Raw genomic sequence first — 72,089 nt, forward strand, 5'->3', positions numbered from 1 at the left:
ACCCACACAAAGTATCATGGAGTAGTTTTCAGAGTAGGAGAACTCAAAAGACATAAAGTCTTTTACCATAGCTATTACTTCAACCTATCCTTTCAACTCCCACTTTTTTCTTGCAAAGATTCACACCATATCAATATTTGGTAGGGAGCCAATGAACTTACCCACCAGGGTAGCAACCATGCCCATAATATTATGATATATAATCTCTGCAGGAACTTCTAAGGAAAAAACCCCCTTTTCCTTATCAGATTTATCAATGATCTTAGGGAAGGAGGATTTACCTAATGGTTTAACTAAAAATGGATTGTTGGATCACCCCCAATCTCCTAGGGCCCCTCCTCCTGGTGTGCTTAGTTTAGGAGCAAAGATAACCTTTTCTCCTAGGTGTGGTTGTAGGGCACAGGGGTCCCCATCTTCTGTTGCATCCCCCTTACCCTCATCATTGTCCTACTCAAGGCCCATAGACTGGTTTCCCTACCCTAGCTTTGCAATATTCCCACTTTAAATCCCATTAAAAAATGCAAGTATTGTTAGTTGTTAGTGCTACTAAAGAAAATGTTACATGGAACAAGATGAAGATGGTCACCTAATAGATTAATGAGTTTATAAGTCATTTAGGAGATAATTTTGAGTTTGTTTTGGATGGTTACTTTGAAGAATTTAAGTAGAAAATTAAAAAACAGGTCAAGGATCCCCAAGTCATTAGTTGACAAGTATTATGAAAGTATATATTTTATGGTAGATATAGATTAGATCTACTTCCAAGTTTTTATACCTATAATTTAATGGATGAAGCCACTAGGTTATGAAAATAACATTGATGAAGCAGTTGTAGAAATTAGAACATTGCTTGATGAACCTATAGATAAGTAAGTCATGTCACTTGACACATATGAAATTGATAAGTAGGAGATGGGGTTGCACGCTTTGGGTTTAACCATGGAGGAAACTTTGTAGTTAAGCACACTCAAGTTGGAGTAGCACTAGGATGGGTGACCTCTCAGGAAGTCCTGGTGCTTGACCCTTGTGAACATTACCTAGATCCAATGAGTGTTAACTGTTCCATTTATTCTCGTGAGAGATGGAATCATGTTGAATCACTACTCATGAAGCATGGGTTAATGAGTTTGACTCAAATTTACACAGTTAAATCTTGATAGCAATATCACACATGAAATTTCAAAACACGAAATCATGATGGAAATAAAGGTCCCTAAGCTGAACAAGAAGAGAAAAGGGATGGTTAAAAATATCGAGAGAGTTTAAGGTAAACATGTAAAGAAGAAGGCACCATTACATATTACAGAGGGCAAAGGAGAAGATATATCTAGTAATGAAGAAGAAGAAGAAGAAAGAATTGAAGAAGAAAAAGGGCATGCAGAAGAAGAAGTTGAGGATAAAGTAAAAGAGATAGTTGTGGCCGAGCCACAAACTAGTAAAGGAAAGAAGAAAAATCTAGTGCCTACCCTTAAAACACAAAGAGTGACTAGGAAAAGAACAAGGGAAACTACTATAGTATTTTTTGAGCCTCAAAAGAAAGGAGTGGTCATAGTTACTAAACCAGCTCAAGGAAAAAGTTTAGCAAAGAGAAAAGTTATTTTGGACAAGGCCAAGCTGAGTAAACCAATGAAGAAGCTAAGGAGAAGGCTTGTGGTAAAAAAAGATGATGATGATGAGCAAAGGAATAAATATGAGGAATCAAGTGAGTTTATAGTGGTTGTACATAAGAAGCCCCAAACAATAGATGAGGTATGTGAAAATATCAAGGGAAGTGTAGGATTGTTTGTATTCTATTTTTTTAAAGTTTGATAAATTAAGAAAGGGTGACAAGAATAAGGACAAGGAGAAGGTGTGACCAAAAAATATAATGTGCTAGCCAATGAAGAAAAAAATTTCCAAGTTCCAAAACAGAAGAATGATGCGAGTGAGGGAAATGTTACTATTCATGTGAATACTAAAGAGGAGAAGCATGAAAAGAGATAGAATGATCAAGTGGACTTGTCCACTGCAAGTGAGAGAAAAAGTGCCTCAAGACCTCATATTTAGGAAGAAAAGGAGGCTTGACAACCAAGTTTCACAAGTGAAATCACTATAAATGCTAAGAAGGAAAAGGAGAATGCACCTAAATAATAGGTGATTGCTATTGAGAGTGAAACATCTATTATGGAGTAGACACAGACTAAGTAGACACATGGACCAAGTGTAAATGTAAAAACTAAAGGTCTACACTTGACTATGTCAAGCTCTAACACACCAGACTCAAAGGGGAAGAGGATAAATAAAAATAAAATCAAGTCTCTAGTGGAAATTCAAGGTAAGCCTATTACCTTAGATGAAGTGATTATGATCGCCAATTGGGACACAAATAATTTGACTTTTGATTAGTTGAAAAGATTGACTGAGCCATTTGCAAGGAAAACCAAATAAGAGGAAATAAGGAGAGAACACCAACAAAGGAAAGCATTTCATGAGACCAAGGATATATTCCTTGAAACTATTGGTGTTGAGAACTTTAATGAATAGGCCTCAATCATTGAACAATTGGTTCAAATTGTGAAAAGTTGAATGACCTTGACATTAATACAAGAGAAAAGCTTATGCATAGGTCAGAGAGAAAAATTGAGAATAAGGTAATGGAGAAAGTTGCAACAGAGATTGCAGTCAAGAAGGTTGAACTTTATACCCTTGTAAATTATTTTGAGAAGATTGTTAAAAATGTAAATACATTATTTATGAAACTATGTTATATCCCATCATTTACAAAAGAAATAAGAGATTGGATGGATAATATTGATGCCAATTTACATAAGACTAGAGATACACTAACATTGTATGCAAGTTCAAATTTAGTTCATTTTACAAAATTGAGGTTTTTACAAGGAAAGAAATTTGAGTTACTACACAAAGAGGTAAAATTAAGGGTAGAGATTATAATAGTTCAATATTTGTTGACACCTCATTTGGAGGTCATGCAAAGACATTTGCAAACTTCTAAGGATCTGATTCAGAGCAATCAGAATTTAGCCATTGCTGACAATATGGTCGATTTAGCAACAAGATTATAAATTGAACACTATATTCTTGACACACTTAAGGCTGATTAGGATGCTACTATGGATCTCATCTTGCAATGGCATAAACCATTTTTTTACAATGGCTGACCCCATTTTATAATAATAATGCAATCATGACAAAAAAAAAGGGAAATGTACAGAGATCAGAGATCACAAGAAGGGAAAATTGTGTATATTGTGAAGAAGAACATTGTATATATTTAGCAAGCTAAGGTATGGAGTATATCCAAAGGGTGAGTTCCAGTTTTGAAGTTTTGTTATATATGATTTTTTAATAATTGTAAGTGTTTTTTTTTACTAATACCAAAGGGAGATATTTTTGAACCTTAAGGAAAACTTGTTTATTAGTGTAAAAAACTTAGTCATTTATTAGGAAATGTTGGTCAATCATCAATGTGATTACGTCCTCATGAAATTAAAGATCTTAAGAAGAGAAGTGAAGATGTTTGGTTGGTGTTGAGGCATATATATTCTTTGAGTGCACAAGAGATGCCGAGCATTTCAATGGTTGTTGAGTAATTAAGGAGGTAACATGCACTGAGTAATCTAGAAGGTAAAATCAGTTATACTCAAGTCAAGTTCATACTGAAGGACAACAAGTTGGAACAAGTAGAGCCGAGTGATAGAAGCTATATGAGCTGACTAACATAGTTTATTGTATTTGAGTTTGGACTAACATAAAATCATAGGTAAATTGTTTCTCCAAGATGGAAGCATATTTATATGATTTAGGATTCAACTATGGAGTTAATTATGCCTATAATTATGGATCATTAATCCTTATGTTATGGGATTAGCCAATCAGAAAATTGGAAATGCCAAGTGGAAAAAGGAATGAATCCTAATTGTTGCTTAAGATCTAGAAGATTCATTAGATGGCTATTTAAGAAAGGTTTAAGACCTAATTTTGGGTTGTTAAAGTTGTAAGAGAGAGGATTCTGCAATTAAATGTGAGTCATAGATTGAAGGAATAAAGTGACCAATCAATGTAGAGAGGAGATAAAGTGTATATGAAACATTGAGGTGATTGTATATTGGAAAGAGAAGATCTCTCATTAGCAATTAAAGTGCAAACTAAAGGATCATGGTATTGACTTCATCCTAACTAGTGGATCAGGTGAATCTTTAATAGAGTGGCCTTAATAGGCCTTTTGTAAATCTCCTAACAGAGTACCCACTTTATTGTGATGTAAAATCCTTTAATCAAGGTATACTTAACATTCTTGTAAGCTCTTAGTAGTGCAAACCCATTATAGGGTAGATCATCAGAAGTGATCAAACTTTATAGCCCTAACAGACACAATTTATTGTTATGGTAGTGCATATTTTGTGGGTATCACCACCATCATAGTTTTATCTTTACCTTGGAGGGTTTTCACATTACCATATCTAGTGTCAAGTGTTGATTATTGCTTATATGTTTTAATCATGTTATAAGATGTTAGATCTAGTATTAGATGTTGTTATTTTATTATGCATGGTTAAGGTTAAGGCATAGATGTGTGTGGTGAATTAAGTATGAATGACATTCATGTTTGAAGTAGTAGAAGTTTTAAATATCTTGAATCATGCACCCCCCCCTCCCCCCTCAACATCTTACTTTCCCTATTTGATTTCCAACAAATAGATCTATGATATGAGATAAAGAGGAGAGAGAATTTAACTTAAAATATGAAAGGGATAGTGTTCTTTTTCTTAAAAGACTACAAATTTTTAACTGTTACATAAATTCTGACTACAGATCTATGATCAAAATAGAAAACCCTAAAAAATTAGAACTTCAAGTATAGGTCAATTTGGGTGACATTTGTAGGTAGTTTAATGGGATGACATACATGTTCTTGGGGTATAAATTTCAAGTTGATCCAAATTTTACCTAAAGCTTATGATTGATAGTTTCCAAATCTAAATTTGTAATTTTGATAGCCTATTCTTGCACAAAAGAAAAGTGATTTTTTTTGGGGGAGGTATTTTCCTTAGTCGAGCCACCATTTAGGAATTAACCTTGAAAGAGACAAGTATGAAAAATATGTAAAGAAGTAATACAAATGCAAATATTCACTTTACTTGATGAAACCCTTGTTGATAATGATTTTGCAATGCTTGAATGTTGTTGATGTTGAATCTCCAATAAAGGATGTAGGAAATCTCCACAAATATACTAGATCTATTACCAAATTGTGGAGCTATAAATGTAGATGTGCAAAAATGAGTAAAATGATAAATGTCACAATGAGGATCTCCCCCCTTGATGGCCAACAAAATACTAGATCTTCAAGAGTAAATGCTCAAAAAGATCCTTGAATCTTGAGAACATCTTGAAATGTTTGAATGCCTTATGAAATACCTAGAATTTTCTATCTTGAGTTCCTATCATGTGTGTCAAAGATTGTTCATCTTGAATTTCAAAAATTAACACCCCGAGACAAAAATAACCCTAGGACCAAAACAACCTATGGTAAAATTCAACTTGACTAGCCTATACTAGCACAAGTCAACTAGGTTGACCTATACCAAGGTTATTCCAAGGAGTAAACCCAAGGTCTTGGAAATTACTCAAATAGAATTGGAAAAGAGGAATCAGAGTGGAAAAAAGAGATGATTGAACACAAATACATCCATGGTCCATAAAGTCACTAAAAGATAGGAGATATAAGAATTCAAATAATGATTTATTTCATTTTAAAATAGTACATTTATCCCCCACTTTGGAATGAGTATAAGACTACCTAATACTCATGGAAAAGTAGATTAAAAGAAAGAGCCAATCTCATCATGACTAAGGAGACGAAAAAATACCAAGCCCCCAATAGACTTGAGTCTTTGTCAATTTAAAAATCAAAAAGAGATATGTGACTAATAAGAAAGAAGGAGGGAGGGAGTGTAATCAACAAACCTAAAAAGGTTTGTTTTCCTTATTATGAACCATATAAAGGGGATAGGATTTAATAGTTTAATAGCTTTTTGTGCCCAATAGTCAATCCCATGAGGATAAAAATATTAGGATTAGATGGTCTAGTGAGTTTGTGTGCCTAATAGCCAATCCTATAAAAAAAAGGCATATGATCAAATGGTCTAAGGGTCTTCTGTGTCCAATATTTAATCCTAAGAAATATTCACCTTTTAGCAACTTTGCATGTGTACATCCTCATGACATAGATCTCTTATATCACTAGGATGAGTTGTGTGTATTGTTAGCCCTAACTGATAATGTTGATCAATGTATATGTAAGAATTCTATCTATTGGAAATATCAGTAAGTATGATAAGTTGTATAATGATAGATTTTTCATTTATGGCAACATATATCTTATGTAAAGAAGGCACTATGTATAGATGGAATTTTCATAGTTAGACATAGAAAATTGTCAAGTATCAAATTGTTATACAATAGAATAGAGATAGTTTTGATGTGTACGGATGAAAAAGTTATTATTTTCATGTGCACAATTAGGTACAAATAGTACAAAGTGTTAGAATGATGTATGTAAGTGCACAAGTCAGTATGGTAGGAGTTATGGAATAAACACTATCAAAGGTAGTGTACAGAGTAGAACATAACATATAAGTAATTGGTAAATTATGAGTTAAAGATTTTTTTTTTTATAAAATAATTATTTAACTAATTAGGGATGACATGCTAGATGTTAACCCTAAGAGGAAAAGAGTTAGTTTTGTATTTTTCCAAGTGTGTGAAAGCTTGAAGGTCGATTAGGTTGTTTTGATAAAATCTAAAGGTATAAAGGAAAAATTGTAATATGCAAAGTTATGACCAAGTTGGATGTGATATTTAAACTCATATATGAACTATATTGATGTGAATTCTAATGTATAATTAGAGGTATGTGAAAATTAGCAAAGAAAAGATCATATATTGAAGATATCAACAATAAAGAGGCTTTGGTCTCTATCTCTTTGTATAAAGATCTATATTGCATAATTGCATGTTTGGGAAGTAGGCTCAGCCTGCATACATTTTGTAATTGTATATATCAACTCCTAAAAAGTTTGAGGCTTTTGATAGGGCTTAGTCCTCTAACAAGAATCGAGACACTATATGTATGCAATAGACTCTTAACAGGGTCAACATCCTTAACATGATACTTTTTTTTAGTGGATCATTTTGTGGGTACCATCCCCATTGGAGTTCTCCCTTGGCCATGGTTTTTTATAGTTAACAAAATATGGTGTTATGAGTTTTGTCTATGCATGGTTATGTTTACTATTCAACATTGTTAGTTTATTTTCATATGCATGTTATAAAGTAATTAACAATATTCAATTTTGGGCAAAAGTTTCTAGAATATTGATTCACCTCCTCTTAGTATTCCCTATTTTTAACAATTGGTATTAGGGCCTAGTTACTTTGAAGAGGCCTAACAACTTGAGTAAGATCCCTATGAATATGGAACAATTACAGAGGAATCTTGAAGAAGACCTTGAGAAGATTGATCTTCTTACTAAAGAAAGAGATAACCCAAAAGAAAGATATGAAGATGCAAAAGACTACATTGGGAAATTGAAAGACAAGATTGATCATTGCAAATCTAGAAAGGAATGAAAAGAGTAGACAAAGGATAGTGATCAAGTATCATTTTTCCAGAAATAAAATGAGGTTTTGAAACATGAATTGAAGATTGGTGAGCTAAAGTTAAGTTTGAAGAAAGATGATATCAAGATTGAATTTGATCTAAAATATGAGAATCAAGATCTAAGATCCCATATTACTAAAATGAAATTTGAACTTGAATCTATCAAAATAGAGCATGAATAACTTGAAAAATACAATATTATTGTGAAAGGAGAGTTAAACTAGGCTAAGAAACAATTAGAAAACTTATATTCTAGGAGTGAGAAAATTGATGAGCAACTATATTATTAGAGACCTTCCTATGATAAGATTGGTCTTGGATACTTCATTGGAGGAAAAAAAACAAATAAATCTGAAGCAAGGAACTAGATCCAATTGTTGAAACCCCTGAACCAAAGAAGAATGATCTAGATAAGATTGAATCTAGTCAATCTATAGATGTACCTAAAAAAGTTGAACATGCAAGTCAACCTGAGAAACATGATGAACTTAAGAAAATAGAGAAAGTTGAATCACCTAAAGAGGTAAGGTACGAATTTAAAGGTAGATTCTTTCTTTGTACTAAAGTTGGTCATATGAAGAGAGACTATACAAGTAAGTCATTCAAACCTATTACTATTTTTTTATTGATATAATTGTTATGGTTTTGGTCATAAAGTAGTTGATTGTAGGAAACATAAGTTTGATAGTAATAATAGAAATAGTAGAATGTTTATAAATACTAACCATAGGTAATTAAATAAGAAGATCCTCTAGAATATCCAATGAAGGAGAAAGATCTAATGAAATAAGGAGTAACATTGTGTGTCAGAGATCTAACAACTTTCGACATATTGCCAGAAATTGTAGTACACTAGTTAATCAGAATGGACCTAATCAGAGAAGAACTACACCACTATGTTTTCTATGTAATAATTTTGGTCATATTTTTTTTTTTGTAGAATGGACATGAGGAAGATCAACATGAGTCCAAATTTTAGAAGAAACAATGAGGAACACCAGAAGAAATGATAGCAACAACAATAGCCAGAAACATGAGTTGAAAGAACATGTGGAAGAATTCAAAGAGGTATTTATCAAAAAAAAAGATCCATCAAGTTCACATGTAGTATTAGAATAACATTTTTTTTATGCACCTGATGAAAGATTGAAGTTAGCTATTATATGTGATTCATCTTATTTGAATTAAACACTTTTTATTGAAGATCGAGTATCAAAAAGAGAAAAATGAGGTTAGAAATCAAGTTAAGAGTTGTGCAGTTGATATGAGATAGAAGATGATGACAAGATGCTCTGGTTAAGAGCACATGTCATTTGGAGATTGCATGAAGTTATACGAATAAAAACAAATTGACTAGTAAATAGAATCGACTTTTTACAGATTGAGTTGTTGCACAATTAATGTGAAGTTCATTTGATGAGATATAATTCATGTGAGAAATTTTGTGTGTATCATTCAACCATGTGAAGAGTTAAGGAGAAATTTGATAGTGAAATTGAAGGAGAATTGAAGTGTCTCAAGCACAAAGTTTAGAAAGCTGTAAATTATGCATCAAAGTGAGGTATTCACTCTTAAGAAAAAATTTAATCCACAAATTGTGTTAAGAATTAAATCATAGAGATGGATAAGTCTTTGATTCACAATGTTGAGGATGAAGCTAGATCTAAGCTAGAGATAAACCTTGTAAAATCTCTAGTTGATGACCCCAACACCGTGTTGTCTAGAATGCCTAAAAACATTATTCACCTAGAAGATGTGAGAAGTTATCTTAGAAGCAAGTTTGAAATTGTAGGAGAAAAACACATCTATGAGGAATTTAACCATATTTACAATCAAGACATGAATTATCAACAAGGCTTTGAATATCTGAAGGATAATGACCTAGTTAAGTTTCTATTTTATTATGAGTTTGATAATGAAGAGTGGACTAAGATAATATTAAGTAGAATTCATGATGGCAAGTTTTGGTTAGGAGATAATGTAGTTGAAATCTTAGCCAATATTATTCATGAGGTTACTGGTCTACAATGAAGGTACTATTCTAGTGAATGAAAAGAATGTCAAGAAGTTAGTACTTGACAACACTAAGTCTGTATATAATAGTAGAGGTATTGTGATTAGTAAGATTAAACAAGATGATGTCAAATTCTTGAGTAGAATCATTGCAACAAGGATGTACTATAGCTCTAGAGAAGATGATATAGTAGCTACCTTTATACAAGTAGCTTATAAGATCTATGTTGATAGAGAGAAAGTTAAATTGTGGGGAATCCTAAGAGCACAATTGACAGAGAACCTAGAAAAGATAAAGAAGGTCAAGAATAGTCATTTTGGATTCCAATCCTTGATTACTCATATGTTTTTCCATCTGATCAAGATATTTCCATTCATGCAAGAATCAACCATAATGAATACTAATAGGAGCACAACGGAAAAGATTTCTAAAGTATATAACATACACCTTATTGAGAAGGTAAATGATAGTGCAAATTTGATTGTGAAGACATACTAGATTGAGACGAGGGAGAGATTGTGAATTCCACCCTGCGTGATAGAAAAGTATAAAGAAGAAATTTTCTTTATGGTGGACACATATTTCACAAACATTGAGATAGTAGAGCCTAGGATTTTGTATGTTGAGCCCTTGGGATATGAGAGTACTGAAAAGGAATGAGAAGGATATACCAAGGCTTTTCTTGAATTAGATAAAGATAAGGAGTATTATAGATTGGGAACCTATGAAGAGATTATCCAATTGTCTAGCCAAGTTCAATTGGAGAAGTTAGAAAAGAAGAAAGTACACTCTTTTATGAAGAAGACTATGGAACAAGCTAGAATGACAACTAAGGAAGCAAGAGAAGTACTAAGGTAGAACATCACTAGGATGAAACAAATCATTCAACAAGGGATGATGTATATTCCACCCTTGGCATCTATTGGACAATAAAAAGGAGTAACAGTGATAACACCTTCTATGACAACACCTATTGCCCCTTATGCAATAGTATCATAGATATAGGCACCCAGTACACCTACTATTATTCTAACAAAAGGAATCAAAAGAAAAAGTATAAGTAGTTGAGCTGAAAATAAAATTAGTTAGATTGCCAGAGCTGAAGCAAGAGTCATCTGACTCTCCTATGAAGAAAAGAATGAATACATTGTCAATAGGACCATAAAAGAGACATAAGGAATTAATGTCAAGCTTGCCTCATAAGAAGATGTGAGATCAAGTAGATCCTTAGAAGAAAAAAAAAAAAAAAACATGAAGTTACACCCTCGGGGACAAAGGCATGGAAGCCTAAAATTGAAAAGGTGAACACAATCATAATTGAAGGAAACTTTATTCAATTAAATTACTTTTATCATTTATATATAGGGATTGATAGATTAGAAGTAGAAAATGTTGTTATTAGACATATTTTTCTATCTAATAAGAAATATGAGGATGTTAAGGATGAAATCCAAAAAGAACTCTATGAGAGGCTAACAAATAGAAGGAAGAGAGTAGCTGATGAGGATAAGAACATCACATAAAACTAGATAAGAAAACTATGCCAAGTTGACATTGATGAACATATGGATATTTTAATGAAGAGTCTAGAAGTGTATCTGAGAAACAAGAAAAGGGCCATACTAATAATGGGAGGAAATTATTAGGAAGTTAATGAGGAGACTAAAAAGATTATTGTGCAGATGATGGCAAACTTGAACAAAGAAACAACAGCAACACCATAGATCTCAATTGGAACTGATACAACGCATATTGGTGGCACAAAAGTTACAGTTGATACAAATGAGAATCCTTTTAAGGATTATGGTACAAGAATTGTTGGAAATATCTCCAGCTACACTAGGTCATAAGAAGAAGTAGATGAAGAAGAGGAGAAAATGAGAAAAGAAGAAAAGAAAAGAAAGGAAGAAGAAGAAAGAAAAAGGAAGAAGGAAGAGGAGAAAAGAAAAGAAGATGAAAATCAGAAAAGAAAAGAGGATGAGAAGAGGAAGAAGGAAGAAGAAGAGGAGAAGAAGAAGCATGAGGAGGAGAAAAATAATAAGATTAAGAAGAGAAGAAGAAGAAAGAGGTAGAAGAACATAGAAAAAGAGAAGATAAAGAGAAGAAAATAAAAGAGGAAAAAGAAAAGAAGGAGGAGGAGGAGGAAGAAGAGAAGAAGGTGCATGCAACAAGCACATCTCTTACCCTTGCAACATTAATAGGCTCAAATGATGATGATAAGACATATTTGATATCAACTTTAAATATCATAATCAACAAGAACAAGTAGGTGAAGATTTTGCATAAAACTCTTATGGGTGTAACTGAAAAGTTACAGAGTACACTCATGGTGAGAATGCCAAATTTAGATCCAGAGGACAGAGCTAAGGTAGTGATTCAACCATTTGATGTTGAATTCACTAACTTGTCAAATGTGGTAGTAGTTCAAGTACAAGTAAAGCATGATGCTCAAATGTTTGACACACTATGTCATAACATTAGGAATGATCTAGGAGCTCTTGATGAATGCATCAAGGAGCTAAGGAGATGTGAGCAAGAAGGAAATGCATTATATGCCAAATGTACTATAGCTTTTAATTTCATAAAGGACAATGATGATGAGCTAAGAAAGAAGCATGATGATGTTGGATAAAATCATTCAATTGTATGTTGTCTTTGATGTTAGACAAATGTCAAGTCTTTACTAAGAAATTAGTGTCAGTTGAGATCACTTAGGCATTGAAGGAAGTTTCCTGTGTATGTCGAACGTTCTAGGAAAGTTTGTAGGCAAAAAATGTTAACCAAGTTCACTTGGTTACCAAAGGAAAGTTGGCATGGAACTAGTGTTATCCAAACTCACTTAGTTACCAAAGGAATATTGAAGGAAAGTCTATTCTAAGTTAGTGTTGATTGAGTTGGGTCAACTAATGAAGGATTTTCCTATATTAGCATATTGGATTTGACAGTTTTGTTTGTTATTTCTAGCCAACTCAAGGGATAAATATTATTTGTTTGAAAGTATATTCAAGCCAACTTGACAAGGCAAATCACATAAATATAAGGTCAATTTGAGAATTGAATTGCAAGAAGCATGGGATTGAAGAAGATAAATTAAGGAAGCAAATTGGAAGGATATTAGAGTATCCTAGTTGATCGAGTTGCAAAGAACACCGTGATCAAGGAGGATCAAGTATTCAAGCTAGAATAAAGATTTAAAATCGAAAAAGATAGTTGCATCAGCAATTGGGTCAAGTCACCATTACTCTCTAATAATTGTAGCACTGAAAAATGAACTCATATGTGACAATGTTTATTGGGTTGAAGGACTAAAACATAATCTACTTAGTGTGGCATAATTGAATAACATTGTATTTGAGGTAGAATTTATTAATAGGAAAGCCAAGCTACTGGATGGAAAAGGAAATCTAGTTGAGGCTGGAAATCAAACAAGAGGTAATCTATTTTACCTAGATCTAACTAAAAATTCATGTTTCATAGCTCAAGTAGGAGAAAATTGGTTATACGACATAAAAGTTTGTGTCATGTGAATTTGATAACCTGGTCAACATAAGAAATAATAGAAGGGTTAGAGGCATTCCAAGCCTAAAGAAAGTTGATATAAGCATGTGCAAAAATTATCAAATTGGAAATATGGGAAGGAAAAGTTTCAAAAGTAAGAATTATCATTCTATAGAAGTTTAGGAGTTGGTTCATACATACCTTTGTGGACCTATAGGCATACAAAGCTACTATGGAGATAAGTACTTTATTTTGTTTGTTGATGATTATTCTAGGATGATGATAGTTATGTATTTAAAGGATAAGTCATAAGCTTTTCAAAAGTTCAAGTGGTATTTGGCTAGTGTTGAGAAAGAAACAGGAAAGAGACTAAAATATATAAGGTTAGATAGAGGAGGTGAATTCATCTTGAATGAATTATGTAATGAAAGAGGAATCAAAAGATAGGTATCTGCACTTGGTACACATCAATAGAATAATGTAGCAAAGAGAAGGAATAGATCAATTATGGTTTGTGCAAGGACATTGATGATAGAGAAGAATATTGCTACCAAATACTAGAAGGTGGCAATCAGCACAACAGTTCATACCTTGAATTGAGTTCAACTAAAGAAGGACTTAGATCAAACACCTTATGAATTATGGTATGGCTATAAACCTAATGTTTTTTATTTTAAAGTATTTGGAAGAAAATATTGTATCTTGAAGGAGTTAAGAAAAGGAAAATTTGATGTGAAAATTGATGAAGGCATATTTCTAGGATCTTTGATAAGAGAAAAGCGTACAAATTTTTGAATCTATCTACTCACAAAGTTATAGAAAGTGTACATATAAAGCTATGAATTTTTAGAAGAGTGTGAAGAACAAAGTAGAAAAGAACCTAAAAATTATAGAATTTTTTTCTATTGTGAACCTAATACCTTACCAGATGTTCATGCCAATAAAATTAGCAATTAGAAATCTTCACCACCCAAGTCCCCAAAATCCCTACTTCAACACAAGTTGCAACCAGTTCAACTTGAGTCTTAGTTAGAAGGAGCCAAGTTTTAGCTAGTGAAAACCAAGTCATCTAATGGACCTAAGTCACAAGTAGTGGGCATGATTCATAAAATCATTTTGCATAAGGTGGATTGAGTGAAACAAGTCCAAAATCCAAAAATAAGGAGCCTAGACTTGTTGGATATGTCAAAAGGAATCATACACTTGAGAAAATCATTGGAGATCATCCAAAAGGCATAATGACAAGGAAAAAAATAAAAGGTACATGTTTTCTCACTAAGTTTGAAAACTGAACTATTACAGATGCATTAGAAAATAAAATTTGGATTGAGGAAATGGATGAAGAGATTGATCATATTGAAAGGAACAAAACTTTGACTCTTGTTCCTAGACCCCAGGACAAAAATATAATTGGAACAAAATGGGTATTTAGAAATAAGTTGGATGAAAATGGAGAAGTTTCAAGAAATAAAGAAAGGTTAGTATGGAAGGGTTATGCTCAAGAAGAAGGTATTGAATATGGAGAGACTTTTTCTCCTGTTGTGAGACTAGAAGGTGTTAGAACACTACTTGCATATGCAACACACAAAGGATTCAAAGTATATCAGATGGATGCAAAAACAACATTCTTGAATAGAATCTTAGAAGAGAAAGTCTACATTGAGTAACCAGAAGGTTTCATAGATCCTAACAAAAGGGAGATGGTCTGAAGATTACACAAAGCTTTGTATGGTCTCAAACAAGCCCGCAGAGTCTAGTATGAAAGATAACACAATGATTTCATAAATATTGGTTTTCAAAGGATTAATGATAATAACAACCTATACATCAGAGAAGAACCAGATAAGAAGACAATGTTGGCATAAACCTTTGTGGATAATACATTATTTATTGGAAATGATGATTTGTGTAAATATTTTTTTGTGGAAATGAGTAAAGAATTTGAAATGTCATTGTTTGGAGGGATTAAATTCTTTGTTGGCTTGCAAATTCAATAGATGAAGGATGGTATCTATACCACTCAACCAAAATAAATCCAGGAGATATTGAAGAAATTTGGAATGGAAGATTATAGACTAGTTGGAACACCTATGTCTGTTGGACATAAGCTTTCCAAAAATGATGATTCCAAGGAGGTAGACCAAACTACATATAGATCAATGATTTGGAAAACTTTAGTATGTAGTGTACACAAAACTCTATATTGCATTAGCAATTGGTATGGTTGAAAAATTATTAGCTAATCCTAAAGAAAATCATATGATGGCAATAAAAATAATCATGAAATATCAGAAAGGTGCTAAATATTATGGTTTTTGGTATAAGAAAGGAGGCAAATTTGAATTGAAAGCATTCATTGATGTTGATTGGACAGGAAGTTTTGATGATAGGAAGAGCACTAGTGGTGGAGCATTATTTCTTTGAAATAGGCTAGTATCTTGGACAAGCAAGAAGCATAATTGTATCTCTTAGTCTACAATAGAAACATAATATGTTGCAACAACATTCAATTATTCCAACATTGTTTTTTTCAAACAATTTTTGTCAAGTATGATGGAGGAGATCAAGGACCCAATTGTTATCTTTTGTGATAACACCAGTGAAATCAACATATCTAAGAATCCAATGATTCATACCAAGATCAAACACATTGCAATAAAATATAATTTCTTGAGAGAACTGGTGTTAAGATAAGGAGGTGAGATTGGAATATGTGAATACAAAAGAACAAATTGCAGACATATTCACCAAGCCATTACCTAAGGATGCATTTTTGTATCTAAGAGGTAAGATTGGGGTCATTCCCCTATCTAAAGCTCACTAAATGATGTTTAGTGATGCATCAACAGATAATTCTGAAGATCAGTCAAGTTGATTTAGTATTGATAGATAATATTGCATATGAATTAGTACATCAGGTATATGGAAAATACATTAATTATTGTCTTTGGTATAAGATATCAAAGAGGGAGAGTTTTTCATATAAGAAATCAAATATTTTGAGTCAGATTTCAAAAAGGAGAGTTTTTTGTTAGAAGGATAAATTACAGTTAGATAAATCAAATAAAATAGAGAGATTGATGTTAGAGGGAGTTCACATTGATAGAGGGAGTTATCATGGATGAGAATTAGAATGAAACTATGGATATTGTCCTTACGTGTATTTACTATCTAAAAATTTCTTTGTATCATGACATGTTGTGTTGTCATCAATGTTAAAGAGGGAAATTATTGAATACAATAATTCAATTAATGATTTATTTGATGTTACACAAATGTCAAGTCTTTACCAAGAAATTAGTGTTAGTTGAGATCACTTAGGCATTGAAGGAAGTTTCCTGTCTATGTTGAGCATTCCAGGAAAGTTTGTAGGTAAATACTGTTAACTGAGCTCACTAGGTTGTCAAAGAAAAGTTGACATGGAACCAATGTTAACTGAGCTCAATTGATTACCAGAGGAAGTATGAAGGAAAGTCTTTTTTGAGTTAGTGTTGACTGAGTTGGGTTGGCTAATAAAGGATTTTCTTGTATTAGCATATTAGATCTGACAGTTTTGTTGGTTAGTTCTAGATGACTCAAGGGATGAATATTATTTGTTTGAAAGTATATTCAAGTTGACTTGACAAGGTAAATCATATAAATATAAGGTCAAGTTGAGGATTTAACTATAAAAAGCATGGGATTGAAGAAGATAAATTAACGAAGTGAATTGGAAGCATATCAAAGTATCCTAGTTGACTAAGCTACAAAGAACATTTTGATCAAGGAGGATCAAGTATTTAAGTAAGAATAGAGATCTAAAATCAAAAAAGGCAGTTGCATCAACAATCAGGTCAAGTGATTATTACCCTCTAATAATTGTAGTATTGCATCAAATCTCCTAATAGAGTTAGACTAACAACTATTTTCCAAATCCTCTAACAAGGTGGCATTTCTAGATTGAATTGTCTAAAAACCTCTAACAAGGCCACTCCTAATAGGGTGAATTAAATCATTCAACAAGGTCACACCTAATAGTTTATTTTGTAACTTTTAATAGGGTTGGCTCCTAATAGGGCTCACTTTAGAAGAGTGAAAATTGTAACTAGTTGCAATTGGTGGTTTTCTCAAATTGAATTTATGCATTAAATCTTGGTGTCTCTTGTGTTCATGTTATTTTGTTTTTGTTTTTGTAACTAAGTTAATTAAGGTTAAACACACTAAACATCTTAAAAAGTGATTATTTCAGTGTTTACCAAGTGATAGTAATTCTTAGTGTAGACCAAGTGTTCCTATGTTAATTGAGTTATAGTAGTATTTCAATTTCAGAAAAGTTTTATTTTTGTATTGTATTATATTGACATCTTAAGGGACCTTGGATTTATTTTTGTGGTAACTGATTCACCCCTCCCCTCTTAGTTACTCCTCTTATATTTCCAACATATGAAGTCAAGGCATTAGCAGATCAGTTTCAATGACTTGGTGTCAGAATTGAAGACATTGAAGGGAAAATAAGCAAGACATATGATGAGATAAGTTTGAAAGAGTTAAACAAGAAAATAATTGCAAAGAGGTTCTTAGTTTTGAAGGAACACCTATGATTGAAGATCAACATACTTGAACATTGAGTGAAGGAGTATTTAAAAAATAAGAAATCATTTGATAAGTTTGTATATTCATACTAAATGCAGTAGAAATTGCATCCTATGGGTTGTGTGCTCTTGTTAACATGTCATAAGGAGCCAAGGATACATGGGAGAAGAATTTGAAAAGTCTGAAGGCAAGTTTTGATGAATGCATTTCATGATTATTTAGCTAAGTGTAGAGGTAAAGAGGTACAATTTTGATATGTATATAAATTTTGACACCTTTTTCATTGATGTCGATGGGGGAGAAGTTTTGTAAATTTTTGTAAAGACAAAAATTTTTGAAGAAAGTTTTTGTACAACATTTGGGACTTAGCCAATTTTTCCATATGTTTCCATCAATGTCAAAGGGGGAGATTGCTGGAAATATGGCTAAGGTAAGTTGGTATAATGATTAATTTTTCATTTATGGCAACATATATCTTATGTGAAGAAGGAACTATGCATAGATGAAGTTTCCACTAGTTAGATATAAAAAAAATGTTTAAGCATCAAATTATTATCCAATAGAACAGCGATAGTTTTGATGTGTACAGATGATAGAGTTATTATTGGCATGTGCATAGTTAGGTACATATAGTACAAAGTGTGAGAATGATTTATGTAAGTGCACAAGTCAGTACATATAGTACGATGGGAGTTATGGAATAAACACTAGTAAAGGTAGTGTATAGAGCAGAACAAAACATTTAAGTAATTGGGTGATTATGAGTTAAAGAATTATTTTATTTAAAAAAAAATTATTTAACTAATTTGGGATGGCATCCTACATGTTAACTTTAAGAGGGAAAGACTTAGTTTTTTATTTTGCCAAGTGTGTGAAACTTTGAAGGCCAATTGGGAAGTTTTGATAAAATATAAAGGTATAAATTTTTTTTTGTAATATGTGAAGTGATGACCAAGTTGGATGTGATATGTGAACTATATTGATGCAAATTCTAATATATGATTAGAGGTATGCAAAGAGAAGAAAATGAAAGATCAGATATTGAAGATATTAGCAGTAAAGAGGCTTTTGTATCTATCTTTTTATAAAGAACTATATTGCATAATTTCATGTTTGGGTAGTGGGCTCATCTTTCATATATTTTCTAATTGTATATATCAACTCTTAATAGAGTTAAAACAACTCCTAACTAGTTTGAGGCTTTTAACATGGCCTAGTCCTCTAATAAGGACTGAGACACTATATGTATGTAATAGACTCCTAATAGGGTCAACATCCTTAACAAGATACTTTTGTTTAGTGGATCATTTTGTGGGTACCATCCCCATCGGGGTTTTCTCTTGGCCAGGGTTTCCCTAGTAAATTAAATATGGTGTTATGGTTCTTTTTGTGCATGGTTATATTTATTGTTCAATATTGTTAGTATACTTTCATATACATGTTATAAAGTAAGTAACTATATTCAGTTTGGGGCAAAAGTTTCTAGAATACTGATTCACACCCCTCCCCCACCCTCCCTCACCCTCCCTCTCAGTATTCCCTATTTCTAACAGTTTTATTTTTTATTTTGTCAATGGTTTCAGTTTTATTTTTTATTTTGTCAATGGTTTTAAGCCTTAGTTAGACATTATGCTAGTTCACTAGAGTGTCATATCATTTGATTGATGAAGAGGTTTTGAAAAAAGTGTGATGATGTAAGTATTGATAAGTGTATGGTATTCAATGAGCACTTGAAGGAGTTAGACTCTCATAGTATAATTTTTGTTTGATTTATTTACATTATCTTAAGAAATATGTATATGCAATATAGTTTGATTGGTAAATGAAGGAATACAATATTAGCTGAGTTACTACAATTGTCACCAAGAACCTTACAAAAAGTCTTGACCTTTAGTGTTAATCAAGTCAAGTATTGATCGAGCAAGTTGTAAAGATCCCCAAACATTAACATGAAGAAAAAATTTATAAAAAATAAATCTATGACCAAAACTTGGTGAAAATTAAAAAGTTTAAAAGATAAGAATGAAGTTAGTTATGGGATCAACAACTGAAGTCATTCAAAGAAGATCTAACATTTTGAAATGGAGCACAAAGTTTAAGAAGGAAGTCTCTTTCCTGAGTTTCTTGATTTATTGAATTTGAATTTGATGGAGATCTATGATTGTAACTAAGCAAAAAAAATAAGGAAGATTTTGGAAATACAAAAGTTATCTACTTAAGAGGATGAACAAGATGTTTCTTGTTTTTGGTCATTGGTGATTGTTGTTGATGTGAATTGAAGTGGAAGAAGAAAGACATAAAGTGAACTAAGAAGAATACTAGTGGGAAGATCAAGCAGAGGAAGTGCTAAGTTGAAGTGTGAAGTGTGTGAGTCAATCAAAAAAATATTAAAAGCAAGAGATAGAACAAAGCATAGATCTAAATAAGAAAGGTAGTGCTAAAACCTAATAGATCATTTTTTTGTTACTTTCTTACCATTGTAATAGATAAATATCTTAACCAAGTGGATCTAGCAAGTCTTTTGACTTCTATATGGTAACATTCAATAGTAATATTTGTAAGTCCTTTAGAGAAAGCCATGTTGGCTCCTGAATTAATAGTTTTTTAATAACCCATTGATAAGAACACATGCACCTAGGGGTAGCTAATTCTCATGGTCAATGCACCTATTTAGACACCAAGACCAACTATAAGGCTATTTAATCTCCTTCTTCTTCTTTAGGCTTTGCAAGACCTAGGTAAGTGGACCTTAGATTATTTATGTGGCACCAATGTAAAGGCATATAACTGAATCTATATAATAGATGAAGCCTTTGAATCTTCTATGCTTATGCAAATATTCATGGACATGAAATAGCTAATAACATGACACATGAATTTGATAAACCAAGTGAAGATAACTCTTTTCAATTCTTAAAATAGAAAGGGAAATGGATATTTGATTAAAGATTGAATCAACATAACCCAAGTATGCAACAACAAAAACATGTAATCTCCAAGTTGATTAGTCCCTTATCCATTGGGCATTTAATAAGTTAGGACATACACATAGATACCCAAAATATACTTGTATACTCAGATATCAAATCTATCTATTTACTTTGTAAATATACATCTATTTTCTTAAGAAATCTCATACTTATTGAATATCCTCCTAGTGAAACCTGCAACCTTGTCAATGTAAATAAGCATTTACATCGCTCTTTATTCCAACAGAAAATCTATCCAAACATACAATCTTAAGGGATTTCAAAAGGGTCTAAGCTCTTTGTTCTTAAACATAAGACATTGTAGCCAATAGAGGAAGGAGATGAGAACCATAACGAGACTAAGAAAATGAAACTTTTATATTAATCTCATTGAAACCAATATTTTATTTGTATGCCAAAACTCAGAGAACATAAAATGAACGATTGTATCATATGGATATTTTAAAAGAAACTACAACATGATGTTTAGAATGGAGAAAATACTAAAAATATTGTCTCACAAAAAATGGGGAAACTATCGACCCAAAAAATGGAACCCTTACAATGAGAGGAGAAGAAATATTTATAGAAAAAAGAAGGTTCTAGGATCATATTCTAATATTTCCATGTGTCATGCTAAAACTCTACCTTCTTGATCTTGTTGAATTCATCTCCTTTCTCCTCTACTAGTAAATCAAATCTCATTACCGACTATTGCTAGAATGCCTGAAATGTCTTCCTTAAAATTAATGAGAAAACCCCTTTTTCAAGGTATGTCAAATATCTGATAAGATGTGCAAAAATTCAATCTGATTTGGCTTGTCTTATTCTTCCCTTAATCGTGAAACTCCAACTGCCTCCTGTCAAAAAAACCTTATCCTCTACATTTGTCTTTAAATCATTCAAGTCTTCCTGTTTATGGCATCAGTGTATCTAACCTTGTCTCAATCTGATTATAATCCGATCTTATTCCTTCTGAAATAGATCTGCATTTATACCAAGGATGCCCCAAAAATATAAAACTTCTTGTAGCTCCTTCCAATGAAGATCTGTGCAAAATATGAATGCGAAAATGGAAAATTTGGATTCTCTTGGTTCCGACGGTATATAATACTCTATGTTTTTGATGAAAAAAGTTCCCCTAAAGTTGATTTAAAATTTCCATGCCTGTACCATGAATTGAGCAATTAAATTCAAAATTTTAAAAATGTATAGTTGAAACTATACAATATCATCAAATTCATTTAAATCTTTCAACTTTCTAAACATTCAAAATGGAGCTATAATTTGAATATTCTAGAATTTGATTTTTACCCTCTCCTTATATCATTGGGTGCCACTTGTCAAAATTTCCTTGGTCACATTCTCTAGGTAGGACCCACATCTCCATATGCAACATTTGAAATTTGAATTTCAACTCATGATCATATGATGACCCAATGTTACAATAATCTTATCATCTTAAGCTTTAAATTTGGCCATTACAATCTTCTGACATCACGATCTTATGATAATAGTAAAATCTTACAGCTTTAATCTATGCTTTACAAACTCATGAAGCCATTGTAGCATCCTATAATTATAAGTTTCCTCTCCTGATATTATAGTATGATCATGGCATCGTAAGCTTCGATTTTTCCACTCTTGATCTCATGCCATGTTGTAGGATCATAGCCTTTGGTCTTTCTTCTTCGAATCTCATGCCATGTCATGATATCATAAGTCCTCCTTCCTTCATTTTGAAACTCAAGATGACCTATAGAATGATGCCATGTGGCACTTTTTAGTTTGTGTTGAGTGTCAAAATCTCTTCTTTGTCCTCTGGTAGCAGTACCCACACTTGGCCCCTCCATGCAAATGCTAACTCGTAAAAGTCAGTGCTTTAAGACAAGTGTATATTGTCTTCTTGCATATAAAAAGACTTAAAGTCCTCAAAATCGAGTGAATGTGGGATAAATAGAACAAAGATAACTAGGCCTCTTCCACCTTCCCCCTAAGCACTTCCCCTGCTATTGTCATTTTGGGCATCACTTATATGATTCAACATGCTATGAAAGGCCAAAGCTAGCAACCATGGGATGCTCCATCTCTCCATCTTCTCATGGACTACTTCCCTTCTTTCATGATTACCGATCACCTACTACTACCTTTTTGCATGGATGCTTTATCATCTAGCTTTGCAAAGACTTTTCACACACTCACTGTGGGTGGTGTCATGGATTGTAGCCCCTCCACTAGTCCTCTCTCTTCTCACCACTCAATCACCAGATTATAATCCCAAAATTCCCCCATTCACAACACATTTATCAAAGTAATTCCTCATGAGAAAGACTTGGGCAATGGCCTCATAAGATAGGTTATCATTGATAGGAGTGATAAGTTCATGGTCCACTCTTTATCCATTCACAAAAGTGATCATTGAGTCACCCTTCCTTTGAAAATTATCCATCTGCCTGCTCCCTTCGATGAACTTGTTGCTTCTACATAAAGTTGGAAATTAATGTGTACATATTCAATCTTCCATAAGTTTGTGTAAATCTATTGTGATTTATCTACAAAATGATTATGGAGTGTAACATTTTTCAAGGTAAGAAGAAAAACCTTTGATGTCTTCTTATCTCTAAGACTTGTAGCTCCCACATACTTATTTGCCCCATCATGATGATATTTTCCAATTTCTAGTTGACCCCCAAATCACCTCTTTACAAAAAAAAATCATTTAAAAACTTGAAGACATCTTTAGGACTCCACGACATTCTATCAATTTGAAGTAATCAGTTGGACCCCAAAGTGGGTCTGTCTAATTTTTTTTCATTTTCAAACAATTGAGATCCCAAACTAATCTAATGAACACCTGGTACTAATCAAGATCAAATTTAACCATTGATTTACCATTAAAAAAATAAGTTCACCCTATTCCTACAAACTATGCTTTTTCTGATAAGAGGGCCTATAGGCTAGCCTTAAAAACTAACCTAGATAGATAACTAGACTCTGAAAACTAACACATTGATACTTTGTTCCACTATTAGATCTTGTATCATGACAAAATCTAGGTCAAAAGATATTGACGTCCAAAGTTGCCTACTTGAAACTACCTACAAACCAACATGTTAGAAAATTGGAAAGTGTGTTTGGTTTTAGCCTTGAAAATAGGGCAAACAGATACTTGAAGGTACAAAAGTTGGGGAATTAGTTCATTATAATGAGGAGAATATAGATGATTTTGGCTCATGATGAATAATAGGGTGCATTTGGAAAGTATGCAAAGTGAAGTACTCAGATTTGCAGAACTGGAAACATTAGCAGAACTATGGTTTTCACAAATGGAATAGACCTAGTAAAGTGTGTAGATGGATTCATCAAGACTTGAAAACTAGCACACTTGAGGTATTTTGGAGTAGAACATAGTGGTATAAACCATTTAATCTCATCTATTACAAATTCATAGTTATGACATCCCAAATAGGGGTATTGATCAATCTGCATTTTAAGACACCAATAAAACTTCACAAATTGCATTTAGAATTGCATTTGCAAACTAATCAAATGGATTTGTCATAGACTCAAATATGGAAAATAGAAATTTTGTGACCTCTAGAATATAATTCAAAAACAAATTTCTCAGTATGGTCAACTGGGTCAAAGTTATATCTAGTCAAACAGGGCCTTCTAGAATTTAGAACAAATATGCATCATGAGGGATTCAAAACTTAGTCAAAACATATTGAAATAACATGAAAATTGAAACATAGGATCTTTGATAAGTGTAATAAGAACTTTCAAATTGATGAGTCATGAGACTTAAGTGGGTATAAGATATTAAAATACAAACTAGGCTTCCTGTCACTATTTGACACTTATGGAAAAAAGCAAATCTGAACAGTGCTAAAAATGAAACTTCACAGAATGACTCAGAATGACAACTTATCATTATAGGATGCATAGAAATACTGAATGCAAGGTGTTAGAAACATAAAATACCTCTTAGGCCTTGAAAGGATAGTTGGGTATACAAGCAAGAAAATGCACTTAAAGGGATCAATTTGACTCAAAAGTTTGGAATGGTGCTCAAAATGGGAAAACAATTTTGAGTCCCATCAAGCCACTCTTTAAAAAAACAAGGAGTGATAAGGTCTAGATGATCTTTAGTGAAAACTCTCTAAAAAGGTCACACTAAAAATTTCCATATAACATTTAACAAGGTTGGCTCCTAACAGAGCTCACTTCAGAAGAGTGAAAATATTTTGGTTGTTGATTCTTAGGTGCTTTTTCACTTTATAGGGTTTCCACATTAAATATGTTTCTCGAATGTGTGATTTCTTATTGTGTTGCAAATTTTATTTCATGTTAACTATTAAATGTTGCAACTTTGTATAAGCTAGATGATTAGTCTAGAACTCGATATTTTAAGAAATAGTAAGATAAATGTTTGATGTGGAGTTCTTATAAGTTTGAATTATGATGTTTGATGTGGTTACCAAGGTATTGATCTAAAAGTTTTTGAAGCTAAAGTTGGTATAAAATTAATTTAAAGGCCAGTAGGATAACTATGATAGTTGATTCACAATGCCCCCCACACCCCCCCCCTAAATAATCTAACAATTGGTATTAGCTCTAAGTGCTTGAAGAAAGAAGTTTGAAGGAACTTGAGCTAAAGATCTAAAGATGTATAAGAGAGAGGTAGGAAAGTTGAACAAGGAGAACTTATCCTCATGGAAAAGTAGGATGAGGCTTTATCTATCTAAAATTGGAGATAATGCACTATTCTATCTGGGAAATCATTACACCCCTCCTATTGCACTTATAACAATTGATGAGATGAATAAGAAGAATGAACTCAATAGTCTCATGATTTAGATTGCTTCAACATTAAATGATATTGATTTTGATTATGTCAAAAGATTTACTCTTGCTAAAGAAATGTGGGACAAGTTGACACTTGTGCATGGAGGAGATGAGAATGTATAGAGAGACAAAGCAAAAAGCTTACGAGGAAAATAATGAGATGAAGATGAAAGATGGAGAAACTATTGTGTAGTATGTCAACCAAATCAAGGAAGTTGTTAGTGCTACCAAATTTGTTAGAGGTGCCATCAGTAATGGCGAAGTTTTAAGTGAAGTTCTCAAAACAATTTTACATGTTTATGTTAAAAGAGTATCTGCAATTCAAGAATTTAGAGCTATGTCTAGTAATGATCTTACTCTTGATGGTTTAGTTGGTTGTTTGACTGCATTTGAGTTAAGTAATTATGATAATAGTGTGCCTAATATTGTGAATTATTTCAAGTAATTAGTAACTATTGGAGCTTCAAATAAAGAGAATAACAATAAGGATGAAAGTGATTCAAATTTAGAGGTAAAATTCGACGAGATTGAAGAATTGCTTGTAAGAAGGCTATTGAGAGGAAAAGGAAAATTCAAAGGTAAACTACCCCTGATATGTTTTAAATGTAATGAAGTTGGTCATTTTGTTTTTAGATGTCCTAACAAGAATAGGAGTGAGAAAAATGATAAGACAAAGCACAAATTCATAAAGAAAAAGGATTACAATAACAAAGTGAAGAAGCCGTGCTACATTGTTGAGGAAGAACATACCGAGTCAAGCACAAAATATAAAAAGGAAGGGGTAAAATTGGTTTATGTTTTTGTTGAAGAATATCCTAATGGTGAAGGGTATGAGGAACAAAAATCCCTTATTTCTCATGCTAGTAAGAGTGACACATAGATTATTGATAGTAGATGTTCACATTACATCACTAGAGATATAAGTAAGTTTGATAAACTTGAGGAGTATGATGGTAGAATTCTTAAACTTGGGAATAGTGTTTCATGTCATGTAAAATATAGAGGTACATTGATGCTAAATGATAAAATCTAATGCAATGATGCATATAGGGTTTAAGGACTAAAATATAATCTATTGAGTGTTTCTCAATTGAATATTATAGGTCACAAGCTAGAATTTCAAAACAAAAAAGTAAAAATCTATGATGACAATGAAAATCTGATTGGTACTAGAGAAAAAATAATAGGTAATCTATTTTACCTTGATTAAACTATGGCTACATGTTTGTTTGAAAAAGTTGAAGATGTGTGGTTGTGGCACAAGAGAATATGTCATGTCAACTTTAAAAATATGGTCAAATTCAGTAGAAAGATGAAAGTGAGAGGCTTACCAAATCTACATAAACTTGACAATGCTATGTGTAAGCAATGTCAACCTGGTAAGATGAATAAAATCTAGTTTTTCAAGAAAACAAACACTCAACTAGTAATAATCTAGAGCTAGTTCATATTGATTTATGTAGACCAATGAGAGTCGAGAACTATTATGGAGATAAATATTTCATATTGTTAGTTGATGGCTATTCTAGACTAATGATGTAATATTTTTGAAATTGAAATTTAATGCTTTTCAAATGTTCAAGTGGTATTAAGATAGAGTTGAAAAAGAAATTGGTAAACAATTGACATGTTTGAGATCTGATAAAGCTGGCGAGTTTATTTATGATGAATTCACTAAATTTTGTATTGAGAATGGAATTAAGAGATAGATATCTACACTGAGGACTCCACAACAAAATGAAATCATTGAAAGACAAAAAACATCAATTGTTCATTGTGCTAGAAAATTAATTATTGAAAAAGATATTGCAAAAATATTTTGGAGAGAATCCATAAGCATTTTTTTATATACTCTTGATGGAGTTTAGTTGAAGAAAGGAATAAGCAAGACACCATATGAACTCTCATATGGTCATATACATAATGTACATTATTTCAAGATATTTGGAAGTTGGTGTTGTATCCATGCAGATTAAAGGAATGGGAGATTTTATTCTAAAGGTGATGAAGGTATACTCTTAGGTTACTCTATTATGAGAAAGGCTCACAAGTGTTTGAATAATTATACTAACACTATGCTCAAGAGTGCAAATGTGAGAATTCGTGAGTTTGTAGATAAGAATGATAAAGAGAGAAAGAATGAACCTAAGAATTACAATAATTTTATTTATTTAAATGAAGATGCAACTAATACTACACCCAAGAAACAATAGAGAGCTACCAAGCACCATACTACATTACTCGAGTCACAGATAGAACAACCTGAGTAGAATGTTGAGCCCTAACTAAGCAATGATAATGCTAGAGATCAAAGATATGAACATGTAAAAGAAAAGTATATGATTAAGGACCATTCAATTGAAAAAATCATTGGAGATAAGAGAATTTGATTCATGGCTAGAAGTAATTTTAAGGATGATACTTGTTTGATTGTTGAGTTTGAGCCAAAAATTATAAAAGTTGCACTTGATAATGAAGATCAGATCAATGCTATGAATCAAGAAATATATCAAATCAAGAAGAATAATATATGGACACTTGTTTTGATACCTACAAAAAAGAATATAATTGGAACAAAGTGGATTTTTAGAAACAAACTTAATGAGAATGGAAAAAGTTGTGAGGAATAACACTATATTAGTTTGTAAAGGTTATGCTTAAGAAAAAAATATTGATTATGATGAGACCTTTAAACCTATAGCTAGATTGGGAGGAGTCAAAACTCTATTGGGATATGTAACTTACAAGAAATTCAAAGTATATCAAATTCATGTGAAGTCTGCATTCTTGAATGGAATATTGGAGGAAGAGGTATAAATTGAACAACTACAAGGGTTTGTAGAGCCAAATAAGAAGCATTTGGTATGCAAGTTGAATAAAGTACTTGAAGGACTAAAGTAAGCATCGAGAGCATGGTATGAAAGGTTGAATTCATATTTGATTAAGATTAGGTTTTTTAGAACAAGTGAAAATATTAACTTGTACTTGAAGAGTGAATCTAAAAACAAGGTACTCATTGCTAAAATATTCATGGATGATATAGTATTTAGTAGTAATGATTTTTTGTGCAAACCGTGTGTTGATCAGATGAATAAGGAGTTTTAGATGTCTATATTTGGTGAGGTCGCTATTTTTATTAGTTTGTAAGTTTGTCAAATAGAAGGGGGCATATATGTGACTCAGTCTAAGTAGATTATGGAGATCTTAAAGAAATTTGGTATGGATGAGTCAAGCCAAATCAATACACCTATGGTGACTCAGTGTAAATTATCTAAGGAGGGTACTACCGCTGAAGTGAATGAGATACAATATAGATCAATGATTGAGAAGTTAGAGTACATTGTGCATAGTAGATCTGATATTACAAATTCAATTGGTATAGTTCCAAGGTTTTCCTCTAATCCAAAGGAGATATACATGACTGTTGTTAAAAGAATATTCAGATACTTGAAAGGAACATAAGAATATGGATTGTGATACAAACAAGAAGGTGATTTTGAACTTAGTTTTTCCATTGATTTTGATTGGACTAGAAATGTTGATGACAAGAAACACTAGTAGATTTGGTGTTAACTTTTGACCTTAATTTTTGACATTATGCCATTTTCCATTTGATTTTAATTTTTTTTGTTAAGATCTCGAGTTGGTCAAAAATTTGACCAACATGAGTTTGTTTGGTCAAATTTTTGACCAACATGGATTATAAACAAAAAAGAGAGAAAAGTATGTGGGAGGTTTGATTTTCACTATGAGCTAATTACTCACAAACATGGGAGGAGGGATCAAGCTCATTTCTTTGGCAAGTCATCAACCCCATGCTATTTCAAATGCAGGTTATAAGTTGTAGGATTTTGAATGCAAGTGAATGGAAAAGGAGGTTATAATAGCCATGCCCTCTAATCACAAAGAAATCGAGCACATTTTTGTTTTTAGTAATGTTAGAAAGCAAGTGAATGCAAAAGGAGGTTATAAGTTGCAAGATTTCAAACAAGAGATAAACCCTCAAATGAATGGTAGTGTCTTTAACTTTACCTCTAACCTTATTGTTCTTTCAGGTGCAAATTTGACAAGGGTCTTTGGGGCATTGTAATATGATTTGGTAAGATCAAAGTTTTGTTGCTAATAGAATCTATAATGTTGGTATGATATAATACCTATAATTGTGCTACAATGAATTTAAACTTAGTATTCTCTGTAAGTGAGGATGCCACTATATAAAACTCCTTTAACTGTACCTCATGCATGGCTAGAATGTTTTTGGTTTATAGATAGATAGAACTAGTGTTTAATGATGTAACAATTTTGGTTTGATTTTGGGTGTAGTTTCATGCTAACTGATGAGTAGGAAATATATGAGGTTGGATTTTAGGTAAGAAGATTTCTTCCAAACTTTCTTGTAGTATAAAATTGTTGTAGAGATGCAATTAGTCTTAGATAATTAGTTTAATATCAAAAAAATTGTATGTTGTAAGACCTAATCACAACCCTGTATTTTTTGTATTAGTATTTAAAATAGTAAATAAAAATTATTATAATTTATAGATACTATATATTTGACTAAGTCTGTCCATCCATTTTGGATGTGTAAGTCATTTTCTATGTGTAGTTGTAGCAGCTCTGTTTGATTCTCTTTCTTTTTAGTAAACTTATCTTTGCGGGTTCAAATCATCAGTGTTTGAGGATTAAAGTTTGTTACTAAATAAAGAAAGTTTTTTTCCTAGTATATTTCATTGACAATTTCATCTTTGGACTTAGTATTCTTATTCCATTATGTAATTTTCATAATTATGAAGTGTTTTACTTTGCCAAAAAGTTCCTCTCCAATTTGGCTTGATCCAAATGGCTTCTTTAAATTTGTTCATACAAATCCTTGACCTAAGCATGCTATGTGGTTGAAATGGGCTAAAAAAACAACACCACCTATTACTTGATGAAGTTAAGTTTCTTCTTCTGAGTTTAGGGATAGAGTTTCTCATCTCTTTTTGTCTCTTGCCTCTTTCATCCAAGATACTTTGAATTTTTAAATCTGCTATTTTCTTCAAAGTTTCCTACCTCCTCAAAGTCCAATGAATATTCAGATTTCCCTTTTCTAAGACAATTTGAATTTGTAAATCTACTATTTTATGCTAAATCTAGAAGAACCTAAAGATTTATGTAGTAATTCAACTTATGTACTTTGAGGTTTTTTGGACCCTACAAACAGGAAGGCATATCATTAGGAACTTATCAAGAAGGTCTTCATTTTTTTTTAATAACACTAAAGCTTTTGTGAGTGTGTCTTCAATCTCTTTTACTTCCTAAAATGATGAAATTATGGAAATCATCTCTATATTGGTTGCCTCTAACTACACCACCTCAATGCCTTTGCTAAAGCTTAGATCAAGTACTACTAGATGTTTCATATTCCATTCACATGGAAAACATTTTAGAGGGAATTTTTCCCATCTTAGCCACTTCAAATTTGTAGGCATTTTCCTATAATATCCCTCTACATGAGCTGCATTATGCCAAAAAAATTGCAATTGACACATTCCTTGAAAACTATGAGTTTGAAGTCTTACATCTTGTTGAAGGTAGATAGGACATCTCACCCTTTATGTTCCCTGATTAGGTTGCAATCAATATGTTTTATTAGCAAGTATTAGTATTGAATTTGAATTACTCTATGGGAAATAGAAACAACTACTATCCTATGCAACATACCATTGAAATACAATAGAAATATGGAATAAATATATAAACTAGAAGTACATCTCAAATATTCTGTCTACAAAAATGTTAGGTACAATTCATAAGGAAACTGACTATTACTTCATAGATTTAGTGTAAGGACTAGAAAAGTATTGAGAGTAAGAATGAAGTAAAGAGAACTCAAAACTTCATGTTTTCTTTCATTAAAACTATTTCAACCTCTTCTAGCTTCCACAATCTGTTGTTTCCCTAGTTCTGCTAATTCATCTACTACAATAGCTCTTACTATATCCTACAACTCACTATGCATTCCAACTCTATCACACTTATCTATTTTAATGAGCGATTTCAGCTTCATTTCTGGTAGGCCTTCATTGGGATGGAATTGACTTGCTTCCCAAAATCGAGTAACACTTTCACTCTTTCTTCTTGTGAATATATTATGTCTCTATTCCATATGCCAATTGCTTTGGCCAAAAAAATTGGTGTTATTAAGAGACAATTTTCTTGGGTAGGTGTTGAGGAGAAAAATGTGTTTTTCACTTATTAATTGGGAAACTATTTGTTCCCCAAAGGATTAGGGAGGTCTCAATGTTAGAGACTCTCACATTCTCAATATTTATTTGTTTTCCAAGCTTGGATGGAATGTTATAAATGAGGATGTGAATTGGTCTAAAATAATGAGAGAAAGTATTTGCATATCTATAAAGGCTCCATACAAGTAAAAATATCTCCCCCACTTGGTTCCAATAAATGGAATCCTTTGAAAAGGACCATCCCATTACTAGTCCAAACAAGTTTGTAGAAAATTTGGAATGCTAATGATGTGGATTTTTTTTGGATAACTAGACTAACTAGCCACTGCTAGCTTATCATTCAATATTTCCTATGTTAATGAATGTGTTGATTGTGAGCTTGGGACATAGGGTGAGTGATAACTCAGATGTTAATTTTTTTGGGATAGTTTAAAAGGGATTGTGTCTCAGATCATCCAATCTCTCTCTTCCTTGAAGTTCTATAGAGTATAACAACTAGATGGTTTAATCTAGGAGATTATATTGTTAAGACTAGTTTTGATCTTCTTAACCCTGAATGGTCTGAGAAATTTTATTGGAAAAAAATCTCTTGAATACTAAATATTTTCCTAAAATTTAATTTTTCTTATGGATGATTTGTAATGCTCCACCCAGAGATCCTTGGAAAAAGGATTCAATTCAAACCAAGATATTTTTTTTTACAAGTATGAATGCACATGACAACATCATACAGGGATCACAAAGATCACAACAGAAGACTTCACCACAATCCCGACACCCAATGAATCTTTGAATGCTACTAACAAACTAACACACACAAATAGAGGCCAACAATGACCACGCACATGTTGAGGGCTCGAAAAAAAAACCACTCAACAATAAAACACCAAGCTGGGGTATAAATGCAGAATCCTATAATAAGGCTAAGTCTGAAATCCTGAAGCCCTAAAATTTATGAGAATATTTATCTTAACTTAGAGAAGTCTATACCAAAAGATTTGTCGCATATATTAAAATATATCTTAAGTATAAGGAATTAAATATATGTCAACTTTTAAATGATATATTTTAAACCCCTAGAAAGACTGTTTTGAACTGAAAAGGTGTGAAATCCAATAAGGTGTCCAAAACCAACTTTTGAAACTACCTTGGCCAAGCCTAACTACTCCCTATTTCTCGCATGAGAAAGTGCACTAGTCTCAAGTTTTGCATGAGATCTTGCATCACTGTGGGCGAGAAAGTGCATGGCTTCACACAAGGATTTGCTACACACTACACAAGGAAATACATTCTCTTGTGAGGAAGTACATTCTCACAAGAGGAACTACCTTTCCATGCAAGAAAACACATAAGTGTGACAACAAAACAAGAATAAAAATCATACAAACATGAAAACCTCCACATCGAGGAGTACCAAATCCATGTAAATCGAGGAATGAACCCTCAAGTGCATAATCAACAAGGAAAGAGGAACATCTATCCATCTAAACCATAGCAGTAAAGAACATACTAAAAGAAACATTGCAGAGAAGAAAAGCAACATCACAATGTACAGAAATACATCTCAATAACTAAACAACCAAACTAAGTATGTGGTTCCTCCCAACCATCAATGGTGTCATAAGACCATCATGGACCCTAGCCATCACCCGTGCATAACATTCCAAGCCACCGATCAAATTGTCGATACTGTCATAATAGGGACATCACTAGTAAACATGCTAATAACCAAAACATAAAGAAATCTAATATGCTAGTAGTACAATAGAAGATAAACTTGCAAGTAGATAGCATCACCTATCACATGCTAATCATCATAATAAGGAATACATCAAAACTAAGATCATCTACACATGATAAACAACATCCTAATGAAAGCATAAATCACAAGAAGTATACTTTGTAAATCAAAGTACCAAGTGAACACATCCAACCATGGTTGCACTAGCATATAAGACTGCCTCTATACATCAGTCCCCAGCAGTGGTAGAGGTAGCTACACCTCCCAACCACATGGCACCCAGAGGTCCATACCCGCCGTGATGATGGAGATAATGATCCAACCAAAAACACACAAAACAACATCCATGGCTAACTATCACACCAAACAGTATGATGGCTATAACCAAGAACCTAAGACAATGCAAGGAGTACAGGTCCTGGTCAGACACTCAATAGGCTACTAAGTAGGGGTTGACATAATGGAGAGTCACTTGGAATCAACAAGCCCAAGCTCATATCTATGTAGACTCAACTACCTCAATGGAAGGCTCATACACTGTGTAGACTCAACTCCCTCCATGGAAGGTTCATACACTAAAGCACTATTTTATTATCTTTAATTTATTAACACTCACACATTTTATTTAGTTATCACTTACTTAAAACTTCCTCTATCAACCCTATGGTGTGATGACACCAGGCTATGAGATAGAAGCCCCCTCCATATGCTACCCTACCCTACTCATGCTCATCTTATGAAAAGTGCCCATGGGCATGCATACTCCCATCCCAACCCTAATGATCATAATTTTGGAAAATCCACAAAAGATCAGGCCTTGCAAGTCACCCGACGAACGTACGCGCACATACTCATGTGTGGTGCACCACCACCATCATGAAGATAAAAACACAAGGACAAGAGAACATAATAAAAAATTTAACACCTAACCAAAAGCAACTTAGGAGGACAGATTCTACACGAATCCCAAAGCCAATAAAACCATACATCATGAAATCACTCTATTGGCCTCAATCTGAGAGTATGGATTCTACACAAATCCCAATGATGCAACAAGACCAAATATCATGAACTCACTGAACCGGCCTCAATCTAGGAGCATGGATTCTACACAAATCCTAGTGTCCATAGAACAAAAGAAAAGGTCCAAAAGAAACCATAACACCAGGTATAAAATTACTCAATCGAACACAAAGTCGGGAGTACGGGTGCAACACACATCTTAAAGCAACATAAAAGTGCAATAGTAGTTTGAATAATATCCAAATGGATCATCCAGTTCCACAACTCACATTGTGCCAAGAAAATTTGAGAAAATAGGGTGGCACACAAAATGAGGTAAAAACCCCAAAATTTAGGAAAACTTCAAAATTAAAACCCATTTGGCCTTTGGGTACAAAAACCCCAAAAATCCAAAAATGAACAAGTTCGGACACCATATGCAAAAATGGCTAGCATAACGATGTAAAACTCCAAACCCTCATCCTGAAAAATAGGGAAATGTTCATACCTGCCCAACCGAGTAGAACTAGCATACAGAAACGGAGGGGAACACTAGTTCTTAATCTCCAAACAAATGACTACCAAAAATAGAAGCAGAAATGGAGCAAAAACAATAAAACATGAAAGCCCTACCTCACAGCCAAAAGGGCAAAATGGGAATCTAAACCATAAAATAAATAGCTTGTAGAACTAGCTGAAAATCATGGCAATCCAAGGTTTCCCTAAGCTGGATCCAACAAGCCCAACCTCGCGACAATCACACGCTTGTAGCTCCCACAACGAACAAAATAGTAAATCCTCATGAAGAGGATTTTGGGTTTTACTCTCAAACTTTCTAATTCAAAAGTGATAAGTGAGGAATTAAATTCCTTTTTGGATATTTATTCACTTTTCAAGTGAATAATCGATTAAGGCAATTAACTAGCCAACCTAGTTAAACCTCGAATCAACCCAAATGAAAATAGGCTATTCTTAGAAATAGGAATTCATCTATGGTAAAGCTGCCAAAAACTAAAAGTGATCAATTAAAAAGCTTGAAAACCCAAAAAAACATAAATTCCCTTAACAAATTTCGCAACAATGCGAAACTCTAAATGCACAGACACGCTCACTGATATAATCACATAAATCAAATGAGTTTAGATTTAATAATCACTGAAAGGTTTAATAAAAAAATTAAAATAAGGATACGTCGACCATACAAGGATGACATTGGTAAAATATGAATGGTTGAATCACTAACTCCATGTGCCACTGCTAGGGATATAAATCCTACACACTAAACAACATGATCAAGTGCAATTGCATATAATAACATAGCCAAAGAAATAAATGCATTAAATTACCTAATTTAACCATTTATTTAATTATATTAAAATAATCTATTTACATCACTCACGTTCACATAAAGCATAACAACGTAGGAATGAAGTAAATAACCATAGCATTAAATCCATCACATAACATAATTAGTGATATGTCCAAATACTGGATAACTAGATATCATCATAAAACACACTGTCATCTCAAAATGGCATCATCATGCAATATGATCAACTGAACAACATAGTAGTCTAACATCTATGCTACTAAAATCAAGGTATAACATCTGACCCTCAGGTCCTCTCAAATGTAAAACATAAGTAACAAATAATTCTCAGATCAAAATATAACAAGGTAAATGTCCACAACACATTACCAAATAATCCAAATGGACAATCCATTTCTAAACATTTAAGCATTTAATAAAGGTTGATAAAAGAACAACAAAAAGGCACTTAAAACACATAAGTGAACATAGTCATAAACATGGCTAACCACTGCTACAAGAACCTAGTCTTGTGTAACATGGTAATAGTTCATAGTGCAATCTCCACACACATCTCAGGGTAATCATGGAACAACCTCATGATACCATCTCAATTCTAGTAAGCACTCGCACAAACCTTAGTGAACCATAAATCATCTCATAAGCATAATCAAAGCAATTGATACAAAAACATACATCAAATCACCTCTACTGTATAGACCACTCATAGTCACAATCATGATCCATCACAACAAAAGATCAACAAGGTTACATCCATCAGGATGACTTATGGAAGTCAAATGGGAGAGGCACTACATGATCTATCACAAAAATATCCTTACCTTGAATAGTTTGTAGAAAATAGGTGTCCATCTTCTCAACAAGTGTGTGTAGTGTGAATAGGATATAGAAACTACTTCTCATGTGTTATTTTTGTGTCCTTTTGGGAGGTTATAAATTCTTAGACTTCCCCTTTTGATCATCCTTTCACTAAAGACATCTTGAGAAAATACCTCCTTTATGGTAGTTGGTCTATCTGGAAAGAGAGAAAAAATATGATTTTGAAATATAGAAAGATGCCAACAGTGTTTTTCAGGTCCTTATCCATAAAATCAAGGAAAATATGATAATTTTGCATCATTTTAGTCATGGTTATCCTCTTAAGTCCTTAGATTGGGATATCACTAAAAAATGGAACCTTGTGGAGTGTCATAATAATTACAAAAATTTCATGGTTAAAATAATAAGAAATATAAAATGCCTCCCTAACCCCTTCTTATTGGTTGTTGATCATTTGATTGACAACAATGTGGTGGTATCTCATATTTTTGGAGTGTAGTCTAGTGATTTGGTTTTAGATATTGAGAAATAGTTCTTACAATATGACATTTTTTATCAATGTGTTGAGAAGGAAATGGATAAAAAGTATAAAATTTTATTATAGGTATGGTCTCTTGCTATCAATTAGATTCAAACATGTGTGGAGGAAATTAATATCTTCTAATAATATTGTCTATAGTGGCATGCCACATAGTAGCCAATTTTCAAATACAATTTAAGTAGATCAAGAATGATCTTAGTGATATCAAAAAAAGCTACAGAATTATCAAGGATTTGAATGGTGTGTATAGGAAAAGAGTCGGTGAGCTATAGATTGAGTTTCTACCTCAACAACAATAGAGGGAAGATTTGATCAAGATATTTTGGATTACAATGGATATGATTAAAGTTAAGATGGAGCAAGTTTCTAATCTATTGGCTCAAACAAAACCACCTACTCAATACTATCATATCAATACAAAAAAACAATAAAAAATTCTCAAACTTATCCAAGTGATTTGTTTTGCAAGCTCTCGTGCACTTGCTCATACACAAAGCATAGTAAAATACCAAAAAAGGAATCAACCAACCATAACAAAAGAGAAGATTTTTCCTACCACACCATAATAGTGTATATAGATGTATGAGAATTAAACTACTTTTTTCTTGAAAGCAATGGATGCTTCATATTATAAGGAAATTAACCCTTCCCTAAAAATGACACGACAATGCCTACTTATCTCCTCTCTGTGGATTCACCGAAAGTCCTCCCCTTAACATAGGGTAATGGATGCATAAATATTTTTATACTAAAATTTTTTATTCAAACACATTCCCCTACCACATATATATACACAAAAAGCACACAACAATATTTTATACATAGTGTCCTTAAGATTGGTCAAGGATAGAAGAGTGGAAGAGTTTCCATGGGCAAGGAGTAAAATTAGATAAAAAATAAACGTGAGATTACCATCCATACACCTTCAAATGTTCTTGATTCTTCCAACTCATGGAATATTTTACCTACCTGACATGTCTAGTGCAAGAGCACATTGACGAATGGGAAATCAGCATCACCAAATAAGAAAATCCTGTGCTATCAAAGATCTAACTTAAGTTGCTAAACCTTTTCAAAGGAACCTACTATAATACCAACTATAAGGGAGACATGGGGTCCTTTGATGTTCAACCTTCCTAATAAATACCTCTTGTAATGGTTATAATTGATGGGTGATTATCATGATCATTTGAGAAATGCATAAGGTGATAATCATGACATGCTTGCTAACTAATATTTTATGTAGATACAAAAAAAATTTCCCTAGCATGGGACTAGTAAGTATAGTGTTTAAACCAATTTCCTCAAATTAATATTGACTCCAATATACAATCTATTATTTTATTTATAATTTTATTGGGTAAGTCTATTACTTTCATTTGACACAAGCAAGGGGCAGGTAACTAGGGCCAAAGGCTCACCCAGCTATCCAAACCACCCTACGAGAGTTAACAAAATGAAAGAAAACACAAAGTACAACACCAAGGAGAGAGAGAGAGAGAGAGAGAGAGAGAGAGAGAGAGAGAGAGAGAGATATCTTTATTGATTCATCAAAACATCTTTATGCATGCCCAGCTATAAGGCCTTCTAGGTTACGACCAATTACAAATAGATTCAATCTAGACAAACCAACTTCAAGTTCACATCTTCTAATTGATCCTCTAAGTTCTCCTTAACTATCTTGCATCTTCTCACTAATTACTCTCTAAACTCAAACCTATACCTCTTTAAATACCTACCAAAATGGCTTACGGAAAATTCTAGAAAGCCACAAGTTGGCTCAACAGATATTAGCTACCTATGCCAAAATTAAGTACAAGAAAAGTCAGCCCAAACTAGAACTAGACATAGATAACTCAGCAAATGAATATTCCTAGAAAAGTGGCACTCAGCAACCAACACAAGCTCAACATTCAAAGTAATCACTTGGAAGCAACAGGCAAAAAATTACTCGACAATCAACATGAGCTCGACATCCTCCAACACTTGGCAATGAAAGAAAATCACTCAGTAACCAAAGTCACTCAACAACCAAAGGATTCACTTGACATCCAAAGGAATTCACTTGGTAACCAAAGGAACTTGGCAGCAACTAAGAATGACTCAGCATCCAAAGAGTTCACTCAGCAACCATAAGAACTCAACAATCAAAGGAATGATTCGGCATCAATTGAATGCTCAACATCCACTAAGAACTTTGCACCAACAGGAAGAAAGAAAAAAATGTGTAGGACTACAAGGAAACCCAGGATGCTCCTACATCAGACAACTAGGGTTGGAGAAAATAATTCTCCTGAATCATGCAAGTGTCATAACTGGAGCTAAATCCAACTCAGATTGAGAAATCCATGTAGCATCTTCAATAGGTCTATTCTTCCACTTCACCAAATACTCATAGTAATCTTTTCCTCTTGTACTCTTGCCAACTCTCTGATCCAAAATTTGTTCAACTTCCTCAAACTGCTTCTTAGGATAATCATCAGGTACAACCATTTCATCATCTAACTCATGACACTTGTATAAATCAGCAACATTGAATATAGGAGATATATCCATGTCATTAGGTAACTCAACTTCATATGCATTACAATTGTCAAACTTCTTCAAGATCTTACAAGGTCCAAATCTCTTCATCTTTAGCTTACTATATGTTCCAATAGGAAATCTTCCTTTCTTCAAATGAACCATCACCTCATCACCAACTTGAAAAACATGATGTCTTCTAGACTGATCAACATTCTCCTTATACTTCTGATTACTTTGTTCCAACCTCAACTTTACTTATGCAAAGACTCTATAAAATCAAAAAATGCTTCCCCTACAACACTTCTCTTGTCTTCACCAACAACATCCCTCAAATCTAATATACCTCTAGGGTGCATTCCAATAACAATCTCAAAAGGTGTCTTCCTTGTACTCCTATTCATAGAATTTTTATATGCAAATTCAGCTTATGCCAATACCATCTCCCAATTACTTGACTTATTCCCAACTAAACATCTTAGCAAATTACCCAAGCTTCTATTCACAACCTCTGTTTCTCCATCTATCTATGGATGGAATGTAGAATTAAACTTCAGCTTAGTACCCATCTTCTTCCACAAAGTCTTCCAAAAGCAACCAAGAAACTTACTGTCTCTATTTGAAATAATACTTCTTGGTAATCCACGCAATCTTACAATTTCTTTAAAGAAAAGTTCAACAAAATGCTCAGCATCTGATGTCTTCTTACATGGTATGAAATGAGCCATCTTAGAAAATCTATCCACTATAGGTGTATACAAACTAGTATTCTAACTCGCCCCTTTTGCAACTTGACAAATTCCACAACTTTTTACAAATTTCTGAACATCCTTATACATTTGGGCCAATAATACTTCTCTTTCAACAATCTCAATGTCTTATCAATTCCAAAATGTCCAGCTAATCCACCATTATGCTTTTCCTTAATCAGATTCAACCTCATAGGACTTCTAAGAATACACAACTAAATACCTTTGAACAACATACCTTCTTGAATGAAATATTCATCATACTTACTTATGTGGTATGTTAGATTTGATGCTCTACACTCTCTTTGTGGCTTAGAAAAATCATGTGATGACCCCTTTTAAACCCCCTTAACCTAAAATTGAAAAATTTAGTTATAAGTTAGGGAATCATCAAATTTTGGCAAACCTATGACCATCATTGTTATTAAAAGTGGAGGAGATGAGCATTTAAATTTATTTATTTTGTTTGGAAGATTTCTCCTTATAGTGCTAGATCATCTTCTCTCATCCTGGTTATGACCATCTCGAGATGGTAGAACGACAGTGCAGAGGGTGCGTGAAACAAGCTCCAAGCGATTCTGACAAGTGCTCAAAACTACTCTGCCTCTCCCTCCACCAACTCCCTATCTCATGATTTCATAACTTAGGTGAGAATAAGACTTTCTGTACTATAATTTTAAATGTATTCCTAATATTATTTAAATCTTTAAGAATATATCTTAATATATTATACCAGTATTCTTTGATGCAATATTATTTATATGTCATATTTATATCCATTATGATGTATATATCATCACACACACACACACACACACACACACACACACACACACACACACACACATATTCACTAACTTATAGCATGTATGTACTTTACCAATATCATTTTAATGTTATACAAATTGCTTTACATAATTCATTAATAATTTCATATCTATATTGAATTGAACGAATTTAAGAATTAACATAACTCACCATGTATAATCATTATTAATGGAATTTCACGTATAATTCAATGCCGATACCTTTATACAAGAATTTAACAAAAATTTCTTTTAATTTACTATATCCATATCTGATGTGTGAAATTGAATGTATCTATGTTCATACATACCTGACTATGTCTAATAGTGTTACGTGGGTAGTAATATTAGTCCTATGGCAATGCAAGGACCCGTTTGTACTTGATGTGGGAACTATCTGTGATGGGTGCGAAGTTTCCAATACATTGGTATAGAGATTATCAATGCATTCTCACAGAGTTGGTTGGTGTTGATACACGGATCTTTATGTGGAGTATATAACATTTGCTACACTTCCCTATTTGCTTCTCCCTTTTCCTATTTATGATATCTTTTTTTAATTATTCTCTTCTGCTTTTCTTCGATGTTCCTTTCAAATTTGACCTAACCCTAATTAATATTATTTTGAGCAGACGTGATGAAAAGTCGTGCCCACAATATATGATTCTTTTCCATTTTTATTGAATGTTATGTGATTAATTAGGTTTAGGTTTAGGTTTTATTCTATTGAATTGAAAGTACTTATAGTTTATAGTAATGGTAAAGGTTAATGTATTTAAGGTTAATGTATAGTTTATGATAGCATTTATTTAATTAGTGAATTTTGAATGAGTAATATATTTGTAATAAAATTATGAAGATGAATGATAACATTTATGCTCGGTGATCATTAATTCAACATTAATACTATTAATTATAATTTGTATGCTAGTGATTGATATAATTGAACAATAGTGTTATATTAAAGTATTAACTCAAATAATCAACAACATAGGTAGAGGTTCATAAATAAGCAAAGATTTCATTAATTATGTTTTGATTAAAAATAATATTTTATAATAATATTTAATTATTATTTTATTTATTTAACTCATTAATATTATAATTAGAATATAATATTTTATATTATAATTATGCTATACTCTTATATATTGATTTACATTGTCAAATATATCACTATTATGTATATATATTATCATATTTAAAATAACCTATTTTTAAAATTTAATATTTAATATCTAATATCTAATTATGTTCATTTATATCTTATAATATATTTTACTTTAATATTATTATTCTTAATTACTGTTATTATATAATATGCTATTTTAATATTCATGTGTCCTATTAATTTGGGTTCATGAAAAATCAGGATCAACATCATACAACTCTTTCATTTCATCAAAACCAAGAACTCCAACCTTCATTTTGATCAACAAAGAATGTCTTCTACTCAATGTATCATAACTCTGTTAGTAACTCCACTCTTATGCTTGATCACAAATGTAAAACTCTGCAAGTACTCAACCCACTTCATATGTCTATGATTCAATTTATATTGACTTCCCAAGTATTGTAAAGCTTTATGATCAGTATACAACACAAGCTCCTTAGGAATCAAATAATGTATTCACTTCTTCAATGCTTGAACAATGGCATAAAATTCTTGATCATACATAGAATACTTCCTTTTAGCATCATTCAAATTTTTAGTAAAGAAAGCAACTAGCTTACCTTCTTGACTTAATACAACTCCTATTGCATTACCACTAGCATCACATTTAACTTGAAATACCTTATTGAAATTAGGCAAAGCCAACATAGGCAACTCAACAACCTTTTGTTTCAAAGTCTCAAAACTTTTATCAGCTCCATGTGTCCACTTGAAGTCCTTTTTATCTCCTCTTATTGTCTCAGTCATAGCATTACAAATAGCACTGAAATTCTTTATAAATTTTTTGTAAAAACTAGCCAAACCATGAAATGATCTTACCTCACCCACATTCTCAGGTGTAGGCCATTCCAAAATTGCTTTAACATTCTCAGGGTCCATCTTCAATCCATCAACTGAAATAAAAAATCCCAAATACACAATCTCCTCTTGCATAAAAGAACACTTTTTTAGATTAATCAACAACTTTTCCTCTTTCAACCTCTATAATACTTGTCTAATATGCTCAGGATGTTCTTCCATAGTCTTACTAAATATCAGAATATCATCCAAATAAACAATCACAAACTTACCCAAAAATCTTTTTATAACTTCATTCATCAACCTCATGAAAGTACTAGGTGCATTAGTCAAACCAAAAGCCATAACCAACCATTCATACAAACCATATTTTATCTTGAAAGCAGTCTTCCATTCATCACCTTCTCTAATTCTGATATGATGATAGCCACTCTTCAAATTAATCTTGGTAAAATACTTTGCTCCACTCAAACAATCCATTATGTCATCCATCCTTGGCATAAGAAACCTATATTTCACTGTGATCTTGTTAATGGCTCTGGAATCAGTACACATTCTCCATTCTCCATTCTTTTTAGGTGCTAATATAATAGGTACAACACATGGACTCAAGCTTTCTCTGATCAATCCTTTCTACAATAGCTCATGCACTTTTTTGTTAAGTTCTTCATTCTCTATAGGTGTCAATCTATATGGTGCTTTGGTTGACAAACTAGCTCTAGGAATCATATCCATACAATGACTTATACTTCTTACTGGAGGTAAACCATTAGGAATATCATCAGCAATAATGTCTTAATACTCATTCAACAATTCTATAATTTCTATTGGTTCTTGGCTATCACTATCTGTTGTCACTTGATCATTACTAGCTTGCTACTTAGTCATTACTACCAACACTTCATCCTCTAGGAATTATAGCAAAACAAACTTGGTTCCTTTTCATTTCCTTTTCAAATTGCTTCCCATTAACCATGAAAATTTTCACATTAGTACAATTCACTTCATCTAGACTTTCTATCAAAGGCAGCAATATTTGTTTCTTCCCATTTACCCAAAGAGTATATTGATTCAATCTTCTATCATGTACAACATATCTACCATATTGCCAAGGTCTACCCAACAAAATATGACAACAATCCATGGGCATAATATCACACAAAACTTCATCAAAGTAATGTCTAATTTTGAACTTCACAAGGCATAGCTCACTTACCAATATCTTATGCTCATCTTTAATCCATGAAACATGATAGGGTTTAGGATACTTCAGCCTTTGCAATTGCAACTTTGTAACCAGCTCTCCTAATGCCAAATTTATAGAACTTCCACTATCAAGGATCACTTTGCAGCAATTTCTAGCCATCTTACATCTTGTCTTGAAAAGACTCCTCCTTAAAATATGTTCCTCATCACTTCCCTTATTACATAAGGCTCTTCTCACCATCATATTTTCTCCAGTGTTAGGTCCATTTGGTGAACCCTCATCATCTCCTTGAATCACAACATTTATATTACCTTGCCCACTTTTAGAGGATCTACATTCAAAAGATCTGTCCCTCTTTACCACATCTGAAACAATTACCATGAAATCCACCTCTAGAATAAGAATTACCTCTGCCTTGGTAGGAATTAGTACCCCCATGGTAAGAATTACCACTTTTCCATTTGGTCTTTCCTTTGTCATCATTCTTCCATTCAAATTTTCCTTTATCCTACACAATTTTTTTAGATCTTCCACTTTCACCATAAGATCTACCTCTGCCTCTCTGGAATCTACCACCTCTACCTCTTTGTCTTTGTTCATGCTTCTTTGTCAAAATCTTCTCAGCCTTCAAGGCATATTGATATGCTTCTTTTACACTTTCCAACTTCACAAAACTTATTTCATCTTGTATTCTAGATCTCAATCCATTAATGTACCTTGCAATTTTCTCAACATCATCATCCACATGTCCAAATCTGATGTCCAATCTATAGAATTCCTTGGTATATTCTTTCATAGTCATGTCCTCTTGTTTCAAAATTTTCATCTTTCTTAACAAGCTAACTTGGTAATAAGTAGGAAGGAATTTGTTCTTTACCTTGTTCACCATCTTTGGCCAAGTTCTGATCTTCTCCTTTCCTCTCCTTTGTCTATGAATTTGTAAGTGCTCCCACCATAGTGATGCATGACCTTTCAACCTTGTGACTACAATCTTCACCTTTCTATTATCAGGAGTATTTTCATACTCAAAGAACTTCTCCATATCTAAGATAAAATCCAACATAGCATTGGTATCTAGTCTTCCATCATAAGGAACAACTTCCACAAAAAGCTTTGAATTTGCTCTAGACAATACTCTCAACAATCTAGCTTCATCATGGTCTTCTTCAGGTTCTTGATTAGGGTTTGGTGGTACTACTTCATCATCACTTACATCATCAAGATGTGCTCCTCTCCTCTGGGCTATCTCCATAGCATCTAATCTGGATAAAATTTGTCTTAACATATCCAATGTAGCATTATCAACATTTCTTCTACCATGAACCATCTTTACAAATCAGGTTCCTGCAAGATCATAACCCTCTGCAAGTTATAGGTCAAATTCGTAGATCTACCACCCTACAACCAAATCCCAAACTAAGGTTCTACATGATCCAATCTCCATAAGGAAAAATCTCAAGCTTTGATACCACTTGATGCAGGAAAGGGGCAAGTAACAAGGGCCAAAGCTCACTTAGCTATCCAAACCACCCTACGAGAGTTAACACAATGAAAGAAAACACAAAGTACATCACCAAGGAGAGAGAGAACAAGAATATCTTTATTGATTCATCAAAACATCTTTATACATGTCCAACTATAAGGCCATCTAGGTTATGGCCAGTTACAAATAGATTCAATCTAGATAAAAAAATTTCAAGTTCACATCTTCTACTCGATCGTCTAAGTTCTCCTTAACTTTCTTGCCTCTTCTCACTAACTACTCTCTAAACTCAAACCTAGACCTCTCTAAATACCTGCCAAAATGACTTACAGAAGATTCTAGAAAGCCACAAGTTGGTTCAACAAATATTAGCTAGCTATGACAAAATTAAATACAAGAAAAGTTGGCCTGAATTGGAACCAAACATAGATAACTCAACAAATGAAGACTCCTAGAAAATTGGCACTTGGCAACCAACACAAGCTCAGCATCCAAAGGAATCACTCGACAGCAATAGGTAGAAAATTACTTAGCAATCAACATGAGCTTAGCATCCTCCAATACTCGACAACCAAAGAAAATCACTCGATAACCAAAGGCACTCAACAACTAAAGGATTCACTCACCATCTAAAGGAATTCACTTGGAAACCAAAGGAACTCGGTAGCAACTAAGAATGACTTGGCATCCAAATAGTTCACTCACCAACCACAGGAACTCGACAATCAAAGGAATGACTTGGCATCAACTAAATGCTTGACATCCACTAAGAACTCGGAACCAACAGGTAGAAAGAACAAAAGTGCAAGATTACAAGGAAACCCAAGATGCTCCTACATCATCATTTCACTACTAATTTCTAATAATTACAAACATTTTTCATAGGGTGACATGGATACACCACAAGGCATAGGTGGCGATGTACCTCACACACCTTCTTCAACAAAGGTAAACCTTAATTAGTGTAATTGTAAAAATTATATAGAAACAAATGCCATATTATCATATTCTTTTATTTATGGTTTTGGAGTTATTTTGATAGAATTTTATTGATATTGATGTCACAACATGATACTAATTGATAGGTAAAAGCACAAATGAGAGTAGATAAAATACGATCTTCAATTTAGACGTCATTTTTAGATGACATCACTTGTAGTGTTGACCTTGTCTTCATGGCCTGTAAGCTTATAAAAAATATAGTGATAAAATTCTTGAAAAATGGAGGTCTTATATGTTTATTTCTCTATGAGTGAAGGTCTTATATGTTTATTTATCTATGTGTGAAGGTCTTGTATATTTATTCCTCTTTGAAACACTACAAAAACTTGGGTGTTGTGTTATGTTTTTATCTTGTAGACATAGTGGAGAATCTATTTCCAAGCTTCTTGTTGTGGATGTTATCATCACTATAACATATATGTTCAAGGAGCTTGCATAACTATTAATATAGTTCTTTCTGTTCTTACACTTGATTATCTAGTAGAAAAAATTGTTTGTTATATCTCAAATGATGGTGTATCTCCCATCACTTTCTACTCTCTTGTAGAAACTTTGAGCTTTGCCAAAAAATGGGTACCATTTTGCAAAAAATTCAAAATAAAGAATAGGGCACCCTTCATGTATTTCTCCAAAGAAAATGAGTCATCTGTTCTTGATTTTGTTTGACAATGAAAAGATATGAAGGTGATGATGATGTGATTAAAATAAAGAAATCAAAATTTCCTGTTTACTAAATCATCATGCCTCCTCAACATTGTTAAATGATATTTTGTAGGATTAGTATGAAGGTTTCAAGAAAAGGATAAGTAGAACATTGGAAGTAAAACAAGTTCCACCTAATTTTAATTCTCATCATAGTGTTGATGGTTTTGTGTATAGAAGCTCGGATGTTAGAAACTGTACAAGTATAGTATAGGTAATAGGGAGAGTATGAAGTTAAAATGATTGTTTATTATGTTTTTCTAGTATAAACATTAATCAAGATAGCTAGAGCTTCTCTAGAGAATGAATATCTCACACTATTAATTCTTTATATGTACAGGTTATTCATGAAGACAAAATGGTTCATGAAAAGAAAGTTGATGCTCTACCCCACCTGATATATGTTGCTATAGAGAAATGCCTCAATATCAGCCATCATTATAAGGTTGGGGCCATGAATGTCATGGTTAGTAGATTTTATTTATTTATCTTTTTGGAACTTATTTACAAAGTTTCTGATATAAATTGTGATTGAAAAAGTTTTTGAATAATTGTTTGGATCTTTTAATAGTAATGTCAACTATGAAGAATAACATTAAATATATAATATTGTACTCTCAACTATGATAGGTTTTGATGGTATTGAATATATATTGTTTCTTAACATGATTTTTATTGATTTTATGTGGTGTTGGGTTTTCAGGCAAGAGTCTTAGCTTTGATGACAAATGCTCCTTTCACACTAAATATGGATAGTGATATGCATGTTAGTGATTGCAAAGCTATACAACATGCTATGGGTTTTTTCCTTGAAATTAAATTAGAGAAAGAATGCGATTTTGTTCAATTCCCTCAAGTGTTCCATGGAAGTCTCAAGGGTGATCCCTTTGGAAACCAGTTGAAAATAATCATAGAAGTAAGAAATAATTTACTATCTTTTCTAAGACGATTATTCAAGAGATCTATAGGATTTTTGGCCGAGTTATTACATGATTATAGATGTAACAATAGAGATGTTGGGTGTATGCAGACTATTGGGAAGGGATAAAATCCACTCCAAGACCCTCTTTATGGAGGAACCAACTACTTTCATAGAAGAAAAGGCTTGTATGGTTGCCACCTAAGATTGATCAACACCATAGGAAAGGAAGTGAAAGGAAAAGATATGGTAATAGAAAATCTTTGGCATTAAATTGGTTTAGAGATTAAGTTTAGTATATGGCATGTTGTTTTACCAAATTCAAATATTTCACATGAAATAATTATATATATCACTAAATGTCTTTTAATATCTTAATGTTCATAATAGTATTGTATATTAAAAATACATGTTTAATTGCTTTTATATTTAGGTATAATCTTGATATCTTTGTTGTTGTTTTTTTGTTATTGATTGTTTGTTATGTACTAACAAATTGTAAAACTATGGGAGTCCTTTGGAAAACTCCTTGGACCAAATTAAAAAACAATAAATTATAATTTCAATCCTATTTGAAGCAAGCTTTCTAGAAGTTACTTTTATAGTTGTACACCATTTTGTTTTCAGGTGCACAACAAATATAGTGTCTAGTAGATGTTTGAGGCAATTATGATAAGGACTAATTTTTTCAACTTTCTTTTATTTACTAAGATTTTATTACACTCAATCCTATTTTGATTTTTTTTTATAAAGAAGTTTGATCTGATAATCCAATATTATCTTTTATTAAATAAAATCTATTTATAGAAAATGAAATGTGAGGAACAGTCATGTTCACATGTGGTTGGAATAGCGATTCATAAAAGGCTTATATTTTTTTTTGTAAACCCTTTAAATATTCAATCAATAACATGTATGATGTTGCCTAAGTAGAGTTTCTAGAATTTGCATCACCTTGTTTGTCTAAGGTGTTGAGGAAAGAATTTGGAGATTCTCGTGACCTAGTTGAAGCATCTCAGGCTATTCAAAGTGGCATTCCATGCAATAGCCATACCCTTCCTTCCCTGGTTACACGAGAAGCTTTGAAGGTTGCTAATTGCAGCTACGAAACCACACTAGTACATTTGACTTGAATTTTTGATCATCTGATAATTTGGGGTCAATTTGGTCGAATTATGATGACTTTTGTTAAAGATGAGCTCATCTTGGTCAAAATTTTGACCAACACCGGCTCACACTAAGCAAAAATTAAAAAAAGTTATGTTTGTCGCCTTAATCTTATTGTTACGCGACCTAGAAGACTCGTGCACTGAACCATTTTCTACCACTGCGATTTGTGGCTAGGAGTATGTGGAAAAAGGGTTTAATAACATCAGCACTAGTAGGGTTTCACATCTTGGGTTCTTTGGTGGTTGATTGTAGCAGAGGAGAGCTCGTGAATGCTTCAAAGTTGATCCATTGAAAGAGATTTCAGAAAGAAGGCGGTGTGAAAGGATCAAATAACAGCTGGAAATGTTGAAGAGTCTCCTTCCCAGCATTACAAAGGTGAGTTGAAGTTTTATTTTATAGATTGACATTTCTTGCCTTGTTTTGAATATATTTATATGCACCCTATACAATGTTTTCCTTTTTTTGGACTAGACATTTCTCATTTGCTTTGTTCCCTAACTTGAGTTTTCAAACTAGTGCTTATAACAACCTCCTAAGATATTCATAAATACCAGTGATCCAAAAGCAAGTAAAACAAATTTGATGAGTCAAAAAATAGAACACAAAACTGTCAAGATCTAATCAATGGACACAAAAAGGCCCTCCAATAATAACCCTTAGATGAAATCCAAGGTATTACCCCTATCATTTCTAAACTCTAGACAATTCAAATTCCAAAATTCTCAAAAAGAATATCTATTATAACAAAGTTGAGTATCCTTATCTAATTTGCATCTACTATCCCCATGTATAATTACAAACTTATCCATACTTACAACATTCATTCTATACACATGTATGCATATTACTAGATCAATCTAGATGAAGCTTGGAAAAATTTTGCTTCAAAATAATAAAATCAACTACTAGAATAACCTACAAATCTATTACTATGCAATCGAGCCAACTATGCTAGATAGTTTGAGGGTATCATGCCAACGTTAGGGTTCTTAGGGATGAGCAAAGGTGAAAAAGTGATTATAATATTAAACTTCATCAATAATAGAGTCTTCAGCCCTATAAATGCTCAAAGGGCCAATTGACAAAAAAAGGTTAATGGTTTCTATTATTGGTAGCCTTTGGAAGACATTACAAGAAAGAAAATCAAATTCATGATGTTATGCAGATGTTTCACAAGATAAAATCTATACTAATGAACAATACACAAATTGTCTTGGCTTTTTTTAAATGAAGAAAACAATAGAGAAGTTTTCATTCTACCGGGTATAATGTACAACATTATAGCATGCCAAAAAATAACGTGAAATGTCAATTTTATTAAAATCCTAAAAATCTCACAATAGAAAGCAATTATGTTGAATAGGCTCATTAGAAGACCTTTCTATCCTACAAGGCAGGAAACATATATATCAAACCCAAAGGTGATGGTTTCCATGGGTTTCTAGGTCTACACAAACCAGTCTTGAATTAGGCTTTTAATACCCCTTCAAATAGTTTGATCAATTCCTACCAAGGATATTGCATACTCCTTATACATTCCCCTAACACAATCCAAATTAATATCTTGAAGTTCAATCCACTCTTGTAATGTCCAAGCACATTTCTCTGTCAACCACCTAGCCAGGTTGCTCTAGGGATCAACACACTCATTGCTTGTTATTTCAAGTTTGGCAGAGAAAAGTGAGGCAATCAAATATTACATTACATACTTGAAAGGAACATACCTCCTGATACGTGCACTTACAGCTCATTTCACGTCATTGTAGAGCAGGTAGGCTAGAAGAATCAGTCAAAATCTTAAACCAACTAATTCTAAATGGTCTGGCTCCAAAAAACTTTACGTATAATATCATTATTGCTGGACACTGCAGGGTTTCCTGCACAAGTGTTGCATTCAAACTATTTGATAATATGGTAAAGAGTGATCTTTTTCCTCATGTGATTACTTATACTACTCTTACAATGGGGTTATGCAAGGAAGGTAATATACAGGAGGCACATTTGCTTTTGAGGGAAATGTTTGGAGAAGGTTTGATTCGTGACAAAACTGTACATAGTGTATTGATTGATGAACATCTCAAGAATGGTAATGTAGAACAAGCTTTTAGATTGTGGGCACAAATGGACAAGAAAGAAGTTCCACCTGATGTTATTGCTTACACTCCTTTTATGAATAGGCTTTGCAAGATAAGCTACATAAAGCAAGCACATAGATTCCTTACGAAAATGGTAAATCGACACATTTTTCTTGACAATTTCACTTATAGCTCATTGATTGATGGACATTGAAAGGAAGGAAACTTATTCTCAGCTTTTGGGCTAGAAAAGGAAATGATTAAAAATTACGCTTGCACCTAATGTCATTATTTTTAATACTCTCATTAATGGATTTTGTAAACAAGAAATGATAAGTACAACAAATCAGCTTTGTACCCTCATGCCAAGCAATGGCTTGTCCCCTAATATTTTTACCTACAATATTTTAATTAATGCTCACTATAAGGCAGCTGATATGAAGCAAGCTTTGGAGATCATGAACATGATATCATGTAGTGGTTGTTCTCCTGATGTTATTACCTATGATACTTTGATAAATGGTCTTTGCATTACAAAAATGACTCAGCTAGCTTTTAATCTCCTTGAGAGCGTTGTTTCCACAGGATTTTGTCCAGACACATTCACTTGCAATACAATTTTGGATGGGCTCTGCAAGGATTCCCTTGGTCTAGTTGTTACTTTGTTAGAAAAACTTTTTAAAATGGGTTTTGTCCTAGATACGATGTCCTATAGTACACTGCTTAATCATTTTTGTAGCCTTGGAATGCTGAATCAGGCTATGATGTGGCTAGGTAAACTTATGAAAATATATTTTATTCACAATGCTGTTACATATGAGATATTGGACAATGTTCACTTTGGTGGGAAATGGTCTACCAATAATCCAAAAAATGTCACTAGAGAAGGATATCTTTTACATTGTGTAATGTAGTCAATGAGTAATAGATCAAAGAGGCAAGAATGCACTCAAATGCCATTTGTAAGTCTGAATGAGAATCTGGACAGTGTAATAAGCATAACTGATATTTATTCTAAGGCTATACAAGACAGATGATAAGGGGCATCAACATGTTTTAAAGAGTGACGACTGGGATGATTCGACTTGTAACAGGCTGATGGTAAGCTGTAGAAGTGGTATCTTTTGCAAAGCAAAATCAGAGGTAGATGAATTCTTCAATAGTTGGTTAGCTGTAAAATAGAAAACATTAGAGCCCCATGAAACTGTTAAAATTAATGATCAAACTTGCTCTTTGCTCACAGATTGAAGACACAGATATAATCTTGAATAGATGATGAAGCATAGTGCCAAAATTATGGGTAAGTCCTCTCAGTCTGTTGGTCAAAAGTTAAATTTTAGAGTCCAGAAAAAACCTTGTCTTCCTTTAAGAAAGTTCTAATTTCAGCTCCACAATTTTATAATTGAAGTGAACCAATATTAAACCACATTTAGTAGAACATGCTTCAGAATTATGTTCATCTATCCTTATAGCACTAGAATGCCTATGTATTCCCACGAGATCATTGCAGCATGTTTAACTCAGTGTTTTGATCAAATTTAAGAATTTTAATTATAATTTGTCTTCTTGATAGTTGTATAGCTTATAAACATATTAATTACAATTATCAAATATTTGAGCATGTGTTAATTATTTCTAGAGTTGATCAATAGATGAGCATGTTGAAGGTTTGATCAATAGTCCATATAGACACACTTAAGATAAATAGGATTTGTGGCATGCCATTGTAATGGAGGATAGAATTTTGCTACTCTATACAATCTAGCATATGATATGTACTACATCAATGTCCTTGTGGTGTAGCCCTATTTTATCTTCAATTGTCCAAAAGATAAGCAATGAATGGAGCCTACAGCTAAAGTTGGTGTTTGGAAATACAAAATATATTCTCACACCTAGGGATGGCTGGTAACAATAGCAAACTACAACTCCTCCATTCCAATAAAAAATGACATAATTTATATAGAGTTTACTTTCATTTCCCATGATTCCATGCATTTTTAACCACAAGAAATGAATCTAGACTCCATTCTTTTGAAACTGCTTGGGTTTGTCCAGTGACCAGCAGAGTACAAAATAATAAGTATTAACCCAACAAAACTAATCAAGAATACACACAATTATGTAAAGAATATCAAGACCACATAATCTAACTACTAAATGTAAAATAACTCAAATTTCAATCAATATGATTATGGATGTTCACCATTGCATAACTGTACAGTCAAAATTGGTCAACATTCAATTGCTTCTAGTTGAAAAAAACAACATCCAACCATACAAACTAGTTTGGATGGGTTTAAATAGCCTTCCTAAACCTTCCCCAAACTAAATTCTAGGAGTGGGTGACTAATTGGTAAAATATTGAACCAAGTTACAAAAGTTTCACATAAAGTTGTCAAACTTGCAACTTGAAAACTTTTGGAAATGTTTGGTTCCTTTCAGCCTAGGTGTGTAGAACCTTACCAAATGGTTCCCAAATCTCACATGAGTCTAGACTCTATTCCAAGCCATTCTAGGCCTTGGATCATATACTATACTCCTAGAGACAATTGGACCCATTGACAACTTTTTACCTAGGGGGAATGCAACTTTACATCTTTTTCCACAACTTTTGAATTTTGACTTAGAAAACATGCCAAGATGCACTTGGATATCACTTTGAGATTTCATTTATCTATTATTAGATACCATGGCCCATCAAAGATCCAAACACAAAAAAAATTCAATAGGACCTTGACATCTCCTAGAGTGCTACTACACCATTCTCCCCAACAAAAGAAGTCCTCATGGGACTGTGGGAGAAATCAAGTTGAGATCTATTCCCTTCTTCTTGAAATTAGTCACTGGTATCCATGTAGCTTCAATATCTATCTTTCCCTTCCATTTGATCATGTATTCCATGTAGACCTTGTGCCTAGTCTTCTTTCCCAATCTAGAACTCAACACCTTCTTAGTCCATGGAACTGAATTAGTAATTTTTGACAATTTCTGAGCTACCACTTAAAGCTCCAAAGTTCGAAGAGAACACAGTATCTTTTAAGAATAATTCTCATATTCAATTGGACTTTAGATAACCCTCTAGCTCATGGAAATTATGTAGAATGAGTTCCAAGAAGTGTCAAGAGGTATCTAAAAATACACAACTCATGTTGCTCATATGATTAGAGGATGAGTATCTCACACTTCTTGAATTTTAGAAGTTATATCCTCTATCTACATTTTAAGGGAAAAAGTAGCTTTTCCTCATACTTCGAGAATGAATGCCAATTTTTGGCATAGAAGAGGTCATATATTACAGAAAATAAGGCCTAACACAAGGAACAACTCTTTTTGTTTCAACCAAAGACTTGATGAGCCGTACTCTTGAACATGTTTTGTATCTGCAAATCATGGAGCTGCAAAAAAAAATTAGTGTATTACTTAGCAAAGATCTTCCCATAGAAATTCATTTGTCAAAAAATACTTTTAAATACATTCAAAGATATAACTACCTCCTTCAAGCCCTCCGAGGAAGTTTCTCGCAGTTCTAAAATTTGATCAGCTCTTCTTTCTCCAATACCCTAGTTAAAATTTTATCAACAAAATCAGGCCAAGAATAGGCATAAACATAGCACTAGTTAAGATTTCAACAAAACATGAGTTTATAGCTAAAGACCAAATAAGAATATCTAATAATCTAAATCATATGGTCTTCTTGTCTTTTATATTTCTTTATTCACTCAGGACGATTGAATGATTAATATAGACTGATTGAATTAACTGAAGAATTGATTGCACGTCTGTTTGATTCCCAACTGAAGTTTGATGAATGATAGAATGATTTCCTTTGATTTGAAAATTTTATAGTTAGTGAATGATGACTAAATGAATGTTGTAATTCATAAATTGAGGAGTGATGATTGTGTGTTGATTTAATGTATTTGGAAGTGATGAATGGTAAATGATCATAAAAAAATTTCTTCTTTTATATATTGTTCGTGGAAGATTCAAAACCTGTCATAAAAATTGAATCACCACTTTAAATTAATATTTTATTCCCCAACTTTATCTCCCTTGGATGCCCTCCTCAAACGAAACCTCTTCTTTATATCTTACAATGTAAGAGTCACTTCTCTTCACCACATGTGCCCCTTGCATTGGTCACAGCCTTTCACAATTAGCACCCTTCAAATAAGGTCAAACTCTTCATCATTGTTGACCAAATGAAGGTACTTCCTTACTATCTTCCCCTCCCTTCTTCAATCAATCCTTCCTTAATTCCTATTCTCCCTTTATGCATATCAAAACTGTCTTATATCTTAGGCTAGAATTTACTATGTTTATCTTATGATTATCCAGTCTTCCATGCCTTCAAAAGAAGTCTTTCCCCCCTATTTATATCTAAATGAGCCTTTTATAAAATGGGCAATCATCTCTAGAGAAAGAGATAACAAAAATTTCAAATTTAATGTTAGAATCTGTGTCTAATCTTGATGCATTTATAGATTCTGATCTTTAGGGACAAGGGTGCTTGCAATCAAGATTTTAATCTCTAGTAGATGATGTATTTGAGTTTGACAAGGGAATTCCATTATCTTGATATTTACCAAAACATAATTTTCTTGTTGAATCTTCACCATCAAATCATCTAAGTATTGTGTAGGATATTCAGCAAGGAGGAAAGTATGGTCCATCAACTACATGGGATAGGAACTCTTAGTTGTCCTTAATTAATAATACTGGAAAAAATTCTATTGGAAGCTCACCTTTTAACACTAGGTTGATGTCTAAACCAAATCATAAGAATGTATGGCAGACTGGCAGACTGGCTCAAGCCCCTCAGTTGGTGGACACAATTATGGAGTCAATACATCCACACTCAACCCTGCAAGAATCCATTCTTTTAATAAACTGTCATCAGCTACAAATTATTATTTTAACCATGATCTCACTTTTTCAAAGTCTCCATTACATTTGGGAGACATTTTAGGCTATCCATCAATGGAGGATAATCATCTAAGAAAAGTAATGAATTCTCCAAAGGAGGGGCTCCCATCACATTCTACTCATTGGAAAACTAGTTCATCATATACAACAAGAATATGATTAGTGCATAGGAATTCCATTCAACAGTTAAGGTCTTCTCTTGTTAAGACTTCAACTGGTGGTCAAACATCAACTGTATTCAAAAGCTTTGCAACTAGCTTTCACATGATCCCCCCAGCATGCAAGTTTCTATTTCTAATTCACTATACTTTTCAGATAGAAAATGGTAGCATGTTGGGTTGGGCATGTCAATTTTGTCTGTTCTATGCCTTCTATTTTTAACTGAATATCATCTAGCTAATGTATGAGGTATACATCTTATAGGTAAAACATTAGATTATTTAACTTGTCATGGTAACACATCTAACATAACTCCAAAAATAAGTAGTCGAAAGCATTGCCTTTCAGATATTGTGCAGTCAATTCCATCCTTGCAAGGAATATCAACTTATGGAGAAAATTAGAAGAAAAGAAAGACCTTTTAATTAGTTAATACACAACATGCTTTTGTTCAACTAAATGCTTCCAACACTTTGGGGAGATTTGCTAGCCATGCATGTGGGAGCATTCTCAGGGAAGCTAATCATGGGAAAGCACATTCAAGTATATATGTATCTATTCTTCTTCAAGTGATTAGGCATTCTTCTTTATGTATTAAGCATGCCCAACTTACAGGCCAAATGGAAGTCCTAAATATCCCATTTATCAAAGATGTGGGCTTGTGAAAGCCCTTTATAGACATATGGTTTTGGCTGCCCTATTCAAAAGAGGATGCATGGCAACATATTTGTTTGTGTCTTGGTAGACCTGGAAGCACCTACTAGGATGTCAAGGTAAATGATGAACACTGGAGGCCTCCTCTAAAAGTGGATCTCTCCTCTTTAAGAGTGGTCTTAGTCAATAATTCCATATGAATATGTTTTATTTGATTGAATTAATTTATCATTAGTATCGACATGATACCTTCATATCATTTAACTTCTTAATGTGATTCCTTATCTTCTAATTCCTCATATTGGTGCACATCAAACTACAATATTTTCCAATATCTTTCTTAAAATAGTAATGGATGACTAAGATCCCAAATAGCAATGGATGACCAAGTTGTTACAGTGAGTATCCACCAATTAGTGCCAAGACTTTTGAGTGCTTTTAAAGGATTTTGATGTGCCTTGTTCTTACTAACTTGCTATGCCCAATTCAGGCAATATGATTGACATAAGAAAGTAATGCCTAGATTAAGATGGCTAGAAGTACAAACAACATAGCTATTTATACTATCAATTGAACATGTGGATTATGAAGTTATTAGCAGCCCAACTCTTCATGGAAAAGATTCTCACATGAAGATTTATTGCAAAATTTACTATTATATTTCCAGCTGCTCTAATAAGGTTTTGATGAGCATACCTTCTTCCTTCACAACAATATACTTTAATTCACGATAGCCTCTCCAACCAATAGAAATGGTTAAGTTTATCGTAGTGCCTATGTGGCAATATTGTGGTGCCTAAGTGGCATAGTAATTGTAATCTGCGCCAGTCACTTCCAGGAAACTTTACAATGCAGATCTTTACTAACATTTAAGTATGCTATAAGTTGATCTCTTGTGATTGTAAAGGCTTTTGGTCTTTTTCAAAAGTTCCTCGAAGGATACAAAAATTATTTTTTAATTGGAACCTTTAAACTTCTAAATCAAGTAACGGAAAAATGAGATTGACTGTTTCTGTCTATTTATCCATTGTATAATTTTATATGGAGTATTTGGTTTTCTTGATTATCTAGCAAGCACCACAAAACTTTTTAATGAATTAATGTCTTTGAATAAATGAATTAATGATGGTACTTCTGATTCTCCAGCTCTAGCTAAATCAAGTTCTAAAAACTCAAAAAAGGCAAATGGTCCTGATGCTATAGCTATAAGTCTTACATTCAAAATCAACAACAAGGTTTCATAAAGAATAGTACTAAAAGGTGTGTGTCTTTTTGGGGTTCAAGTTTCAAACTGCAAGTGCACATATTTGTATATTAAATTGGCACCTTCTATGCTCAAATGGTTGCTGATCTTTGTTTCATGGCTTTCTATTCCAGCACATAGTGCAATTGTGCTGAAAGCAAAAAGTATTGTAGATAAAACATAGTGGGTTAGCAAAATTAGGACCTTATTCAACCTTCAAAAGGCGTATCAATAGAAGGACCAGTATTATTTTTTTCTTGATCTTATCCATTATTGTATACTAGGTGTTTTTTTTGGTAGAAGGGTGGTACTACACATTTTACAAACATCTACGCCTTCTAGAAATTATAGGATCATTTTAGTTACATTTGAAAACATTAATCAAGAAAAACCATATGTGCAGATATAAACATTAATCACAACATGTCCAATTTATTTGCAGATATATTTTCCTGTGAAGAAAGACCATGCCTGACAATATGAGCGCTGAACAAAATGAGACAATGGCTGCATTGTGGGCTCAGTTCCAAAGAAAACCTAATAAATGTTAGTGTCCTTACAAGAAGTGTAAAGGCTTAAAGACTCAAAGAATTCTAATCACAACAACCCAGAGTCATTGTAGGCAACATGGTCATGTTGAAGGGGGCCATGCTTTTTTTCCATTGCTGAATGTGGATTTCCTACTAGAGGAACATGGAGGTATGAATATCCAAGCTGAGGATAACACTCTCATGGAAGAAGATGATAATGTGCCAGAGGACATGATTGAAGAAGATGGTATTGGGGCAGGTGATGAAGAGGCTCACAATGATGGTACTAGCGAATCTGATAATAATGATAAAGATGGTCTTGATATACCTTTACTTTAGAAGACACACGAGCCCTTATACGAAGGCTCCCAAACAACTCTACTCTCGGCTATAGTGTTGTTGGTGAACTTAAAGGTTATGCATGGTATATCCAATGTAGAAATGTCATGTATGCTAAGGTATGTCATTTTTGTCATCTTCAATGTTAGCATACAATTACTATTCATTATATTAACAATGCATATTTGTTGTTGTAGGTTGATTAGTGAGTTTTTGTTACCACCATCAAACATTTTGCCTCGTTCGTACCAAAAATTATCTAACATTATGGATCAAATTTGAATAAAGTATCAAACAATACATGCATGTCCCAATGATCACATTCTATATCATAAACAATATGAATTTGTAGTAGAATGCCCTGATTGTCATAGTAGTAGATATCAGTCAGATCAAATAACAAAAAAAGTGCCTCACAAGGTTCTTCGGTACATTCCCATTATTCCACGACTTCAACAGTTATTCAGGTGCGCTACCTTGGCACAATTTATGGATTACCATGCACGCAATAGAAGTCAAGATGACATTATGTGAATGCATGTCAATGGTTTTTCATTTAATGAGATAAAATAAACATGGTCACACTTTAAAGAAGAACCTCATAATTTGAAGCTTTCATTGGCAGCGGACAGTGTCAATCCATATGGAGATATGAGATCTATTTACTTAGTGTGGCCTATTTTTGTTATTAATAATAACATTCCTCCTTGGATGTCCATAAAGAGGGAGCACATAATGTTGTCAATGATTGTGCCAGGTATTTTTATCATTTTATAATTATCTAAATTAATTTATAAATACTGCATGAAAATGGTCATAATAATAATGTAATGTTTATGTTCATTCAATTGCTAGGTAAATACCAAGTGAAAGATATGAATGTGTATATTGAGCCCCTAATTGACGAGTTGTTGAAGTTATGGAATGGGATCACTATGTATGACATCTCTAGACTGATAGGACATCGACAATTTCAATTCCATGCAATGCTTGTATGGACAATACATGATGCCCTTGGGTTAACTCATTTTTGTGGTATGTTATTGTACACTAGAAATGTGTCACACTCTAAACCCTTCTATCCAAACGATTCCATGAGTTTGGAATGCTTGGATGCCAGCTTAGAGCTCCCTATCCACGGAGTGCAAGAGAGTATATTTCAAGAATAAAAAGGCTCTCAGATGAGCCTTAGAGATACTCTTCTTTCTAGTAAACCATGCAATGGGAGGTTCCAAAGACAAGATGCAAGAATGCAAATGTCCCAAGGAGTTCCTCAAGAATGCAATGCAACTAAAGATTAAACTAGAATGAATATAAAAAATGCAGCTATTCTAAGCATGGATGAGAGTGTTACTATCCAACTATTAGACTATATGATCTAAGCTACATGTAAAAATGAAAGCTAAGCTAAGCTAGAATGCCATGATGCCATGGATGAGAGAATGTAGACAAGAAATAGAAGTTCTCCACAAAGCTCCAAAGAAACCTGTTAGAAAACCTGCAGCATAACAATATTCAAAAGATCGATGATGGATGGGGAAAGCTCTCTCCCTTTTAAAGATGTATGGACGGTGGAGATCAAGATGAAGATGGTGGATGATCAACGGTGGAATTCGAAAATAGGAGTGATCCATGTGCACACACAAATCAACCAATAGAATATAAGTTGACTTGTCATATAAGACAAAAGTCACAAAGCCTTTTCTTTTAATTTCAAAATAGAAAAAGGACTTTATGTGTACACTTTAAGTGGGTTAGAAGAATGGGGTCTTTTATTTAATTAAAAGGGGACATGTTCTTTTAATCAAATAATGAACTTAGGATAGCATAGTCAAACTATAGGTTATAATCAAATAAATTGATTATTAGAAATTTGGTCTAGATAAATGATTAAATTAATTTAACCAAAATGTTGAAAAGGGGGCTAATAGTCTAGATGACCATTTTTAGGTGATTACATTTGCCCCTCTTTGACTAATGCGTGATCGATCTGGGAACACATTATGTCAAAGAAAATAGAAAGCCAAGTAGGCAGTGATAGATATAGATATCTGATTCCAAAGAATGAAATGCAAAAATAGATAGCAAGTCCTGAATGCACAGCCTGATAGCGGTAGTACTGAACATTAGGAAGATGATGCTAGGATCCGAAAAGAATTCTAACATCTAGCAAAGAAAATAGATCGAGAGCAAGTGATAAGGTTAAACAAATGCTCCTAAGAAATAGATAGCTGAACAATAGAGTATTTTTGCCCCCTTGGGATCAAAATTGAAATGAGGTAAGGGGATGCAGAAACTGGCTAGACATGAGAAAATTAGAATATAGCAATGTCCAAAATGACAGATAAATGATTAGAACCCAAGAATGACTATAAGAAATTGATAAAATGCCCCAGTTTGACTAGAGTTGACCTTGAAGGATATAGCATAAAAAATTAGGTCAAATCTAGTAGAAAGATGATTTTAGACATGAAATAGTGAATTCAAGTAGATATGAAGTATGGAAATGATGAAGACATGAAGAAATGAAGATGCTCCAGTGATGATTCAAAGATTAGACCTCAAAAGGTCAGCTAACTACTCAGAAGAAAGTAGAATTTTAAAAGACAATTTTGACCATCAAGATGAACTCGAATTTGGATTTCGATCTTGAAAATGAATCTAGGACATTGAAATTATTTAAGAAGTCAAAAATTTATACGATGTGGTGATAAGATAGAAAAGAGATGAAGCAAAAGATTAAGAAGGTGAAAAGACACGGACAAGAAGAAAGTAAAGAAATATATGAAAGGAGTTAGCTGATATGTCCACAAAAAAGATGAAGAGAGAGCTCTCCCCATATGCAAGAATGCAAGCTAAGCTAGAAAATGAACCTAAAATGCAAGCTAATATGCAAAGTGGTTTACCAGCAAGAAGCGCATAACATTTAGACTCTTAATTTCATCATTGAGCATTTATTAGGGACATCATGAGATCATACAACCATCTCTAGTATAACTATGAGGATATGAATATGATCGATATTAGATAGGTATGTGGAAATCCAATCTAAGCATCAGAGACATGTAAGTCAAGATAACTACACGATTAGATTCCCTAAGTTTAATTTAGCAAGATTACACTTGTATCAAGGCATAAGTGCCAAGATAAACCCTGAGTGCGATCTTGCAAAACAGTCAAGGATGATACATTTTTAAGTCAACGTGTTGAATAGGATCAGCATAAATGCTTACAACACTATAGAAAAACAAAAGTATACCCACAGGTAGAAATCAAGAAAATATATCCCATGCCCCCAGTCTTCTAGTCAATGACATCCTTGAAAGACTATTAGGGAGGGAACACATGGCAAAGAAATCATTATAAACAACATACAAAGTAGATAAAGATTAGCATAGCTCAGTCATTTAAGTGTTAAAGTGTGTGTGTGTGTGTAAGTCACTTGGTCATTTCTTCAAGACTTGATTCTGATAGTGAGAAATATCATGACATCGGAGACCATAGGTAAACTATCTGTAAAGTGTTAAAAAACACTTGATGTCAAAGTCAGGGAAGTGTTGAGAAACACTATTTTGTGAGTTGTCCAAGAAACCCAAATGTACAAGAATACCTCAAAAAGGCTAAGTAGTTATGCCCCCAAGATGAGGACAAGAAACAATTCCAAGCTAAGAAATGTGTAGCAAAATAGGTGATTGAGACTGATAGACAGAGGTGCAAGGGTCTCAAGTAGCACCTATTTCCAGATTTTCACCACTTGACAAATTTTTTCAGGACTTTTTTTCAATTTTTTTGTATTTTTTCAGGCTCATAGATATGATTTTTTGGATTTTTTTTTAGAAGGTTTTAGAGATCACTAGTTCTCAAGCAAGATCACATCATTTTCTCCCAATGTCTAGCAAGGTATAGGACACGATGGAGAAACAAGCTAGTGGATAAGCAAAGATGGATAAGAAAAAAGTATGAAGCAAGTAAAAGTGATCCTCAAGGACTGACTCCTCAAGAGTACCCAAGCTAGGGAAAGAGGTGAAATAGTCATATGAAGCATGTTTTGGATAAGCAATGGAAGTAATGAGAAAGATAGCATGTAGGATAAGCAATGAAGCCAACAAGTGAGATAGCATGAAGTGTGTAGTCCAAAAGAGTAGCCATGTCAAGAGACCTATGAGAACCATGTTTCATTTATTATGATCAAGACCAAGGGATCAACTAGATAGTATAGCAATGAGATAGAGCAATAAGAATAAAGCTCAAGATAGAGGCTATGAGTTAATGGGAGAGCATGATAGAAAATCTCATGGATAAGATAGCCAATATGCAAAGATAGCTCAACATTGTCAAGATCAAAGAGAGAAGAGGAGATAGATGGATGATGGAAGAATTACACATGATGCCTGTTTGCCAGGTTTTCATCATGGTACTTATCCAAGGTACCACAAGATGTAGTTTTCACCATAGGATGGATTTATTTCTCTTTACTTTTGCTACCAAGGTGCCACAAGAAGTGGTTTTCACCGAGGCACGTTTTCATTTTTTTCATTTTTTTCTAGTTTTTTCTTTTTCTTTTTTTGAATTTTTAGAAAGAGCTCAAGCTTTTTGAATGTAGATAATGCTCCTATAGAAAAGATAAGTCATGATAAGCCAAGACCATAGAAAGTTATGCTCAAAGATGTTGATAGGGTGATGAAAGAGAAATGGTAGTAGGAAGAGTATATGGAGGATAAGAGTTCATGTATAGAAAGTTAGTGTAAGCTTTAGAGGATTTCATGAGGGTAGTTGAAATATTGGACAAGATCAACATTAACACACACCTTGAAGGGTATTGGAACAATGGAGGAATCATAGATGGAGTAGCTTGAGGTTTAGATGTATGAGGTGGTAGAAGAGATTTGGAAAAAAGTGGAGTTGAAGGATTTGAAATAGTTTTAGGAAGATGTTTGGAAGAAGATGAAGTGGAAGCCTTTGGAAGCTTGAATGACAACTTTGATTTGTTTTCAATATTCAAGCCTTTCAAAAGAGACTTGGGAATCCATATAGCTTTAGATTTTTATTTTTCTTTGGATGCTTGAGATTGCATTTCTTCAATGATGGATTTAGGAACCCACATTTTTTTTGATTTAGCTCTCTTAATAGTGGACCTTTGTGGTATCTTTTGTGCATTCTCTTTCTTAGCATTCATATGTCGATTAGATGGGACATAGTGATCTTTCTTTTTCAATGGATTCTTATGTTTAATCTCACTTCCAAAGGACTTGGGATTTGTGGATGAATAAGGATGATATGACTGGTTTAGATGTATAGATGGGTGAAAAGTCATCAAGGATGAGTGTCTGTTGATCTTGAGGTAATATAGAAGAGCTAGGGAATGAGCTATGAGTAAATGTAGGAGATGGAGGAACATAGGGCCCCAATATGGATGGAAGGTTTGAAGGCTTTATCTTTGATGGATAAGGACCAAGGATAGACTTAGGAGATGCAAATGGATGGTTAAAAGGGACATCAACATCTTTAGAGTGAGAAACGTGGTCAAAGCCATCAATAGACTCATGAGTAGCTTTGACAGGAGCAACCATTTTAATAGGAGCACTTGAAGCTTGAACAAAATTTTGAACTGGATATGGAGAAGTAGAACATGAGGGGATGCTTCGATCTTGACAAGTAGCTTTGGATAGCATATGAAGAGAACTTTTCTCATAATTTTCAGTAAGCTCAAGGGAGATAATGGAAGTGATATCTTCATCATACTTAGGAGGTGGACAAGTTATAAGATATGGAGGGGAAAAATCATGAAAGAGATGAAAGGGTGCTTGATCTTGATCTTTCTTGACATTTATAGCTTTTTCTTTTTGAGAGTCCTCTTGACATGGAGCCACTTCTAAGGACAAGGGAGAATGAAGAGTGAATGGAGTAGTGCTTGGATTAGGCATAGTAGTGCATGAAGGTTGAGGATGTTTAGGATTAGTAGCATGGAAAAGGTTTGCAGCCAAGTGAAGGTTAGCTTGAGTTTCTTTTAGAGGTAGCCCTTTAGGATACATGTAGTCAATGTGGAAAGCATTAGGTTCTTTATTTGATGGAGGCATGTTGGAAAGCTTTGAGGTGTTGGGAGATGCATGAGTGTTGGAAGAAGTGGAAGATGTAATGAAGCCACTACTAGACATAGGTTCATCAATGTAATCTTGCTCAAGAGAAGTATCTTCACCACATGAGTCACTAGAGGTTCCAAGATAAACAATCTCATCATCAATGAGATCTTGAATTTTATATTTCAGCTCTATACAATTAGAAGTAGCATGGTCATTAGATTGATGATAGGCACAATAGGTATCTAAGAATGGATTTCCATAAGAGCTAGACGTAGGCAACATGATGAGCTTGGTGCCAAGAAGTGTTCTCAAAATGTCATCATAAGAATTCCCCAAGGGAGTAATATTTCTCTCAAAAGTATGTCTAGAGTCCTTTGGTTGTTTCTCAAGTGAATAGAATGCATCCATTTCTTCATTATTATCTTGGTCAAAGATAGGTCCATCATGAAATTTTGGCATAGGCTCAAAGGAGGTATCACTTGCTTGTTCTCTAAAGAGGTCTTTAGATCTAGAAGATGAAGACATTTGATGTCTTGAAGTAGAGTATGTAGACCTAGAAGAAGAGGATGACCTCAAAGAAGGTGACTCACATGCATGTAAAGACCTTAAGGAAGATTCATGTAATGATGCAATCTCCTCCTCCAACCTTTTCTCAAGTTTAGACTTCATTTCTATCATGCGCTTAGAGAGATGAAGGTAAGAAAGATCATTTGTCTCTTCTAGTTCTTTGTATTGTGCATATAGATCTTGAAACTCTTTAGTGACATGGAGGATATCATGATCATCTAGATTCAGTTGAAGTTTGGTAGCACAAGGTTTAGATCCCATAGTTTTAGATGCAAAGCCAAGCATAAAATAGTCTAGAAGATAACTTGATGTTGAAACTATAGGAGGTAGAGTGTTCACTTGTCAAGATAGTAGAGAGAGATTAAAGCGACTTGTCAAAAAATATGTCCAAGAAACTTATGACATGAATGACTCAAGTCAATAGCTAGGCAAGATGCCCAAATAGCCAAATAGATAGAGCAAGCAGGGTGACAAGTGAACAACTTTCCCAACCCAAGAGTGTAGTCAAGAAATCAAGGTAACCATTTTAGTAAAAGGATAACTAGCAAGCATGCATAGACCATGAAGATAGAAAGACCAAGAGAACCAAGACCAAAGAGTCACTTTAAGCATGTTCAAGAACTAGAGACATAGAAAATCAAAGTCAAATGATGAGACTCCCCTTAGCAAGCAACACAAGAAAAATATTAAGACTTGATGCTTTGACTTGGTTGACAAAGTTTGACAATAGTTGATAGCATAGAAAGTTTGATGTTCAAAAGCAATTTCTTTCCAAGCAAGACAGTGATACATGGAGTATTCTTCAAACAATCAAGCAAGGGACAAAGCAACCTTGCATGATACAAGCATATGTGAGGTCTTAAAAGAAATTCCTAGAACTATTGTCATGTGTATGTTCAAAATATTTTCACTGGTATACCACATTTGAGAAGACATCAAGCAATATCTACCTAAAGGACATGGTTCATTACTCAACAACTTGGCCCACGCTTGATGCTCCTTTGCCTCACACCAAGTGGTTGCCCACAAGAGATATTGGCTTTGTCATGGAAATTCCATAAGCATAACCAAGGGAACACAAATGGTGAGTGTAAAATCTTGGGGTGATCCGGGTAGTCCACTAGGATCGATCCTTGCACCAAGAAGTTGAGCGGCTAAAAAAGATAGTTACTAACTTAGGGTGTTTAGATAGGGCTTCCATTCATAGTGCTCCTCTTGCTCCTGATACAGGACACCTCACCTTTCGATGAGTAACCAGTCTCGCGACCACAAGAGTACCTTAAGCATTCTTGCCTAGTGATCTCCCTATGGTCAAAATCTCATAAGCGATCACACTAGGCAAAGACAAACGCTACGTCTACCAAGTTATTGTGTCCTTGATAGCTTTGAGTTTATAGTGGGTTGGAAGAGCTAGGTAATCGGCTTGTCCCCACTTGGGTCGTTCCTCTCAGGTTGTCCGAGAGCAAGCCCTCTAAAGGATTCTAACTACACAAAGTGGATCAAATTTTGGAAGTCAAGATTTTTGGTTCACCACAAGGGTGAAGAGCATACTCTCCTATTCCAATCATTTTCTCCCAAACACGCCAAGAAGATTTAGTTACCTCTTACTCTTGAAACCAAATGGTAAGTCAAGATTTCTGATTCACCACAAGGGTGAAGAGCATACTCTCCTATCACCAAAAGATCCCAATTGTAAGTTTTAATGTGCCTAAAAATAAACAACTAGTATATGCCACACATGTAAAATTAAAGAAAAAGAAAAACTAGGTTTTTATGCATTGGGCAGCCCTGCAAACAATCGTTAGTAGCCCTTGTGCATTTGAAGCTTTGACATGCGTTCTTTTTATGCAATGTTTCAATTTTTTTGATAAGGATGGCAACCTGTAATCACAACTTGTTAGAACCAAAAGTTAGTATGAAATAATATAAAAATCTGCAATAAAAATTGGTGAGTTGCCTCAAAAATCCAATTTATCTTCCAACCAAGTGCATGCAAAGAAAGTGCAAGTTAATCACAACTGCTCTCATTTTTACTCTTTGATTTTGACCTAGTCAACAAGATTGGACTTGTTTACTATGATTTTGTATCCAAAAATAAAAATTAAAAGAAGAGACCCCTATTAAAAATCAGAGAGCTTTCCAAAAATGTAAGAAATTTAAAAAAATCTTCTTATTTGCACTCTAGAGATTGATTTTGTCAAAATAGGCCAAATTTTTCAAATCGAGTTTTTGATTCTTAGTACGACTTCAAAATTCAAAACACAAAGAAAGAACCCCCATTAAAATTGAAAAATATTTCTGGAAATGTAAGTTTTTTGAAAAAAATGCTGATGTGCAACCAGAAACGACTTTTTATGAAAAAATAAAAATATATCATAACTCTCAAAAATCATGTCAAAATGCTCTGCAAATCGGACTGATACATTTTGAGCATATACACAACTTGTAAAAACAATTTTAGAACCAAACTCCAAGCGGTTTAAAAGATATGATCAAATCTTTAAACCAACTAGATTTTTGGCCTTCAAACCAATCTACTTATGGGTTGGCCTTAAAACCAAAGTGATAATTCTACAAAAACACTTGATTAGATCCAATATGCTGCTGTAAAAAATTAGAGATAAAAAATGAAAGAAAATGGAGCTAGAACTTGATTCAAGCCCCACGGTGGGCGCCAAAAATGTACACTAGAAATGTGCCACACTCTAAACCCTTCTATCCAAACGATTCCATGAGTTTGGAATGCTTGGATGCCGGATTAGAGCTCCCTATCCATGGAGTGTAAGAGAGTATATTTCAAGAATAAGAAGGCTCTCAGATGAGCCTTAGAGATACTCTTCTTGCTAGTAAACCATGCAATGGGAGGTTCCAAAGACAAGATGCAAGAATGCAAATGTCCCAAGGAGTTCCTCAAGAATGCAATGCAACTAAAGATTAAACTAGAATGAATATAAAAAATGCAGCTATTCTATGCATGGATGAGAGTGTTACTATCCAACTATTAGATTATATGATCTAAGCTACATGTAAAAATGAAAGCTAAGCTAAGCTAGAATGCCATGATGCCATGGATGAGAGAATGTAGACAAGAAATAGAAGTTCTCCACAAAGCTCCAAAGAAACTTATTAGAAAACCTGCAGCATAACAATATTCAAAAGATCGATGATGGATGGGGAAAGCTCTCTCCCTTTTAAAGATGTATGGATGGTGGAGATCAAGATGAAGATGGTGGATGATCAACGGTAGAATTCAAAAATAGGAGTGATCCATGTGCACACACAAATCAACCAATAGAATATAAGTTGACTTGTCATATAAGACAAAAGTCACAAAGCCTTTTCTTTTAATTTCAAAATAGAAAAAAGACTTTATGTGTGCACTTTAAGTGGGTTAGAAGAATGGGGTCTTTTATTTAATTAAAAGGGGACATGTTCTTTTAATCAAATAATGAACTTAGGATAGCATAGTCAAACTATAGGTTATAATCAAATAAATTGATTATTAGAAATTTGGTCTAGATAAATGATTAAATTAATTTAGCCAAAATGTTGAAAAGGGGGCTAATAGTCTAGATGACCATTTTTAGGTGATTACAGTTATATTGTTAATATCACATATTTTCGGTCTGTTATAGTGCTTACACATTACTATCAAATGTTTAAGTTGTGCATGATAATTGTACATGATCCACTTCTACATGATCTTGTAGGTTTTCAGACAAAGGGAAAATTTGGATGTCCAGTTTGTGGTCCAAAGATGAAATCTCGTCATTCAAGAACTTTAAGAAAGTAGGTGTTTGATGAGTTTAGACACTTTCTCCACAATAATAATAGGTATCAAATTGCCGAAAAACATCTTTTCAATGGGAAAGAAGAGACATCATCAAGGCCACGAAGAATGACACCTCATTTATGGAAGTTGGAATATGATCGACTAAATTATCGAGGTAATATCCAATTTGTCATCCAAAGTTTAAAATTTATATTTTGATATTGTCTTATATTTACTAACATTGTAATTGATTCTTGTGAAGGTCGTCAAGGCATCAATGACCAACATTTTAGAGGAATGAAAAGTTATCCTACTTAATTTAGTAGGATACCGTACTACAAGGATCTCCCAATTGTGCATTTGTTTGATGCTATGCATATTGGAAAGAATGTAACAGAGACACTATGGAAAATGTTGGATGGAAGGTGTGATAGAGAACAAATTGCCAAAATTTGTACCGACATTCATGAATCCAACCATGCACTAAAAGCTTCCATTGAATCAAATAGCAATGGAGACTGCATAAATACAAGCACCCTTCCTTGGTTATTAACGGAGCAATAGAGTGATGTATTAAAAGAAGTCATAAAAAAAAAAACAAAATTTCCAACAGGATTTTCTACAAATATAAGCACTCTTCTATCAAAGAAAGGTGATTTTGGGCCTGGGTTGAAAACACATGATTGGCATACCTTCGTCAAGGTAAGTCATGTTCTCCATTTACAGTATATTTGTAAGATTGAATGTACTACCTGTTGCATTATTTAATAATATATTAAAATGATCATTTTTAATGATTGCAGTTCGTCCTACCTCTATCCCTTCCACAAAAATTTGACAACAATATTAAACAAGTTATATATGATCTTGAAAAATACATGAGGTTAGAAGTGTTTTTTCTTATATTTGTAGCTTTGTCTTAAATCTATTGTATAATTTTATTTGAAATCTCATTTATGTGGTTTTGTGTGTTGAATCTCCTTTAGGTGGTTATCATCTAAAGAAATTGACAAGAAAGATATAAAATATTGGAAGAGAAAAATTCCACAGCTTATGTGTGAAATGAAAAAGTGTTTACCTCCAACCTTTTTCAATGCTCAAGAACACTACCTCATACATCAAGTTGAGGAGATTGAATTGTGTGGACCTGTACAAGCTAGATCAATGTGGATGGTTGAGAGGCACTTGAAATTTATAAAAGGCTTGGTTCGACAAAGAGCACGTCCTGAGGGTTCTATGATAGAGGGATATATGATATACCAGACCATGGCATAAATTACTGAATATCTTCCAAAATTTGCAGCAGATATCCATGTAGATTGCATTTGGGATCCCAATTCTAATGACAAATTTGAAGGGGAGTACCTGAGGGGGAAAAGTAGATTAAGGAGGGTGAGAGGTAATTATAAGTTTTTTTTTGTAGTTTAATAATTATTATTCATCATCAATATAGATAAGTTGTTTCTAACTAGTGTAATTGTCTTCTTTATAGTTGGTCGTTAGTGGGATGCACTACACTAATATATTGAAAACAATCTTGATTAGATGACGTAATGGATTGAGTAGTCTCAAGAAAATGGTCGCTCATTAACATGGGATGGTGTTGTATCATTGGTTAAAGAAGCTCATCATAATGGAGATCCCAATGTTACACAAATGGTACTTGATCTAATATATGGCTTAAGAGATACAAAGGTACGCATAAGATTACTAATCATCACACATAAGTTTAATATCAACTCATAGATCAATGCAAATAATCTTGACATGTTTGAATAATTGTAGGTAAAACACCAAAAAGCTATGTACTACCATGGCTATAAATTCTGCACAAAAAAGTCAGATGAAACGAAGAAAACATGTGATTTCGGGATAAGTGTTGTCTTCGCAGTCACCGATATTTCATCTAGAACTGACATACATCCTCAATGATCTGAAAATCGATACTATGGAATTTTGGATGATATAATTGAGTGCAACT

The 72,089-nt window shown here is 33.3% G+C and overlaps 1 pseudogene; it reads left to right on the plus strand.

Moving 5' to 3' along the window:
* Positions 1 to 18,171: 18,171 nt before the first annotated feature.
* On the plus strand, positions 18,172 to 52,872 carry LOC149555996 (uncharacterized; annotated as a pseudogene).
* The last annotated feature ends 19,217 nt before the right edge of the window (positions 52,873 to 72,089 follow it).

Source organism: Cupressus sempervirens, chromosome 5 (genome assembly GCF_028749045.1).
Source record: "Cupressus sempervirens isolate cs-2001-9-10 chromosome 5, ASM2874904v1, whole genome shotgun sequence".
Lineage (NCBI taxonomy): Eukaryota > Viridiplantae > Streptophyta > Pinopsida > Cupressales > Cupressaceae > Cupressus > Cupressus sempervirens.